Source organism: Eleutherodactylus coqui, chromosome 12, assembly GCF_035609145.1.
Source record: "Eleutherodactylus coqui strain aEleCoq1 chromosome 12, aEleCoq1.hap1, whole genome shotgun sequence".
NCBI classification, from domain to species: Eukaryota; Metazoa; Chordata; class Amphibia; order Anura; family Eleutherodactylidae; genus Eleutherodactylus; species Eleutherodactylus coqui.
Genome location: NC_089848.1, coordinates 110,065,087 through 110,137,175, shown reverse-complemented (window position 1 = coordinate 110,137,175; position 72,089 = coordinate 110,065,087). Strand labels below are relative to the sequence as shown.

The 72,089-nt window shown below is 47.8% G+C and overlaps 1 protein-coding gene across 1 annotated transcript; it reads left to right on the top strand.

Annotated features, from left to right (window-relative positions):
• Positions 1-33,874: 33,874 nt before the first annotated feature.
• Positions 33,875-39,408, top strand: LOC136586671 (uncharacterized). Its single transcript, XM_066584835.1, has 2 exons — positions 33,875-34,689; positions 37,061-39,408. The coding sequence occupies exons 1-2, from the start codon at positions 34,452-34,454 to the stop codon at positions 38,023-38,025; spliced, it is 1,203 nt and encodes a 400-aa protein (XP_066440932.1). The 5' UTR covers positions 33,875-34,451; the 3' UTR covers positions 38,026-39,408.
• Positions 39,409-72,089: the final 32,681 nt, after the last annotated feature.

Genomic DNA, 72,089 nt, shown 5'->3' with positions numbered 1-72,089 from the left:
GGGGGAAGCAGATGGGGCAGTAGATGGGGCGACAGATTGGTGTAGCAGATGGGGGCAGCAGATGGGGGAAGCAGATGGGGCAGTAGATGGGGCGACAGATTGGTGTAGCAGATGGGGGCAGCAGATGGGGGAAGCAGATGGGGCAGTAGATGGGGCGACAGATTGGTGTAGCAGATGGGGCAGCAGATGGGGGAAGCAGATGGGGCGACAGATTGGTGTAGCAGATGGGGGCAGCAGAAGCGGCAGCAGATGTGGCAACAGATTGGGTTAGCAGATGAGGGCAGCAGATGGGGGCAGACCCCATGTTACAGTGAGGCCTTATTCACACGAGCGTTGTGTTTTTACGCATGAACGCGAAGACAGCCACGACCAAGTTGCGGCTAAAATCGGCATTTTCTTGTCCATTCACACGGCTGGGTGCGGCGTTTATATGTCGTAGCCCGAATTCCTTCGGTCTACAGAAATGCTCAGCAAGGCTTCTATTATTTAAATAGAGACAGCCTATGAGAGCCGCCAGCTTATTACGGCCAAAAGATAGGGCAAGACCTATCTTTTCCAGCCATGTCAAGACATCAACCAGCATATTCGGATGGCAGCTCTTTGGCTCTTCGCAATTACATAGCGGAAGGCCGATAACATCATAGAGGGAGTGCCCCACCCTTAGTAAACCCTTTACATGCCATGATCAACGCTGATTGTGGCATGTAAGGCGTTAACAGTGGGCATCGGTGTTCCCAACATTACATGCTGTTGCAGCTGAAGGCCAGCTGTTGGTCACAGCCAGCTGCCACTGCGGATGCTGCAGCTTCAGGTTCTGAGCCTGCGCCATCCAGAGGACGTAAGCTTACCTCCACTTCTGCAAACTGCTTTCCAGCCAGTACATAAGTTTATGTCTTGTAGCAGGAAGGGGTTAATATTCCCTTCTGGGTTTTTTTCTATCCTGAATCTACAAATCCACAATCCGACTTGTATTACATTAAAAAAGAGCAAAGTAACAGGAAGGGTTAACCCCGCGCCCTCCTTGTATCATTACTCGCCTCTGAAGTGTCCCGGAGTTACAGAGATAAGAATAAAATGCTTTGCTCCGTTATTCCACTGTTTGTTTCTATTGCAGTAACACGTTTTTCCATGTGTCCGAGTTTGCAGATAGCGCAGGGTCGTACGGAGTTAATAAAAACATTTTCCCAACTCCTGCACCACTTCAAAAAAAGATGCTGTTAATCTGATCCCAAATCCACAGATTCCCCGATTAACAGTGAAAGTGAAGAATCGCCCCGCAGACCTATGCAGGGTTACATCCCCCCCCCCCCAAAGCTACAACATGGAGACTCTGCAGCTCCTCATGCAGCGTCAGTCATGGGGCCGCGATATTCACATCGCGGCCGGAGATGGGCAACAAAAGGAAATCCGAAGGCAGCAGTCAGCGGCTACACATGACTCTATGGAAGGTTGAATCATTAAGGTCGGGGGATTTACATAGTAGATTGCGGGAGAGACGGGACTCCGGCTGCAAACAGTTCTTAGGTTGGCAGATGCCGGGAAAATGGAAAACACAATACAGGCAATCCGACCTTATTTACACTGCATGATCCAGTTCGAGGCTGAACGCTAATCGCTCGGTGTAAAAGCTTATTCCAGAATAGCGTAGCCCTGGATAGATGGCCTGGTGCACGGCGCACCCTCCAAGAAAAAGAGCTTGCAGACAATAGATGAAGTAAAATGGTCTTTATTGGAATAATGCCAGCAATGAAACGTGTTTCGAGGTGAAAGGCCTCTTCATCAGCTGCACTGGAAGAAAGACAGCATAATAATGCTTCGAAGACACGAAGGTGGTGAGTTCTCCTTCAATGGAAGTCTTCAGAGGCCGGACAGAAATCTGTTTGGGATGATTTAGTGATCTTGCATTTAGCAAGGAGGCTGGACCCGATGACCCCGGAGGACCTGATGACCCTGGAGGTCTCTTCCAATTCTATCACTCTAGGATTCTATGCACCGATGGATGGATCTCATATCCTAGAGTGTTCTTGCCCCCGCACAGTGGTACTCTAGGATCTGAGATCCATCCATTGGTGCATGAATTTCTGCTCCTCGAAGCAGCAGGAGACTATTTACCAAGTTCTATATATTGTCTTTTACGTCCCCTTGTTATGGGATGGCATCCACCTGGTTGGCAGCACTTCCTCTGCACTTTCACCTATTATCTCCATTTCAGGCATCGATTTGGGTTTGCTCCACCTATCTCTCCACTTGGTTCACAACTCCAATATGGGCCTTCTACTGTGCAACCCAGAGTGTGGTGCCATATAGTAAGCCCCCTAGATGCATGAATACCCCTGTAGTATGGCACACAACAGATTCAGCATGGGCCCATAGCAGCTATTTCAGATCTGTACTACCCTGTTTCCCTGAAAATAAGACATACCCTGAAAATAAGACATAGCATGATTTTCCAGAATTTTTGAGGATGCAAAATGATTTTTCAGGCTTTTTGAGGATGCTTGAAATATAAGCCCTACTCCAAAATTAAGCCCTGCTAACAGTTAATTAAAAAAGTCAATTTAAATAGTGTCCAGACAGCTATACATGTAAAAAAAGTTAGACCTTTTTGAACAAAAATTAATATAAGACACTGTCTTATTTTCGGGAAAACACGGTATTACATGGCTGTGTGCACAAAGCTCTCAGCTCCTTTTGTCTGCTTGTATTTTCCCTCTTTTCACTCTCAGGAAACTTTTATCTTTTAAAGCAGAACTTTTCAAAGAGTCATTAAACTCCGGTTCAGAGATCTCTTCAGATAGCCACAAAGCCTGAAAAAAACGTCTTAAATTGGCCATAACATTAGAAAAATAATTGTGAAGCACATTAAAAATCAATCTGATGTATAATTAAGTTACAGTGATCATCTATGCATCAACTAGTCTCTTTAGCTTTTAGCCGAGCAGCAGAAGGAAGGCGGATATTGATCACTTCAGTACCGCTGCGCTATCATCAATACTAAATGGCTCTTGTACGGCTCAGCCTGACTGCTGCGTAATACAACTGGCAGACAGCGGCAGATACTAAGAGACTGAAGGGCAAAACGCTGACTCCAGTAAGGTGTCCGGTACTGTCTAATCATTTAAAAGCCTTGCCTGCTGCGCCTCCAGCAGCCTCGCAGTCTCCACCCAACGCTCACGCTTCACGCCGGCTCCAGACGGGGAGGAAAGAAGAAACTGGATCAATTCGTTCCGATACAACGCTGTCATCAAAGTCTTTTCATGGCCGCTTCCCCGTGTGACAGTAAATGTGCATCTTCCCTTATATACAAGATTCCTGGCTACATGGTGGACTCTGTCTATTTATACATTGCATCCTGTGTATCTCATTGTATCTTCTTATGTATTCGAATGTTTAACCCTTTGAGATACTAAGTTTGCTACATATTTGATGCAGATAAAAGGGATTCTGGTAACATTTTCAGTCCCTTTAAGGCTTTGTTTGCATCACATTTTCAAACGAGCTTCATGTAATCGTTAGATGTACGTTATAAACAGACAAAACATTTGCATTTTAAGCATCGGTCTCTTGGTTTTGACGTATGTTTAGCGCAGAGGCATTCGTTGGTATATTTTTTAATACTTTCTTGTTAAAATTACTGCATATAGTTTTTATGTGATTTGCTACAAATCTTCTTTTTTTTCACCTCATTTACATAAAAAAGGACGTTAAACATATTGAAACCTAAAGCCCTTAATTATGTCCCTATCGACATCCATGTAAAAATAAAACATATACGTCGTGCTTATATTTTCCTTGCAGGACAGCGTAGGAATCTACGATATTGTGTCCAGTATAAAACACGTAAAGCAGCATAAGGGCTTATTTAGACGACCGTATATCGGCTCGGTTTTCACGCCGAGCCGATATACGGTGTCCTTCTCTGCAGGCGGGGGAGGGGAGGATGGAAGAGCCAGGAGCAGGAACTGAGCTCCCACCCCTTCCCCACCCCTCGAAATTATTTGCAATGAGAGGGGTGGGATGGGGAGGAGCTAAGCATCGGGACTTAGCCCCGCCCCTGTCCCGACCCCTCCTATTGCAAATAGTGGCAAGGGGCAGAGAGGGGGTGGGAGCTCAGTTACTGCTCCTGGCTCTTCCATCCTCCCCTCCCCCCCCGTATATCGGCTCAGCGTGAAAACCGAGCCGATATACGGTCTTCTAAATAAGCCCTAAAGGTGAGCAAATGTGATCAAAAGGAAGCTCTTGTGAACTATGTTTGCAACACTGAACTGAACGGACGAACACGCCACAGCATACGTTTCAATATAATATTTGGACATTAAATTGCTATACTGCGGGTGAAAGCAAAACTGTGATGTGAACAGAGCCTAAAATGCACTTGTGAGAAGGAAGGGGGTTGGAGCAAACTCAATGGTCCTAGAGGCTTGGGTCCCAGTGACATTACATCCTATTACCTTTTTTGGAGAGTTGCACCTATCCACCAGTTTCTTTCCTTTTGTTCCTCACATAAAATGTACTTGTAATAGGTTCCGGGTCTGTTGGACTGTTCTGGGGTCTGTTAGACTGTTCTGGGGTCTGTTAGACTGTTCTGTGGTCTGTTGGACTGTTCTGTGGTCTGTTGGACTGTTCTGTGGTCTGTTAGACTGTTCTGGGGTCTGTTGGACTGTTCTGGGGTCTATTGGACTGTTGTAGGGTATAAGCCGAGGGACTTCAACATCACTGGACTCAAAAGCTGTTCTCTTCTCTCTGCATCAGCTCAGAACTGCCTTGGGACAGCCTGAAGCCTCTTGCCATTGAGCAAGGAACTGCACCCGCGTGCAAGGGCTGCGGCGTAGAATACTTGTAAAGGATTCGGAAAGTTCTTCACAGTTCATGCTGAACAAGAATAATGGTTTAATTGAACACTACAACACTTGGTTATAATATTATGAAAGTTGGCAGGTTACTTGATTAGAAGAACCCAGCATCCTCTCGTACTAGATTACCAGCTGTATTCAGCTTTCTGACGTTCCTGAAGTATCCTGCTGCATCACAGGGGCGATGGAGACTTTCTCCCACAAGCTTAACTTACGGAACTCTGCATGTAGCCGGCTCTCACAAGTGACTCAACCACTACTCTGTGTTACAACATGACAACACACCACCTCCTCCTTCCTGTCCCGCCCACAAGTCACCTGCACAGCCTCCCCCTTTTGGTCTTTCCCACAGGACACCTGGACAGCCTCCTCCTTCCAGTTCCTCCCACAAGCCACCTGCACAGCTTCCTCCTTCTGGTCCCTCCCAAAAACCACCTGCACAGCTCCTCTTCCTGGTCTCTCCCACAAGCCACCTGCACAGCCTCCTCCTTCCAGTTCCTCCCACAAGCCATCTACACAGCTCCTCTTCCTGGTCCCTCCCACAAGCCACCTGCACAGCTTCTTCCTTCTGGTCCCTCCCACAAGCCACCTACACAGCTCCTCTTCCTGGTCCCTCCCACAAGCCACCTGCACAGCCTTCTCAATGGTAAAGGCATATACACGCAGTAACAAATACAATATCTGATAATACCACATGTCCTTTTACATACGTCAGAATTCAGGCACAAAACCAAGAGTAAATGTGCCCTGAAGAGTAAGTTGCTTCTTCTTTATGGAAAAGATCCATTTAAATAGCTTTACTATTGATTTGTGCCAAGATTAAGAGATGTTAAAGGGAACCAGGTTTGACCCTTCTAATCCAGTGACAGCATATCAGCCTATCATACCTTTGGTAGTTAACTTTTTAAACATCCAAAGTCTGGAAATTAGGTTTAAATAGCCTGGTTGTTGTATTCGGATTGCTCCAACCTGCCACCTCTGAGAGACGTAGATGACATTCCCTATTTCTTCCACAAGCCACTGCAGACACAAATGCCCTGGAAGTCAGGGTGGGACCTGTGCATGTGCAGAGGGGCATGACCTGTTGTGGATGGACTCATCAGGCTCATCCGTGCATTTGCCAGTCCTTCTCTAACTTCTGGGACATCAGATGATGTAGAGGCAGGAGGGTTGGATTAAGGCCCATTTACACGGAACAATGATCACTCAAAATTCACTCAAACAACAGTGAGTGACAGTTTTGAGCGATCATCTTTGCATAACTCTAAGTAGCTAATTAGCTACTTAAGAGTTAATGCAGGCGAACCAGGATACCACCGCGATAGCTCAGAGAACAGCACCTGTTTTGTGTATGCAAACAACTGCATTGTTCTCAGAGGTTTCAGCTGCGTCCCACTGAGAGCTGCCAAGGGCATACCAGCTGAAAGAATACTATCAGCGCCGCCCACTGAGAAAATCAGCGTGCAGCGCTGATAAGAGTCATTGGTGATTTCTAGCTTGCTAGAAATCACCGATAAACGAATAGTGCACAACGGCTGCGCGTTTAGATACAATGATTGTCGCTCCAAAGCCATCTTTGGAGCGAATTTTGAGCAATAATTATTGTGTCTAAATGGGCCTTTACACAGAATACTGAAACATTCCAGGAACACCCACCAAACCATTCAGTCCTGATTTGCATATGCCACTGGATGTTTAGAAAGTTAATTTCCAGAGCTATGATGGGCTAATGAGGCAGAATGTATACATCTTCAGAAAGCTACCCTACTGACTGATAATGTGCTGCCACTGGATTATCAGGGTCAAACCGGTTACCCTTAAGCCTCAATAGACAAAAGTGTCCAGAATAGGGGGCGGGGTTTGAGTGGCAGGAGGTTTTTAGAGACATTTATCAAATGAGACATTTTAAAAACTCTACACATTTTTATGTAATCTCACTCCAGTAGGTAAGTGATGTAAAAGGTGTAGGAACATCTCTGGACGTATATGAAGATGCAAGAAATGTATCAACATCATGTGACATTGTGATAAATTTGGTGTAGTTTGCGCCGGAGAAGGGAAAAAAGCTGCCAGAAGAGGGACATCAAAAATGATAAATTCCCTCTTTACGTTGTAAAGAATTTCTGCAATTTAGTATCAGGAACTTTTCTGCCACCTTTGAAGGAAAATAAGTAAATATTACAGAGTACATACCACCTATATACAGGACCAGTGTTAGGCTGATTGGTGTCCTGCGTGGCCACGTTACATTGATGACCCCCTCAGCCCTGATTTATCAAGGCGCTTCCACCAGGGTTCTGGCATTAAAAATAGCTAATTTTCGTGCGCAATTTTTCTTTGTGCAAAAGATTTGCGCCTTTTTTGATTTTTACACCATGCTTAAGAATTTTCCAAAAAGTGGGTGTGGCTGAGCAGAGGGGTTGTGCTCTATGTGGCCTGACATATTGGGGCCTGTGTAGCATTTAACTTGTGTTTAAATTCTGGCAGTGAAAAGTTGCAATTTTGATACAAGAGCCAAAATTGCAACCATTCTGCCATTTACACACTTCTTCAAATTATCAAAAAGTTCTCAGGAGTCAGAATTAGGGGCGTGGCTGTATGCAGCCAATCACATCTATTATAATCTAGCCAGACATTGGCTTAGATTATAGTAAAAAACCTACTCCAGCTCCTAGCTGGCATAGACTTTCACCTAGTGGACGAAGTGCCACCAGACTAAACTATTGTGTTAAAGGGGTTCTGACATGAAGAAAAAAAAATTGTACTCACCTTGCCTGGCCTGGCCCGATCGCCAGGCATGTCCCCTCCAGCCGGCATCATCTTCTGTGCCTTTAAAGCAGAGCAGGAGCGGTCAAAAAGACCGCTTCCTGGCTCTGCTCCGTCCGTCAGGCACTTCCGAGGTCAACGGACGGACCGCTCACAGCAAGCACGTCACAAGCAGTGCTTGCTGTGGGCGGCCCGTCCGTCCGGCTGAACTCCGGAGTGCTGCGCATGCGCAGTGGAGACGCAGCCCGTCCTGACTCCTGTCAGAGGGCACCTCTCTACTGCGCATGCGCGCGATCCCGGAGCGGCGCGGCTGCTGGAGGAAGAAGACTGCCTGCCGGGAGCTGACCCCCCGATGTCAACAACAACAGAAGACAAGGTAAGTGTTATATTTTTATGCTTTAGCAGCCATTAAACCCTGGGTTCCCTGGGTCCATTAGGCACACCAGGGGACAATGGCTGCTAAAGCATAAAAAAATTATTCATGTCAGAACCCCTTTAAGAGGTTTGTACCTGTTAATAGATTTGTCGCTCATAGCCAGACGCAGGCTATACTGAGACCGCAGCCTAAGAAAATAAATCCCATTTACTAGAATTTATGCCAGAAGCTGGTGCAAATGGTGGCACTAATCTGTGCCAGCCGACAGCTGGCACAGACTTTACTTTTAGAGCACAAACTGCCCTTAGATGCGCCAAATCTATTATTAGGGGTGCACCTCTTGAAACATATGTTGGCACTTCCAGCGCAGCTTATATCACAAGTGATCTAGGAAATGCCTTTCTTGATAAATCAGGGCTGCAATGCCAACATCATACAATCACAAAAGGGGGAGTTTATTAAGACCACTGATTCACACAGTCTTAACCCTTTCCAATCCACTGTCTGACGTCTGAAGACATTTTTGATTGAAGTCCGTACAGCTCCAATGTCAGAAGACGTCCGGTCGGGTATTCTTACTGTATATTACTGGCCGCTCTGTTGTCGGTGGGCCTCTCCAGCATGTCCCATACTGCAGTACTGGCTCTAGCGAGCAGCTGGCGCCATTGTATAATGGCAGAAAGAGAAAACCCCCTAGGAAACCCTAAATCCAAAATTGGATTGCAAAGGGTTAATATGATTCCTGCAAGTGCAAGACATGTCTAACATACAGTGAGGCGCGCGCCTCTTTATACATCAGGTGGTCCGACCCCCTAAAAAGAGACTACAGCTGGATAGATTTCAGGTACAATTTGTACTAGTTTCTGGTGTAAATCTGTTGGGCGGGGGCGGCCACTTCCACTCCCCAAAAGCCACGCCTACTTTGTTAAAATTAGTGAAAGCAGCATAAATTTTAAAAAGTTGAGGTTTTTTTCATGCAAGTAAGGCATGCACCAAAATTTGCAACTTTCTGACACCCTATAGTGCACAAGTAAAATCCTAAAAGATGCTCCAGAGCTGTAATACCAAACCGGGCTACTGCAGTGTGTGCACAGTGCCAGCTTTAGGTTAGATGGGACCCTGTCCCCTATCATAAAAAAGAAACAATATATATTGCCCTGATAGACGGTCCACCTGTATTCTGCTTGTGCAAGAAAACAGCAAGGCAGCAGCACAACCTCACCGGAACAGCTCTGTGGATAAATAATGTACCAGAACAAAATATAAATAGAATATAAATACAACACAGATCAACCTCAGTACATAGATACAATACCAGAACCAATCTCAATACATAAATACAGCACTCAGAACCAAGCTCAGTACATAAATACGGCACAAATTAACCTCAGTACATGGATACAATACCAGACCTATTCTCATAGCATAAATACCGTACGAGAACCAAGGTTATAACATAAATACAGCACCAGAACCAAGCTCAGTACAGCACAAGTCCCCCTCACTACATAGATACTATACCAGAATTAAGCTCAGTACAGCACAAGTCACCCTCGCTACATAGATACAATACCAGAACCAACCTCCTAACATAAATACAGCACCAGAACCAAGCTCAATACATAAATACAGCACTAGAACCAAGCTCAGTACATAAATACGGCACAAATCAACCTCAGTACATGGATACAATACCAGACCTAATCTCATAGCATAAATACAGTACGAGAACCAAGGTTATAACATAAATACAGCACCAGAACCAAGCTCAGTACAGCACAAGTCACCCTCACTACATAGATACTATACCAGAACCAAGCACAGTACATAGATTCAATATCCAAACCAAGCTCATAAAATAAATTTAGTAACAGAACTAAGCAACTGTGTTGTGTGGTGCTAATAGGCTGACAGCGGTTCGTTGGAACATCAGAGAGGAGGAGTCAGAGCCAGGAGGAGAATGATTCATGTAGCTCCACAAGATGCTGCCACATGGAGGAAGAAGACCATTTGGCGGCACGGACCAAAGGCGGACAATTGTCCTCAGTCTACATTCTGCTGATGCCTCTCCTACAAGCTGGTGGCACCCTGGGCAATCGCACGGGTAACTAAGGCCGGCCATGAGTATATAGAGCTGTCTACTTGACTAAAGAGTGGCTGATGGTGGGGGGTCCGGAGCAGCAGGCCCTCGCTGATAGATGGGCCATGAATAACAGATTCTGAGCTGCACTAGAGGCCCGCCTGATCTGAATGCAGCCGCTGTACAGCACTATGGAATATGCTGGCGCTGTCCAAGTAACAGAAGCTTGGTGAAAGGTCGGAGAGATCTGAGGCCATTTACAGAGCGGCATTAGGAATGTACCGCTCTAATAATAACCTTCCTTTTTTCTGATGTCAGACCTTCAAAGTCCGCAGGAAAAACACTGATACTAATATACAAGTGTAGAAAAAACCGAAACATTGCTTAATGCGCTATCATGCCAAGTAATGTGGTAATATGTTCTCCAGCCGAGGTTCAAAGACACTTTCATAAAACAAACACTGTGCTGGTTGTTCAGAAGGTCACTTCCACGAGATGGAAAAGAATGCCGCTTTATCCTCCTGCTTTAATTTATTCGGAACATTCATCCAAGGTATTAGATCAAAGGCGATGTCTGCACAACCTGGAGGGCAGGGAGAACCGCGCTGTAAGACATCGCGCCCGCTGATAGCACAAGCTTCTGCTATTATCTACGGCCTCCTTATTAAATGCATCCCGCACGTGCGGACAGAAGTATGCTACATATGATTCTGATTAGAAGTGATTCACTTTACTTGGCTTTTATTAGGTCAAGTTTTGCGGAGCCCGAACACACATTGACATGTAACAGGTCACTGGTCATCCGACCTAATAAGCCTTAAAAGGGAACCTAACCCATAAAGGGATGTATCACCTCTATTTTTTGCTAATTAAAGTTAGATAGAAAAACATTTTCTAATCTGTTTTTATTTTCTGATTAAAGATTTGTTTTTTATTCTATTGTCTGTACATGACTGTAGGGCGGCCATTTACAGATATGCTTTAAGGCAGCAATGTAGGCCATTCACACAATGGACAGGAGGGGACCCATGCATTTCAATGGGAGAGTTATATGGGCATGTTCTGTAGCCTGAACACGGAGGGGGAGGAGGTGAGCTGTGACATCACCTATTGTGAATGGTGGGTCCTGTGTTATCTATATATAGGTGTCTCCTCTCAGTGTAGCCTGCCTGTACAGGGAGGGGAGGAGGTGAGCTGTGACTATTGTGACTGGTGGATCCTGTGTTATCTATATATAGGTGTTTCCTCTCAGTGTAATCCTACCTGTGCAGGGAGGGGAGGAGGTGAGCTGTGACTATTGTGAATGGTGGATCCTGTGTTATCTATATATAGGCGTCGCCTCTCAGTGTAGCCTGCCTGTACAGGGAGGGGAGGAGGTGAGTTGTGACTATTGTGAATGGTGGAGCCTGTGTTATCTATATATAGGTGTCGCCTCTCAGTGTAATCCCGTCTGTACAGGGAGGGAAGGAGGTGAGCTGTGACTATTGTGAATGGTGGCTCCTGTGTTATCTATACATAGGTGTCTCCTCTCAGTGTAATCCTGCCTGTGATGATAATGAGATGACTGTTGAGATGTTTAGTGGATAGATATAGTACCAGAGCTGAACTTACTGCATAGAATCTGTACCATATTGAAGCTTACTAAATAGATACAGTAACAGAACCAAACTTATTGAATCGATTTGTAAACAGAACTGAACTTACTATATAGATACTGTAAGAGAACCTAGCTTACTGTATATATACTCTAACAGAACTAAGCTGTTGTATATATACAGTACCAGAACCAAGGTTACGACATAGATACAGTAATAGAAGCAAACTTACTACATAGATACAATAACAGCACTGAGCATACTAGGTAGATATAGTACCAGAAAAAACGTACTACATAAATACAGTAGCACAACCAAGGTTACTACATAGGTCCAGCACCAGAACCAAGTTTACTAAATAGATCCAGTACCAGAAGCAAGCTTACTACATAGACACAGTAACAACACCAAGTTTACTACATAGATACTGTACCAGAACCAAGGTTACAACATAGATATGATAAAAGAAGCAAATTTACTACATAGATACAATAACAGAAGTGAGTGTTAGGTCTGCTACCCTTGTTTGCCACCCTCTTGCTGTTCCGGGTAGACACGGGCATCACTCTTTTCCTTCTCTATGAATGTACTCTTTTTTTCCACTTTCTATCAGCACTGCACTAGTTAACCCTGTTCAGTGCTCACAGTCCAGCTGCAGCTTAATTGGTAATTAACTCCCTATTTAGCTCAGCTGGGAATCCTCCATCTTTGCCTCAGTATTGTTGTGTGTTTGTCTCAGATGCCCAGCACATCTAGGTCACCTGTCTCAGGACTGGTTTGCCTATTTGATCCTGTATCTGTTTATTCTGTATGTCCTTTGGCTTGTGCTTAAGGCTGCATTCACACGAACGTATATCGGCTCGGTTTTCACGCCGAGCCGATATACGCTGTCCTCGTGTGCAGAGGGGAAGGGATGGAAGAGCCAGGAGCAGTGCTCTGAGCTCCCGCCCCCTCTCTGCCTCCTCTCTGTCCCTCTGCACTATTTTCCATCCCGCCTCCTCTCATTGCAAATAGTGCAGAGGGGCGGAGAGGAGGCAGAGAGGGGGCGGGAGCTCAGTTCCTGCTCCTGGCTCTTCCATCCCCCCCCCCTGCAGATGAGGACGACGTATGTCGGCTCGGCGTGAAAACCGAGCCGATATACGTTCGTGTGAATGCAGCCTTAGCCTGTGTGCATTTGTCCATTTCCTTCCAGTCTCTGCATCGTTCCCGTCTCTGTGTTAAGTCAGTACTGTTCTGTGTTCAGTACATTGTCCCTGTATCCCATCAGGGATAGTTAGCCTTAAGGGTTCCAGCGCGGGCCGATCTTATCAGAATGCCTACCTTGCTTTTAGGCAGGGGTCTTCCCATCTTCTTAATTAGCTAAGGCCAAGATTCCCGGTCTGAGATTAGCTTGCAGCATTACCTGTGACCACTGGGGTCCGCTGCCAGCCACACCAGGTCTGGTCCAAAGCCAGGCTGGTTGGTTAGCACAGTGGGTCCATATTCGCTATCTGTAACAGTGAGCTTACTAGGTAGATGGGGTACCAGAACCTAGCTTACTACACAGATGTGGTAGCACAACCAATGTTACTACATACATCCATTTCCTGAACCAAGCTTACTACATATATACAGTCCTAGAAATATTCATACGTTTGCCTTTATTAGGAAAAAAATATCATCCACCAGTTTTTGGTATTACACCTAAGCAGCACCTAAGAGACCCTTTCTCTTTGCTCCAGAAGGCTCCTTAACACCCAGATCATATCTAGAGAATATCCACTGAGACAAGATAGACTTCATCAAATTACTTTCAGATTAAACATATTGAAGGAAACCTAATACTAAAGTCTAGAGCCTGGGCCATGTTCTAAACCGCGGCGTGATAACATTTTATATAGGATGCTCCACATCTGACTTTCATTAGATGCACTGGTATGGGACAGGCCCATGTAGATCCGTACAGACCGCGCACCTTGGAAATAACATTGGGTAGTATTCTTGTAAGAAGCAATGTTACTGAGTTCCCCATAAGCAGCATATGGAGGCAATCTTGTTGCATGAACCCAATGCCTCTTCTGTAGTTGGTTATGTATCCGATAGTCTAAACAGTCTCATCCAAAGGGTCAATGTCTTCTTTTAGTTTCTGAAATTCCTGGTTATTGCAGACCTTCTGCGTTATACTGAGCTGCGGCTGAGATTAATTTGCCGTATCCTTCTGCTGTCTCCTGGTGATAAACAATATAGGATTACGGCTTGCAGTTATAACATATTCCTGTCCTTGGGTTTGTGTCTGCTGTTTTTGATTCATAGATGTTTATATGCATTGCATTGCTCTCATATGTGAGGGGCATTTAGGACCGAACATACCCCTTTATTGACATGTACTAACTCTGTTTTGCATTACTAGACACCCTGTGGGTGTTCCTATGTTCCTCATGATATATTAGTGCATCTAAGACCATTTAGATGTAGAGGATCCTTTTTAGGTTTCCTTCATGCAGTTTAATTCTGAGAGTCATTTGTAGAATCTTTTGATCCTAAGATGATGCCCCCTACTACAAAGAATAGAAACAGAGCTCAATTTTCTCCATTTAAACACAAATGTGTCTATCTGTGACACCCAGGTCTTTAGCTTTAGCTCCTTCTGAGGTCTTCTGAAAGTTGTTTTCATTGGGGCGTGGTTCACACTAACTTTTCTTGAGAACATGTTTGTCAGTAACCAGGCTTTGTGGGCCTTTATTAAATGGGCAAAGCACCTGTGACCCCTGTGTGGAGGGCAGCTTCCCATGCCTCCCATTTCAGAAGGATTTCTTTGGTTATGTTTTTTTGTGTTGGCAGAGGTAGAGCAAGAAGTGTTCCTCTCATAAGTGAAGGGGTATAAAAAGGGTAGTAGGCTTATGGTTTGTGTGGTAGTAAATACTAGAGGAGAAAGAAAGCATGTTACAGTGGCAAGTTCTTGTGGAAAGTCAGTATTTAGTCTGTGGGACCCAAGATTGACATTCTTCCTCATACGAGAAATACCGGACCCTCTACAAGGGGGGAAATGCTTAGTGTAGGACACTGAGCATGAAAGACAAAGCAAGAGTGGGACGCTGCTAGTTCTGTCCAGTGCTGCCAAAATTGTTGGGAATTGTACGACAGGGATACAAATCTTTGTCCTAATTCAAATTGTTCATTAAAAGTTAGGAAGAATTTAATCAGGCTGCACAATTATGTGGTCCCAACTCATAACACCCCCTGTATTTGCCTTAGATTGGGAACTGTGTGATTGGGCTTTTGCCAGGTGCACCCGCTCCTGTACCTCCCGTACCCGGTACAGCTCCACGGCCCTGCATGTAACATCCCATCTGCCATTTTTCCCCGAACCTGGCTTGGTACACTTCCACTGCAAATCTCATCTCTGTAACGGAAACATCTTAAAGGGGTTGTCCCGCAATAGCAAGTGGGTCTATACACTTCTGTATGGCCATATTAATGCACTTTGTAATATACATCGTGCATTAAATATTGGCCATACAGACGTTATACACTTAACCCCTCCGGTGTTGGCATCCCTGTCTCCATGGCGCCGACCAAAGCTGCCTTCTCCCTGGATTAGACGTGCTTGCGCTGAAGGGGCCGCTCCGGCGTGCTCGCGCCGACAGGTCTTCTGCGCATGCGCAGAAGACCTCTGCGGCGCGAGCACTCCGGAGCCGGATAGAAGAGGGCAGACAGCGCAAGCGCGTCTAATCCAGGAAGAAGGCAGCTTTGGTCGGCGCCATGGAGACGGGGACGCCAACACCGGAGGGGGTAAGTGTATAACGTCTGTATGGCCAATATTTGATGCACGATGTATACTACAAAGTGCATTAATATGGCCATACAGAAGTGCATAACCCCACTTGCTATCGCGGGACAACCCCTTTAAGCCAAGCGCACTTGGAGAAGTCATTATACAAGGGTTCACTTATTTTTCCTCTCTGCACTGTAGTATGCTCAGCTGTCTGTGTGTTATTAGTTACATTGTGTTTGTCTGTAATTGTGACTTGCTTTATAAATCAGGCTACATTATATTAGTAAGCAATGCAAAAATCCAGGCAATTCCAAATAGTTTATAAGTGGCTCCCCAAAAGGGTTAAAGTGTTGCTATGGCAATGGACAATAGAAAAGCACCAAAAATTGCACCAAATTATTGCATGAGCCAAAGTCTGCACCAGCTCTTGGTGCAGCGGTACTGAGCATGCTCTTTGTATGCCGCAAAATGATTAATGAGGCGGCGTGGGACTGGGGGCGGGGCGGGAGTGAACTAGGTAAGTTGAATAGCGAGCGGTTAGGGGGAAGGGGAGGAGCTATAGACAGGAAGAGACGGGAGTGGGGAGCGGGAAAATCAGTGTGGTTGGAGCTAGCGTGAGAGAAGGAGCGGCAGAAGAAGACGGATTACAAACTTGAGAAATCGTTAAAAGAGCGGTGGATCGGAGTGAGGAAGCGGCCGGGTAAAAGAGGAGGAAGACCAGGATTATCGGGTGGAAGAAGAGGCCGGCGAAAGAGAAGAAAGAGCGGGATTATCGGGTGGAAGAAGAGGCCGGCGAAAGCGAAGAGAGTGCGGGACTATCGTGTGGAAGAGGCGTGCAGCGGAGGAAGAGGATCGTGCGAGCGCCAGCCCAGAGGAAAAGACACCTGTGGATTACAATTATGGAGGACTTACAGGGAATGATCAGAGAAGCGGTGAAGAAGGACGGGACACGGTGGCTCGAGGAGCTGCTGGCAACATGCCGGACATCCACGGTCCAGGCAACGACCGCTGGGCAGGAGGAGCAACGCCAGGCATCGGGGGAAGACGTCGGCATCCAGGGAGAGGCTCCGCGAGGTCGGCCGCGGCGGAGGAAGCAGCCGCCGGCAAGGCTCAGCCCGAGCCCAGCGAGGAAGAGAGGAGGACGAAGGGACAGCCGTGTCAGCGATTGCCCGAGAGGGTCCGGAAGCCCTAGCGGAGGAGGGGCGCCGGTACCTCGGCGCGCGGCAGGGAGACCGTCAGCACAGGCTCTACGGTCTGCAGTCCCCGGGGACCCTGAAAGCGGAGGACTTGTTTCAACAGCTGGGACAGGCTCTGGACGTCGGCACGAGCACGCATCCGGGCGCAGGACTACAGCTGCAGCGGCAGGTGAGCTCAGGCAGAGCGAAGAGAGGCAGGGAAGCACGCGGTTAGGCCGCTCGTCCTCGCAAGATGGTGGCACAGCACGTGGGGGGGGGAGGGCAGCGCGGGAGGTGCGCAGCAGCTTAGTCACAGGCTACAAGAGTAGAGAGGGCAGGGGCAGTGTGAAGGGGAAAGAAAAGGCAGCCAGCAGGCCTACATACAACCCCCCCAACACATAGCCCAGAGAGCTACAGCAGTGGGTCCGGCAGCAGCAGGGAGGGGGGAAGCAGTTTAGGGGAGCCCATAGGGGAACTAGCCAGTTCAGAAGAAGAAGGCCACATAGTTTTGGAAAAGGGGGCAAGGAGGCGACAGTACATTCCCGCCAGCAGGCCTATTAGTCGCACTCAGCAACAGCCCCCCAGACACGTATTAATCCCTCCGCAGAGTATGGCCGTAGCGGGGCCGCAGCAGTTGGGCCATTTGACATACAATGACCCATATCAGCCAACGGTTTCCTACCGGCGGTGTTATGTTAACCCCCGATACACTGCCCCATCAGCTGAATACGCAGATTACCCCCATCCACAATCCCAGCCCCCGCGCAGGAGCTCCAAGAGGCAGGGCCAGGGGGCAAGGTAGAGGCAGAAGGCGCGAGCCAGGCAGGAGAGGCAGGAGCGGTTAGAGCGGGAGCAAGCGCAGCAGCCAGGATTGGCACGTGTCGGCAGTGTTAGGGCGTGCGAATCGAGTACCAGCAGCGGGCTAGAGGAACCGCAGCGATTTGTGGAACAGCCTCGGCGGTCGGACCCGCAGTCATCCCTCTATCGCGAGGACCGGGAACGTCAACGGTGGCAGGACCACGCTCAGAGTCGTTCAAGGCGGGAACAGCCTGGCATGTCGCAGTCCGAAAGCAGAGGAAGGGCGCTGTATTCAACAGATCAGCAGCCCAGACACGAGTCGGTCAGGAGCCGCGGGAGCGGTACAGCGGGGACATCACCCTTGGCAACGCCGGAGGTCGGTCCAGCTGGTGAGTCCGAAATTTATGATGTTTTAAAATGTGTTATGGATCCCGCAACGGTTGCGGAGAAAAGTGATGTGGTTGGTTTGTTGCGGTCGCTGCTGAGCCAGATGGAACCTAAAGAAGGGCTTTTAGTGTCCTGTGCTCCAGGGGGTTCAGGCCCGCCTGTGGGTAGTACCGGTGTTAGCTCAGCAGCGGGTTCGGATGTTGACCCGTCAGTGGATTTGCAATATAGTGATTCGTTATATTGTGGTGTCGCCCCGCTGGGGGTTGGTTTGACGGATGACGTGTTGGAGAAAATTAAGAGTGGTGTTTATGTTGATATATGGTCCTTGCTTTCAGCGGACCACGTAATGGTCGATAAAGAGCGGAGTTCAGAGCGTGGAACTGACAAGAAGCCTAAAATAGCGAAGACCTTTGGTAACTGGCTGCAGGCATATATGGTAATGGTACACGTTACGTGTCAGCATCAGCCTGCGAAAGGTCCAGAGATGATGGTGTACTTAAACACCATATATAGCGCTTATCGGCTGCACGGGGGTGCGGCCTGGTGGCGCTATGACGAGGACTTTAGGCGTCGTATTTCGGGTAAAAGTCACATCAGTTGGGCCTCTAAGGCCACTGATGTGTGGATACAATTGATTTTAGCGCAGCGGCCGGCTAAGGCGTCCTTTCCAGGGGCAGCCGCGGGGAGCACATCCCAGCAGCCCGCGGCCTCCCCTAGACCAAACAGCTCTTGTTGGTTATACAATGAGGGCCACTGCAGGTTTTACTCCACCTGCAAGTTCAGGCACGAGTGCTCGGTATGCGGGGGTCAGCACGCGGCAGTGCGCTGTTTCCGCAAGCAAAGAGCAACGCCCGCGGTGGGTGGTGTCGGCGGCCCTGCGAACGCCGGTGAAAAGCCGATTCCTGGATCCGTGGTTAGACAGATACCACAGGAAACAGGAGGCAAGAATCCTTAGATCGGGATTTTTGGAAGGCTTCAGAGTACCGTTCCTTGACCAGCCAATTACGACGCTATGCCCTAACTTAAAGTCGGCAAGAGACGACATTGAGTTAGTGACGGAGAAGGTTATGAAGGAGGTGGAGCTGGGCCGTATGGCCGGGCCATTCGATGTCCCTCCATTCGAAAAGTTGCGGGTGTCCCCGTTGGGTCTTGTGCCTAAAAAGGAATCCGGAAAGTTTCGACTCATCCATCATTTATCGTTCCCAAGCGGCGGATCGGTAAATGACGGCATTTCGAAGGCAGAGGCAGCCGTGGCTTACACGTAGTTCGACTGCGCGGTACGTTTAGTGAGGTCGGCGGGCAGATTTGCCCAGTTAGCAAAAACCGACATAGAATCGCCATTCCGGCTGCTGCCGGTCCACCCGGACTGCTTCCATTTGCTAGGGCGTAGGATCGAGGACAGGTTTTTCGTGGACATGTGTTTGCCGATGGGATGCTCCATTTCATGTTATTTTTTCGAGTTGTTTAGTTCATTTTTGGAATGGATGGTACATTATGAAACGGGCATCACATCGGTAATACATTACCTGGACGATTTTTTGTTCGTCGGTTCAGAATCAACAGGGGATTGCGGTTTTATATTGTCAAGTTTTCAAAGGCTCATGCGTTTAGCGGGAGTCCCGCTGTCGGCGGAAAAGACGTCGGGCCCGGTCACGTGCTTAACCTTTTTAGGCATTGAAATTGATTCGGTAGATATGGTTTTCCGGCTACCAGAGGAAAAAGTGGCAAAGCTACGCCAAGTGGTGGGGGACGTGGCCCAATGCAAAAAAGCGACACTGCGTCAGTTGCAGATTCTGTTGGGTTTATTGAACTTCGCTTGCAAGGTTATCCCAATGGGTCGAGTTTTTTCTAGGAGATTATCATTGGCGACGGTGGGTGTTCGCGAACCACATCATTTCGTACGGGTGACAGCAGGAATGAAAGCAGACCTGCACATATGGAGGGTCTTCCTCCATTCTTTCAACGGGCAAGTGGTATGCCCCAAGGAGGACGTAGAAGGCCCGGCGATCAGTTTGTTCGCCGATGCTGCGGGATCGGGCGGTTTCGGCGTGATTTATAATAACCATTGGTGCAGGGAACCCTGGCCTAGGTTATGGAAAGAGAGAAAGTGGACAAAGAATATTACTTTGCTGGAATTTTTTCCGGTGGTAGTGGCTATTGAATTATGGGAACCAGAGTTACGGGACCGTAAGATCTGTTTCTGGTCTGACAATGCGGCGGTGGTGCAAACCATAAATAAGCAATCTTCGGCGTCCCCACCGGTTTTGGCGTTGTTGAGACACGTGGTATTGCGATGTTTGCAAAGTAATATTTATTTGCGTGCGAAGCATGTCCCAGGTTGTGACAACGGAGCGGCTGACGCACTCTCTCGTTCACAGATGGACCGGTTCAGGGAGCGGCACCCACGGGCGGATGCCGAGGGGGTACGGTGCCCGCCTTCCTTGTGGAACCTGGCCGAGGAGAGCTGCTAAGGCTGGTGGAGTCATCGGTGGCTGTGTCGACGTGGAAAAGTTATAATGCGGTTTGGGCAACATGGTTGAGATTAGTGGGAGGAACGGTGGTAGGGGGTGTAAGAGCGAGGGCGACAACGTTAGACATGTTGGCGAGATTGCGGGATAATAGGTCATCCGTGTGTGTGGCTAAAAAACATCTTTCTGGGGTCGCTTTCCTCTTAAAGTTACACGGTTTGGCGGATGTGACGAAAGATTTTGTGTTCCAACAGATTATTCGGGGTTGGAGAAAGGAAAAGGTAATAGCGGATACACGGCGACCCATTACGCTAAAATTGTTAATAAGGCTATTGTCGGCTTTGGAAAGAGTGTGCTCGGATGCATTCGAGGTGTAGTTGTTCAGATCAGCATTTTCGCTCGCTTTTTTCGCGGCGCTGCGCATCGACGAGCTGGTCCCAGCAAGCAAAGCAAAACCCGGGGGTTTAGGACAAAAGGATGTGATTGCCACTGAGTCATCTGTCAAAGTTTGTGTCAGGAAGTCGAAGACGGACTTGTATGGTAGAGGCGACTGGCTGACCATTAACAGTTCGGTGGACAGATGGTGCCCGGTGGGCATATTGAGACGTTTTATCGCTAGGCGCCCGGCTGTCTGCACATTTTTGGCCCATGCATCGGGGGCACCACTTACCCGTTTTCAGTTTTTGGCGGTTTTGCGTTCGGCGTTGAAGGAGTTGGGACTGAATCCGACGGAATTTGGAACCCATTCCTTCAGGATTGGGGCTGCTACGACTGCGGAAGCGCACGGCATGTCAGAGGACGGTTTGAAAAGGTTGGGAAGATGGAAATCACAGGCCTATAAATCGTATGTCAGGCCAGATCGGGTTGTTGAAGGGGCGTCGGTTGTGGATTGAGATGTCGGCTATATTTGGTTTTTTCGGACAATGGCAATTCCGGTATAGAAGTTCGGATATATTAGGGTTTTGTTTTTCTATGTCATTTCTTTATTGCAGCGCACGAACCATGGCATGTGGGGATCCTGGGACACTCGTTCATATATTGGGCCGAGAAGAGAGCGGCAACACGACCCATGGGAAGGAACCTGGGTCTGAGCGGAGCACTGGTTAATTGGGTTGGAGTGCGGGGGCTTCTATGGCCCCGTCTGTTACAATTGGTGCTAAGGATAAGCAAGTGGACCCCCCGGAAAGTTATACTGGTCGTGCATGCCGGGGGGAACGACTTAGGTGTCACAAAGATGAACGATTTGTTGGTACTCATGAAGCAGGACTTGCTTCGTTTCCGGGATTGCTTTAATGATTGCATCGTGGTCTGGTCGGATATAGTGGCTCGGAGATTTTGGAGAGGTGCCAGGGATATGGACGCCATCGAACGAGCAAGGAAAGTAATACATTTACGCATGTCAAGGTTCGTGCAATCGCTGGGTGGAGTGGCAGTCCGCCACTGGGAGCTGGAGGATAAGGAAAAAGGTGCTTTGAGGATGGACGGCGTACACCTCAATGAGGTGGGATTGGACACCTTTTTGTCCGGACTGCAGGACGGGGTGGAGATGGCGCTGGAGAGGGTTGGCTGTAGAGCATGCCTGTGAGACAGCCTGCATTAGAAGTGAAGTGCTGCACAGAAAAAAACTAGTGTACTTCCAGGAGTCTAGAAAAGGAGACAGCCATGCCACTACATCAGTCCTGTGTGACATCTGAACTCTTACTAGGAGCAAAGGGAAGCTGGGATTCTGGCACCATGCAATTGTAAGTGAGACCCACCTCAGTAAAACCGCTAGATGTGCACACCACTAGAGACAAAACGGTCAACAAGCCTGCTGCAAAAAAGGGACAGAAACATTAGAGAGCATTTGAATGACTGTTACAATTTCTGAGCACTCAGGAGAGGACTGTGCTAGCTATATTAAAGGGGTTTTCCCATTACTTAAAATTGTTCCTCAGTCACTTTGTAGTTTCTCCTTGCTGCTGACCAGAACATATGACTGTTGCAACCAATCCGTGACCACAGCAGTTACCTTCTATAGCCAGTGATTGGCTGCAGCAGTCACATGTCCTGGTCAGCAACAGCCAGAAACTACTGAGTGGCTGTGGAGCATTTCTGAGTATTGGGAAAACCCCTTTAATAAGAGATGAGCCTGAAATCTGAGACACTGATATCGGGTTATCTAAACTGCGTTCCTGATTTGTTGTATTCTGGGAAGTGAAGTATTGATCCTTTTATAGACGAATTGTGTGGGACTCTACGGGATCTGTCTTTCTAGTCTGCTGGATTGATCTTTGAAGTGTATTATTGATACTATTTTGTCCGTATTGTCTTTTTAGTGCATAAAGCATTATTAATCCTAGGATGTAGTTCACCTTAGGCCGCCTGCAGACGGCCGGGTCGCATCCCGCTGTGAGAATTCTCGCAATGGGATGCGGACCTGTGCCCCTGCAGAGACCTGCAGCTCACCAGCTCTCGGCGTCTCCTCTTCTTTCTGTGATGTGCCGGCATGCACGCAATCCTATGGCAGCGGGCACAGGCAGAAATTCTGCGGAAAATCCCGACGCAGAATTTCCGCCCGTGTGCAGGGGGCCATAGCTAGTGTTCGGTATATCTACAGTAAAAGTTACTTCTCATCATAACTCTGTTTAGTTTCATTCATTTGGCTTTACGTAAATATTGTACATTGTGGTTACTCCATCTGCTGCATCGTATCCTGAATCCTGGGTCTCTATACCACCGCTTGGAACTGTTCACCACCAGTTACTATCCTGTTAGTCTCTCTACGATGCTGTTCAGGTAAATTGTGTCATGGCCGTGGATATCTCTGTCCCCCAACTGCACCATTAATATATCAGTTTGGATGGTGTATTATTTCAGTGGAGGCAGGGATCCATGGCAGACAGATAATTCCAGTGCCACAACAAGTGTCTTGTATTTTGAGAGACCTCGGAGGTCAGTTGGATTGTCTCTGTAGGCATAGCATCGTTGGCCACATGCAGCTCTAGACTATGCACACCCCGGTAAGCAGTCCAGCGTGGCGATGTGTACAAGACTAAACCCAACGTTTTCCACAGGTATAAGGGTAGAAGAATGGCGTCCATTACATCACTTAATGCATAAGACTATTGGATTTTTCCGAAGGCCTTTTCCCACCCATGAATGACAAGAAAGTCATACTGCCCAGGGTGTGATCGCATCCTTACATCAATGTTCCTGCAAGGAATACTCAGTACTATGCAGTTATAGGGCATCTATAAACACTGAGGGACATCACAAAAAGTGCAGTTTGAATAGTTAATAGAGGAGGACCCCGAGTGTCCATGCTTTACACTGACAACCAGGGGTGCCCAAGCCTTTAGGCTGCCTGAGGTGAAGTGTGAAATGGCACCCCCCACCCCCTGCTAAAACAAAAATCTCATTTTACAGGCATTAAAAGCACCAATACCCAAGATGCCCAACACGTATTTGAGTAATTAAGATTTGTCTGAAGTGGCAGAGCAATAGTGCTCCCAGCAGGGGCCCCAATAGTAATAGTCACTACTAAATGGTCCTAGGAGTTAAAGTGATCCTGTTAGTGGTCCTAGTAGGAATAGTGACCCCCAATATTGAAGGTGACCCCAGTAGTAATAGTAAACCCCATGGTAGCCCCAGTAATAGTAGTGCTCACATTAGTGGCCATAGTAGTAATAGTTAACCCCAAAATGGCCCCAGTAATGATAGTGACCTCCATAGTGGCCACAAGAGTAATAGTGTCCCCCATTAGTGGCCCCAGTCATAATAGTATTCTCCATAGTGGCCACCGTGATAAGTGCCCTCCATAGTTGTCCCAATAGTAATAGTGCCCCCAATAGTGGTCCCAATAATAATAGCATCCCCCATAGTGGTCCCAGTAGAAATAGTATCCTCCATAGTGGTCCCAATAGTAATAGCATCCCCAATAGTGGCCATAGTAGTAATAGTTAACCCCAAAATGGCCCCAGTAATGATAGTGACCTCCATAGTGGCCACAAGAGTAATAGTGTCCCCCATTAGTGGCCCCAGTCGTAATAGTATTCTCCATAGTGGCCACCGTGATAAGTGCCCTCCATAGTTGTCCCAATAGTAATAGGGCCCCTAATAGTGGTCCCAATAATAATAGCATCCCCCATAGTGGTCCCAGTAGAAATAGTATCCTCCATAGTGGTCCCAGTAGTAATAGCATCCCCAATAGTGGCCCCAGTAGTAATAGTGCCTTCCCTTGTGAACTTTCCGCCAGGCAGCAACTCCACAAACATTTCAGTCACTCAGTCCGCAGATCTGGTCATGGTCAGACTCTGAGTCTGTGACGTCTGACTTGTCCTTCCCCAGCATCCATGCTGCGTATAGGCCGTCTTCTGCGTGCAGGAATGCAGATGCCAGGGGAGGAGGAGTTGGCGAGGATGGAGAGGTCAAGGACCACAGACAGACTGGAGCTGTGGACTGAGTGCATGAAATGCTTCTGGGGTTGCTGCCTGGACAGCTCATAGGCGGCAATATCTTTTTTTTACTGAACATTAAAAAATGATTGTCGACTGGTTGGCATCCCGCCGCCGGAGGTGGTAGTCTCAGGTTACCCTGTGATATGGGCTCCACTGTTGTCCACCCATTGATTAAAGTAGGCATGATGTGACTGGGGACAATAACTTACTTAAACCGCTCGCTTACCTAATTACAAAATAACCATCTACCACTTCTTGCTGTAAAACGTGGGGTAGGCCACAGCTTTATTGAATAACTTGTAAATAACATTAATGTTCATAACTTTTTCTGAAAAACCCTATCCATGCTGCAAAGCTGGTATATTATAGTCCATAAACCGTCTGCCAAGGACGTTCGTAAGCCCCGGTCCTTGGGCTTGCGAACCTTCCTCTCTAACCCTAACCCAGCATGGACTACTTCCGGGCCAACCACTAGCTGTGACGACTTCCTAACTAACTACCTACTCTGCACCCTCCACCTCTCTACCCTACTTACCGGGCGGGCGGGCGGGCGTCTTCTCCGTTCACCGATCACCTCTTCTCCTCGTGTCTTTCTTCTTCTGCTTCCCTTCTTCCGCTCCCTCCTTTCCACATCCTGTCCTAAGCTCCGCCCCCCTTGGCTCGCTCACCTACTTTCCCTCCCACTCTCCTACCTCTTGTCCCCAGTCACCTGCTGTTTTCTTAAGCAGCTCACAGCATACGAGACTGGGGACAATAACTTACTTAAACCGCTCGCTTACCTAATTACAAAATAACCATCTACCACTTCTTGCTGTAAAACGTGGGGTAGGCCACAGCTTTATTGAATAACTTGTAAATAACATTAATGTTCATAACTTTTTCTGAAAAACCCTATCCATGCTGCAAAGCTGGTATATTATAGTCCATAAACCGTCTGCCAAGGACGTTCGTAAGCCCCGGTCCTTGGGCTTGCGAACCTTCCTCTCTAACCCTAACCCAGCATGGACTACTTCCGGGCCACACGGGATGTGGCGAATTACTTCGGCTCATTCCGTCCCACCCCACCGACCTTGGCCAGTGCAACTTCCACTCCGTCCTGTATCCCTGATAGAAACGTGTCTAAGCCTAGCTCATTGAGGTGTACGCCGTCCTCCCTCAATGCACCTTTTTCCTGATCCTCCAATTCCCAATGCCGCACGGCCACCCCCCCAAGGGAATGCACAAACTGAGACATTTTCATGTTGATAAATCTCCTGCTTTTCTCTATCGCCTCCATGTTCTTTGCACCTCTCCAATGCCTGCGGGCTACGATGTCCGACCAAACAATAGTCACCATGTGGAAACATTCCTGGAAACGCAAAATGTCCTGCTTCATTAAAGGGGTTGTCCCGCGCCGAAACGGGTTTTTTTTTTTTTCAACCCCCCCCCCGTTCGGCGCGAGACAACCCCGATGCAGGGAGGTAAAGAAAGCTCACCGGAGCGCTTACCTGAATCCCCGCGCTCCGGTGACTTCTCTACTCACCGCTGAAGATGGCCTCTTCCTCCGTGGACCGCAGCTCTTCTGTGCGGTCCATTGCCGATTCCAGCCTCCTGATTGGCTGGAATCGGCACGTGACGGGGCGGAGCTACACGGAGCTACACGGAGCCCCATAGAAGACTGCAGAAGACCCGGACTGCGCAAGCGCGGCTAATTTGGCCATCGGAGGGCGAAAATTAGTCGGCACCATGGAGACGAGGACGCCAGCAACGGAACAGGTAAGTATAAAACTTTTTATAACTTCTGCATGGCTCATAATTAATGCACAATGTACATTACAAAGTGCATTATTATGGCCATGCAGAAGTGTACAGACCCACTTGCTGCCTCGGGACAACCCCTTTAAGACCAGAAGGTCCCTGGTCTTCAAACTGCCGAGGTCGTTACCCCCCGCGTGGACGACCAAAACCACTCTCCCGGGGTTACGCCTCCCAATGTCCGCTATGAGTCTTAGCATGTCCGGCCATTTTAGCCCCCGGACGCCGTGCCAGGTTACGGACGTTCCGGTAAGGCCCAAGTCCAATCCCATTGGCCGTACCGCCGCCCTCTTCTGGGCCCAATATATATATGAGTGGCCCACGATGTGCACCTTCCATGGCTCCATAACTGAGAAAACAAAAAACAGTTCCAAGGGCAACGATCTCTTCTTGAGCACAAACAAAAATTATTTTTAAAAACGCTAACACGACTAACCATGAACGTTCCCAACCATTAGATCCGGCCTAACGTAGGACTTATACGCCTGCGACTTCCACCTCCCCAGTCTCTTTAACCCTTCTTCGCTCATACCGCCCGCATCGGCCGATGTGGCTGCGCCAATTCTAAACGAGTGCGTACCGAAATCAGACGCGTCGAAACCTGCTGCCCGTAGGGACCTGCGCAAGACAGCCGCAACCTGAAAACGTGTGAGGGGAAAACCCGACGCGTGGACCAAAAACCGATCGCCCGGAGGCCTGGACGCCATATAACGTGTTACTGTCGCGACTGGGCACCAACGAGCGCCCAGCGGGCTGATGGATACCCACTCACCTCTGCCGTACACGTCCGTTTTCGACTTTCTTATCCGTACTCGTAGCGCCCCTTCTACTATCATCACGTCGTTGTCGTGTAGCCCTCCCGCCTTGAATCTACTGGCGGGCACGAGCTCGCCTATTCTCAAGGCTGCAAAAAACGCCAGCAAAAATGCAGATCTGAATAGTAACGCTTCCGCCGAGTCCGTGCAAATGCCTTCCAACACCTCCAATAACCTACACAAAACTGGGTAAGTTATTGGACGGCGGGTGTCCACCTGGGCCTTTTCTTTTTTCCATCCCCGGACAATCTGCCGGAAAACGAATTCCTTTGTAACGTCTACCAAGCTGTGGAGTTTTAATAAAAAGGCAACACCAGCAAGATGTTTCTTGACCACGTCGCCTGACGCCTTGCTTTTTCGCAACGCCGCTAACATGTCCAGCGTCACCGCGCGCGCCCTTTCACCCTGTACCATGCGGCCCCCCGCACAATTCACCCACTTCTGCCAAACCGCATTGTACTGCTTCCACGTTCCCGCCGCTACGGATGTCTCAACTAGCTTCAGCAACTCTGCTCGGCCAGCTTCCACAAGAAAGGCGGGCAGCGTACGCCCTCGGCGTCCGCCTGTGGATGCCGCTCCCTGAAACGCTCCATCTGCGAACGAGAGAGTGCGTCAGCTGCCATGTTCTTGTAACCCGGTACATGCTTTGCGCGTAGATATATGTTCCGCTGCAAACACCTCAAAACCACGTGTCTCAACAGTACCAGTACCGGCAGGGAAGCCGCGGACTGCCTGTTAATTATCTCCACCACCGCCGCATTGTCGGACCAAAAACACAACTTATGATCCTGGAGCTCTTCGCCCCATAATTCCAACGCTACCACCAGCGGAAAAAACTCCAAGAGCGTAATGTTTCTGTTCCAACTTTTTTCCAGCCAGGATACTGGCCAGGGTTCCCTGCACCAGTGGTTCCGGAAAATCACCCCGAAACCCACCGATCCTGCTGCATCCGCAAACAAGCAGAGGTCGGGGCCCAACCACTCCTCCTTAGGGCACACCACTTGCCCGTTAAAGGATTCCAGGAAAACTCTCCAAATATGGAGATCCCTTTTGATTCCTTGCGAGATCCTTATGAAGTGATGTGGCTCTTTAATGCCTACCGTCGCAAGGGAAAGACGCCTGGAAAAAACGCGGCCCATGGGAATCACTTTGCAAGCAAAGTTTAATAAACCCAATAGGACCTGCACTTGGCGTAACGTGGCCTTCTTACAGCTCGCAATCTCGTTTACCGTCTGCCGAAGCCGCGCGATTTTTTCCAGTGGTAACCTGAAAACCATTTCCTCGGTATCGATCTCGATCCCCAGGAAAATCAATCTGTTGACTGGGCCCATTGTCTTCTCTTCAGACAATGGGACCCCCGCGCGCGACATCAATTTTCGGAACGTGTTTAACAACAAGGAGCACGCGCCGGATGTTTCCGTACCTATGAATAAAAAATCATCAAGGTAATGCGTCACCGATGAGATGCCCGTTTCATACTTAAGCATCCACTCCAGGAAGGAGCTGAACAGCTCGAAGTAGTAACATGAAATTGAGCAGCCCATCGGCAAACACATGTCAAAGAAAAACTGATTGTCCACTTTGCATCCGAGTAAATGAAAACAATCTGGATGTATCGGGAGGAGGCGGAAGGCGGATTCGATATCAGCTTTTGCTAATTGCGCCCGCCTTCCCGCTTTTCTTACCAGCGCTACTGCTTGGTCAAAAGAAGCATAAACTACCGACGCTTCCTCCTTCGATATCCCATCATTTACCGACTCCCCTTTTGGGAATGATAAATGATGTATCAAACGAAATTTTCCGGGCTCCTTCTTGGGGACAAGCCCCAATGGGGAGACCCGCAAATTGGGGAAAGGCGGTTCAGCAAAGGGGCCTGCCATGCGGCCCGCTGCTACTTCTTTCAGTACTTTTTCTTTTACTAGCTCTAAATTATCCGTCGCTGATTTTAGGTTCGGACACCACGTGGACGCGGGCTGAAACGTAAACGGTATACCGAAGCCTTCTGCAAAACCCTGTCTAAGGATTCTTGCTTCCTCCTTCCTGTGATATTTGTCTAGCCACAGGGAGAGGTACTGGCTTTTCACCGGTGTTCGGAGCTCCGCTGGCGCCAGCTCCGGCGCCTGCTGCTCTTTGCTTCCTAAAGCATCGCACCGCCGCGTGCTGACCCCCACAGACAGAACACTCGTGTCTGAACTTGCAGGTGGCATAGAACCTGCAATGGCCCTCATTGTAGAGCCAACAAGTGCCATTGGGTCTTGAGGAGGCCGCAGGAGGCTGTTGCCCGCCCCCCACGGCTCCTCCCTGAAATGTCATTTTTTGCGGGCGCTGTGCCAGGATGAGTTGTATCCAGACGTCCGTCGCTTTTGACGCCCAACTTATGTGGTTAATGCCCGAAATCCTCCGACGAAAATCCTCGTCGTAACGCCACCACGCAGCGCCGCCATGTAGCTTATATGCACTAAAAATTGTGTTTAGGTACACCAACATCTCAGGGCCTTTTTTAGGCTGTTGTTGGCATACTACGTACGCCAACACTGTATAAGCCTGTAACCAGTTGGCGAACGTTTTAGCCACTTTCGGCTTCCTGTCCGCACCACGCTCCGTAACCCTTTCCTTGTCAACCATCACGTGGTCCGCCGACAGCAAGGACCATATATCCACGTATATACCTTTCCGTATTTTTTCCACCACATCATCGGACAAACCGACCCCCAAAGGGGCGACACCACAAAACAGCGAGTCCGCATATCTCAAACCCTCCATAGGGTCCACATCACCACCGGCTGTTGAGCTACCACCTTCCTGCCCCACCGGCGGGCCCGCGCCCCCTGGGGAACCACAGGACTCTGACACACCATCCTTATTATCCACTCTGCTCAACAGCGATCTCAATACCGTGACTAAATCACATTTCTCCGCCACCCTGGCGGGATCCAACACATTATTCCAAGCATTTAAATAGTTGGACTCACCGGCATGCCTGTCCTCCGGCGTCGCCAAGGGGGTGGACCTTGCCGGGCTTCCTCCTGGGCTTCTGCCCCCGAGGGCTGCTGATTGCCGCGAATTCACGTGCGGAGCCCTGCGAGCCCTCGTTTCCTGTGTTGTACCAAGGTGGCCCAGCTCCGGCCGCTCCTGCGTAACATCCCGCCTCCTGTGGCGTATGCAATCCCTGGTGTTCTGAGTCTCCGGCAAGATGTCCGCCTGGCGGTAAGTTCCCGTCTGGTGCCGCTGCTCAGGACCGCGGAACCCTTCGCCTACGGTCTCTCTACCTGCTCTTGCCCTGATGCCGCTGGCCTCCGCAGCTAGCCTGGCCTGCTCGCTATCGCGCCTGCGCTGATACCTCTCCCTTCTAGCTCTCTCCCTCTGCCTCCGCTTAGCGCCCTGGCCTTGCCTGTTCTTGCTAGCGCGACTAACGTAGCTATATGATGACTCTCCTCCACCTGAAGAGAGAGCCTCCACGAAACGTGGGTTAACGTAGCAGAACCTCTGCGACGTTGAGCGTGCGCCATCATGCTGCTGCTGTGGGGGAGGGTTACTAAGCGCGCCGTAACTGTCACGACTGCACGCCGCGGCACCGCGTGGGAACGCAGTGGCCGCAACTTGATGCCGCGAGAGTTGTCTGCCGTAGCCTTGTGAGGGTGGGATATCTGTGTAGCCCCCAGGCGTAGGGCCCTGTGGTGGGCTGTCCGAAAACAAACTAGCGCTACCATCCGTTTCACAACCCCTGCCCCCGCTACCCTGCCTGCTACCTCTCCTGCTATCCGCGCTGCTAACTACACTAGAAGACGTGCTATAACTCTCCCTCCCCCTCCCCTCTACTCTGATCCTGCTGTGGCCTGCTACCTCGTTGCCTCCCCCCCCTCGTTCCCTTGCACCTCTCATACCCGTCCCTGTCTGTCCTACCTGCGCCTGCTGAACGCTCGCGCCGCCATCTTGTCTTCTCCTGCGCTCCTGCGGGGCACCGCCGCGCGCCGCTCTCCTTCCTTGCTGACTCTGTCCCGAGTTGTGCTCCACTGCCGTGCGCCCTGCCACGCGCTGGTCCCTCGGGCCGGGGCACCCCGACGATGCCGCCGTTTGTAATCCCGATCCCAGCGGACTGCCACTCGGCAGTGACCGCTGGTCGGCGACGGGCGCTCCTCCCGCCGCGCGATTTGACTTTGGCGCCTTTTTCTGGTTGGCGCGAACTGTCCCCGCTGTCTTCTCGCCGCCTCGGCTGCTCCTCCGGCCGCTCCTCTTTGCCGCGGGGCTCGGGCTGAGCCTCGCGGGAGGGTTCTTCCTTCTCTTCGGGCGTCCTCGCCCGGCATCCCCCTCTTGCGCTGGTTTTTCTCCTGCTGCCGGCTCCTGAACTGCTGGCTCCCCCCGCCTTCCGGATTCCGATCCCGACCTGCAGCTGCCTAGGAGTTCCTCCAGCCACCCGGCTCCATCGCGGTCGATAGCCTCCCGGATCATCCTCTGCAAATCTTCCATCTGTCTTGGGACTTCTCACTCTTTTGCTAACTCACAGCCCTCCGATCGCCTTTCTTTCTTCTTCACCGCTGCACGTCCGATGCTGCAACCGCTTGACTTCTGCTGTGCTGCTTGTCTCTTCACCTGGACTCTTCCCCGCTCTCGTTCAGCTGCTCCGCTTCTAATCTTTCTTTATCTTCTTTCACTGCCGTCTTCTCCGTTCACCGATCACCTCTTCTCCTCGTGTCTTTCTTCTTCTGCTTCCCTTCTTCCGCTCCCTCCTTTCCACATCCTGTCCTAAGCTCCGCCCCCCTTGGCTCGCTCACCTACTTTCCCTCCCACTCTCCTACCTCTTGTCCCCAGTCACCTGCTGTTTTCTTAAGCAGCTCACAGCATACGAAATGCTTCATTTCTCCTGTTGGGGTGCTGCAGAGGAATTGAATACTTGCTGTTGGGTTTCCTCACACACCGCCACTGAACGCTGGGGGTTCCAGCAGGGAGACTCTTTGTGATATGTTTCTCACAGACAGTCCTTTCTAACAAAAAGGCCTCCTTTATCTGAAGAGAAAGGCAGAAAATGTCAAGTCGAAGAAAAGCCAAACTTATAATGTGAACGTGGGAACTATTAGACCACAGAACTTTATCGCTGTATGTTACTTTTACAGCTGCAGCTGCGTCTCACAAAACATGGCTATCGTGCAATCAGTAAACATTTTATGACCGAGAACATCAGAAATGAGATACATGTGAAACGGTCAGCCTCGTCTTAAAAGGAAATTATAGGAAGATGTTGCAGAATACAAATTGCTTTTAAGTAACGATTCTTGGAAAGTGGCCGAGTGACTTCGCCTTCCCAGGTTATTATATGCCCTGCATACATATATACGGGTCTATACAGTTTAGGTGGCCTTTTATCCTTTCTTAACCCCTTCCTGACATGCGCCGTACATGTATGGTCTGATAGAGCTATGCCTTAACTTAGGTGATACTCAAGGGGTATCGAAGTCGCATCAACTAGATGTGCCCAATTGCCTGTACGGTGCATCAGAGAAGAACAAAACATGGAGCAATCAAATGTTGTTCCGGGGCTCTTCTGAAGGAAGCAACCCACTCACAGAAAGGAAAACAAAGAAATCTATAATAGTCCAGTCACAGCGGACAACACCCAAAGTTACACCTTGGTGCTGTAAAAAGTAACAAAACCTACAGAGGTCTAACACTTATGGTCCATTTACATGGGACGAGCTGTCAGGCAAACAATGTCCGACACTCGTTTCAGTGATACTCGCTCTAGATAGCAGCAAAGCTTACTGGCGAAGATGCTGAGGACTGGAGGGGAGGGGTCAGGAAGAAAGGAAGTGACCAAGTGGTAGGGGTGGAGTTAGCAGGGTTAGAGGAAGAAGAAGGAAGAGGAAGATCATTCTGGACCGGGAGAAGAAGAGTGAAGACGGACCCAGAACAGCTGAAGAATGGAGGAGCTAATGCGGATGATCAAGGACGTGGTGGCCAGCCAGGGCACAAGCTGGCTCGTGAAGATGGCTGAAGACCTTTCGGGGACGACAGCGGTGGAAGAAGGAGCGAGCACCAGCCAGCCGGTTTTGCCCAGCAGCGAGGAGCCACGTGGAAGACCAACCCGGAGAAGAAACCCGCCAGCGCGACTAAGTCCCAGCCCGGTGGCGAAGAGAGGCGGACGGAACAGCAGCCCAAGACCGGAGCGACTCGGAGGGAACAGCGCCGTGCGGTCTCAGCGCGGTAGGGAGGAGGCGGAACCAGCGGAACGCATGGGAGTCGGTGAGCCAGAGGTAGCGGAGAGGACAACACTTACCCGTGGAGGTACGGTAGCGTCCAGGTCGGGTAAGTCCAGCACGGGAGGAGGTATCCCCGCGGCTGACGGCAGTACAAGGAGCGAGGTCCCAAGGAGCGAGGTCCCGGAGCGATCGCCACGTGCAGCAGCAGGCGCGCGTAGGGTTCCGCGCACAGGATATAGATCCGGCCGCGGAGATGCAGCGACCGTTAGGAGGGAGATGCCAGAGAGTGCATCTCCCTCATCGTGCGCCGCGAGTAGCGGGGGGGAGAGTGGGGGGGGAGGGAGGGGAACCGAAAAGGGCCAGTCAAACAGAGGGCAGAATATTCGCCACCAGCACTTAGGGGGGGACAGGGGGGGGGCAGCGACCAGAATAGAGGAGGCGGACGAATTTCGCGCTACAGCGCGGAAGGGGCGATCATTTCATCGCTCAAAAACAGCGACAGTTCGCACCACAGCGTGGTATGGGGCGGGCGCCGGGAGCGGAAAATCAGCGCATTTTCGCTCACCAGCGCGCAGCAGGCCGGCAGACAGCGAAGAAGAGGCGGCGAATTTTCGCGCCATAGCGCGGGGGGGCCGGGGGCCTCCACCTGTGTTTTCAGCCAGGCGCAGGGAGTTCAGGGTTTCTACCAGCAGCAGTGTAGAGAGGGACTCCCCGGAGCATTGCGCAGCGCACAATAGCTTAAGCCGCCCCCATCATAGCAGCGGTAGAATTATAGGGCAGGATAGGTGCAGGCAGGTAGAGGGGGCAAGGAGCAGGCGTACAGCTAGGGCGCACGAGGAGCGCAGCTGCTCATCATCTTCAGCAGAACGAGAGGAGACGAGGAGGAGCAGATTCATACGGGGTGATCAGGCAGAAGCGGTGACTTGGAGGGAAGGGCAGAGCAACCGAGAGGTGGAGATGCAGGTCATGAGGAATTTGTTTTCACGGTCACCGGCTTCTTCTGCAGATATCAGACAAGGAGAGCGGAGCAGACCGGGTAACAGGATGTCAGCCTGCGGGGCTACAATGTCAAGGAGCCCGAGGAGCCGGCGTGTCCCCCAAGAAAGTGGCACGGCACGATACGCACGGGAGTACCAACAAACATCACTGCCCGCCCCTAACGTTCCCTTGGCTATGCCGGAGGTCAACGAGGCGGGTGAGTCGTTTCAGTTAAATAAAGTTTGGGACAATGTGTCCGGCACGAGCCGGAAGGATGAATTTATGGTGGCTCTCAGAGCCTTGGTGGATAAATATGATATGGATAAAGGGCTTCTAGTGTCCTATGATAAACCGGGGAGGGCGGCCTCGCCCGAGGTTGGTGGTCCAGCACAAGGACAAAGGTGCCTGCCCTCGGTGGCAGGGGTGAGCGAGGGTCTAAAATTAGCAGACTCGCTGTTTTGTGGAGTAGCCCCGTTGGATGCGGGGCTGGAGAACGAAGTGGTATCAAAAATTATAAATGGTAACTATGTGGATATTTGGTCGCTGTTATCAGTCGAACACGTGTCAGTTGACAGGGTAACGGTTCACTGAACGTGGGAGCGAGAAAAAACCCAAAGTAGCCAAAACATTTGGGAATTGGCTACAGGCCTTTTTGATTTTGGCACATGTAGTGTGCAAGCAGCAGCCGCAGAAGGGCCCGGAATTGCTCGTGTACATCAACACGATCCACAGTGCATATAAGTTGCACGGGGGATCGGCTTGGTGGCGATATGACGAAGATTTTCGTCGCAGAATTTCGGGTTCACAGCAGATCAGTTGGGCGTCAAAGGCGACAGACGTTTGGATCCAGTTGATCCTGGCGCAGAAACCTGTTAAACATAGCTTTCAAGGATCGGCCGCAGGAGCCAGCGGACAGCAGGCTGCTGCGGCCCCAAAACCGTCCGGTTCTTGCTGGGCCTTCAACGAAGGCCACTGCCGTTTTTACGCATCGTGCAAATTTCGGCACGAATGCTCGGTCTGCGGAGGTTCGCACACGGCGTTGCGTTGTTTCCGACGCCAACGAGCGACGGGAGTTCCCGGCACAGGGGCGAACGCCGGTGAGCGTCCAGTACCTGGAGCCGTGGCTCGACCGGTACCCACGGAGACTGGAAGCAAACCTGCTTAGAGCGGGGTTTGCTGAAGGTTTCTTTATCCCGCATTCCCCAGTTTCGTCGGCGTCTTTTTGCCAGAATTTAAAGTCCGCTCGCGATAATAAGCAGTTGGTGATGGAGAAGTTGCTGAAGGAGGTAGAATTGGGTCGAATGGCGGGCCCGTTCCGGGAACCGCCTTTCGTGAACTTGCGGGTTTCCCCTTTGGGACTGGTTCCGAAGAAGGAAGCTGGCAAGTTCAGACTTATCCATCACCTATCCTATCCGTCGGGTGAATCAGTCAACGACGGAATATCAAAAGAGCAAGCGGCGGTGTCTTATGCGTCTTTCGACTGCGCGGTTGCATTAGTTAGGCAGGCAGGAAAAGGCGCTTGGTTGGCAAAGGCCGATATTGAATCGGCTTTCCGGCTCCTGCCGGTGCATCCGCAGTGTTTTCATCTGCTGGGATGCAGCATCGAGGACCAGTTTTTTGTTGACATGTGCCTACCGATGGGTTGCTCTATCTCCTGTTATTATTTTGAGGTTTTTAGTTCATTCTTGGAATGGATGTTAAGAGTGGAGATGGGCATCTCATCGGTATCACATTATTTGGATGATTTTCTTTTTGTTGGTCAGGCAAATTCGACGGCCTGCGAGTTTTTACTTTCGTCGTTTCGTAGTTTGATGAAAAAAGCCGGGGTCCCCTTGTCGGACGAGAAGACGGTTGGCCCCGCATCGAGGCTCGGTTTTTTAGGTATAGAAATCGACACGGAGGAAATGACTTTCCACTTGCCGGATGAAAAAGTGGCGCGTTTGCGCCAAGTTGTGGAGTTGGTGGGCAGTTCTCGGAAGGTAACACTGCACCAACTTCAAGTATTGTTAGGGTTGTTGAATTTCGCGTGCAAGGTCATTCCGATGGGGCGAGCTTTTTCCCGGCGGTTGTCACTAGCAACGAAAGGGGTAAAGGAACCCCATCATTTTGTCAGGGTGACAAAAGGGATGAGGTCAGACCTGCACATATGGAGAGTTTTTCTGAGTTCATTTAACGGTCAAGTAATATGTCTGGAGGAGGAGAAACAGAATGAAGAGATCGGTTTGGTATCGGATGCAGCTGGTTCTTATGGATTCGGAGTAATATTGGGTGATCAATGGTGTTGTGCTGCATGGCCGAAAAAATGGATTGAAAGAAAATGGATAAAGAACACAGCGTTATTGGAGATTTTCCCTTTGGTGGTGGCAATGGAAATATGGGGCCAGAGGTTGGCCAACGGTAATATTTGTTTTTGGTCAGATAATCAATCGGTGGTGCAAATAGTCAACAAGCAATCGTCATCCTCAACGTTGGTGCTGGCAGCATTACGCCATTTGATCTTACGGTGTTTACAGCACAATGTTAAGTTTAAAGCGAGACATGTACCAGGATATTTGAATGCTACTGCTGATGCTCTTTCTCGTTTTCAGATGTCACATTTCAGGGAGCTGCACCCGACGGCGGAGGTCGAGGGGGTATGTTGCCCTGCTTTCTTGTGGGAAGTGATAGAGGAGAGCTGTTAGCTCTCGTTAAAGCGTCAGTAACAAGTACCACATGGAACCGATATAACAAAGTATGGAAAGAATGGTTAGCAGCGGCGGGTGGAATTTTTCCAACAGAAGAAAGAGCAAGGGCGGTAACATTAGATGTCCTGTCCGCGATGCGTAAAAGCGGGTCATCAGCGGATGCGGCGAAAAAACGACTATCGGCTATAGCATTTTTGTTGCGCTTACACGGGTCAAGAGACGTGACGAAGGACTTCGTTTTTGGGCAAATAATAAAAGGGTGGAAGAAGGACAGGGTGACCAAGGACGGCAGGCGCCCTATCACGTTCGAGTTATTAAACGCTATTCTCAACGTGGTGGAGTCGGTCTGCACGGATGCTTCCGAAGCAGAGCTTTTTCGCGCGGCTTTTTCCATCGCCTTTTTTGCCGCGTTACGCATCGGGGAGTTAGTATCGTCGTGCAAATCAAAGCCCGGGGGGCTGTTTTTCTCAGACGTGGTAATTGACGAAGACTGTATTAAGATAGGTGTCAGAAGATCGAAGACAGACATATACGGGATGGGAGAATGGATTAGAGTGGGAAAATTGGGGACAAAGTGGTGCCCGGTGTTACTGGTAAAGGAGTTCGCCAAGAGACACTGTGGGACTGGTCCGTTTTTGTGCCATGCGTCGGGTTTTCCCCTAACTAAATACCAATTCACGGCGGTCATGCGGAATAGCATTAGAAGGCTAGGCCTTAACCCCTCGGAATTCGGATCACATTCGTTTAGGATCGGAGCGGCAACGTCCGCTTTTGCGTGTGGCATGGGTATCGAGGGGGTTAAGAAGGTGGGTCGTTGGAAATCAGATGCATATCGGTCATATGTTCGGCCAAATCTGAGAGTTCTATAAATATTGTTTATGGTGTTGCGATTTCTGCTTTGGTTTTGTTCTTTTATTTTATTCACAGTGTCGGATTGGACAGTATGGGTGGTGGGCCACTCCTATGTATACTGGGCGGAAAAGAGAGCCAGAAATAGGCCCATTGGAGTGAATTTAGGCCTTAATGTGCAAGTGCGTTGGCTTGGTATTAGAGGATTACAATGGCCCAGGCTGCTCCAGGAGGTTCTAAAAATCAGCAGCTGGAAGAATGACAGAGTGATATTAGTTATTCACGCTGGAGGAAATGATCTTGGGAAGATAAAGGTGGCTGAGTTGATAGCATTGATGAAAGCGGATATTTTTCGTTTCAAGGAATTTTTTAAGAGGGTCATAATCGTTTGGTCAGACATCGTGGCCAGAAGAATTTGGAGAGAGGCAAGAGATAATGAAGCCATCGAGAGAGTGAGGAAGACTGTCAATTTTAGGATATCAAAGCATGTGCGAGCTTTAGGTGGGATAGCAATACGTCATTGGGAGCTGGAGAGAAGAGAGCGCGGGATGATGCGAGGTGACGGAGTGCACCTTAGCGACATAGGGCTAGATACCTTTTTATCTAGGTTGCAGGATGGGGTAGAGTCGGCTCTTTTGCTGGCATGTGGGGGGCGGAGTGCAGCATAGTAATATGCTGCATCCTTTGTGGCGGAATTTGAGGACTTCCATGCCAGCAAGAAATGGAAGGGCTTTTTCAGGCCGAGAGGGGCCTTCTTACGCCTCAGTTTTTTACGACGTTAGAATCGGACATTTTATTTTTTGGCATGGAAGGAGAAAAATAGAGGATTCGTTAAAAGGTTTTATACAGTTAAATAAAGGCTGTGGCCTACCCACAATATGCCAGCATATAGTTGTATGGTGTCTTTGTTTAATGGGGAACGGGGGTTAATGGGTAAGTCCCTCCAGTCTAGATAGCAGCAAAGCTTACTGGCGAAGATGCTGAGGACTGGAGGGGAGGGGTCAGGAAGAAAGGAAGTGACCAAGTGGTAGGGGTGGAGTTAGCAGGGTTAGAGGAAGAAGAAGGAAGAGGAAGATCATTCTGGACCGGGAGAAGAAGAGTGAAGACGCCCGCCCACCCGCCCTCTGAGCTGAGGGGGGGGGATGAAGAGAATTATTAGAGGGATTGGGGGGATGCATGTTACAGGAAGTTGTCACAGCCGGTAGGCGGAATTTGAGGACTTCCATGCCAGCAAGAAATGGAAGGGCTTTTTCAGGCCGAGAGGGGCCTTCTTACGCCTCAGTTTTTTACGACGTTAGAATCGGACATTTTATTTTTTGGCATGGAAGGAGAAAAATAGAGGATTCGTTAAAAGGTTTTATACAGTTAAATAAAGGCTGTGGCCTACCCACAATATGCCAGCATATAGTTGTATGGTGTCTTTGTTTAATGGGGAACGGGGGTTAATGGGTAAGTCCCTCCAGTCCTGTGATGTTACACAGGAGCGAGTATTGCTGGCATCGCTCACAGCGCTGCCAGTATGGAGGTGAAGCGTGTTGGGGAGCGGTTTCCACCCGCCGCCTCCATTCACTGTAAGCAGACAGATGTTCAGAAGTGACCAACCGCTGTTTACACTGAATGGCACATTGTTCAGTTTTCTGCATGCATTTATACGGGAGTGCGGGACTAAGTGATAATCGTCCCAGGTAAAAGGGCCATCATGAATGAATACGTTATCTTTTAGGGCCTCGACAGGTGAATGTATGTGCCAATACGCTCACCGCAATGGAGCGTACTTGTGCATGAACAAGGATTGTCCGCCGGTCACACCCTTCCACTTGCTTATTTAACCTGCCATAGACTTCTATGGCAGCTTTCTGCGTAAAATGCAGAAAGATACAGGAAGTCCTATCCTTTCCAGGATTTGCGCACGAGAAACACGCTTATGAGAATGAACCCATTAAAATCAATGGGTTCGCTTCGTCACGTTTTACAACATGAGTTTCACGCACGCAAAAACTTGTGCAAACACATTCGTCTGCTTAAGCCCTCACTAATAAGAGTACAAGAATGCAAATATAATGACTAAATATGGTCTGTAGGGAATGTCCAAACTTCCCCACTACCGGGAATAGCTGTCAGGTCAGTGCCGCTTTAAGAGTTTCAGACTTAAAGTTGTATTAACCCATGAATGACAAGAGTAACAGATCATCTAAATCTACAGATGAGCGAGCATACTCGCTAAGGACAATTACTGGATCGAGCATTCTCCTTAGCGAGTACCTGCCCCGCTCGGAAGAAAAGGTTCGGCTGCCGGCGCGGGTGACAGGTGAGTTGCGGCCATGAGCAGGGCGGAGCGGGGGGGAGGAGAGAGGGAGAGAGAGATCTCCCCTCCGTTCCTCCCCGCTCTCCCCCGCCATTCCCCGCCTGCCGCCGGCAGCCGAATCTTTGCTCCCGAGCGGGCAGGTACTCGCTGAGGGCAATGCTCGATTGAGTAATTGCCCTTAGCGAGTATGCTCGCTCATCTCTATCTAAATCGTTTATAGGTGCGTGTCAGGTGTCTGTGTGGTGCAGGGTCGGGAGCCAAGCCCACTGGATATATAGTGGCCCAAAGTCACTGGGGCCCCTCCAGAATGAATGCTATATGTAGATTGTATTGTCTTGTACTTCGTCTGGTATAGCGTCTTAAATGTGGAGTGAATTAGCTAAATGAACTAATGTTTGCAGGAATGAGAGGGTTAACGTCTGCAAATGTGTTGTCTGTGTCTGGAAATGTATCATTTTGTGTTGGGAGTTGGAAGTCCTGTGATCATGCTTCATATATGTGGTTGCAAGGTGGAATGCAAGAGAGTCGTTGGTCAGTCAGTGAGAGACGGTAGTCTAGTCTGTAAGAAAAGGCAGATGCTTTTGGACGCCCACAGACACTGATCGGTCTGTGCATGGATAATGGAAGAGGCTGAACGATTTCCCGAGAGTGACCCTGGGACTACTACCCTAGGTATTCTCCTAACTAAGCAGAGGAAAGGAGATCTACCATGCAACGTTGAGAGCGGCTGGAAATGTGAGTGTTGACAAGTTGAGAGTCCGGCGGAGTGAGGAGTGTGTTTTCCAGGAGCGGAGCTGCACAGATAACTGGGACTGTGGGCCGGAGATTCATCCAGAGTTTTGCCTCCCTGTCTCACCACCAGCTTTGCCTGCACCACTGTTTTGTTCTGGCCTATGTACTGTTGGACTGTTTAGTGTTGGCGTACAAATAAAGCAACATTGCTGACTGTCCCCGGCTTTGTTTTTAACTATAGTCTGTGTGTGTCATCACTCCAGCTTCACCGCAGAGGAAGGAGCGGTGGCGTCACGAGACATCGAACTGTAAGTTTAAAACCCTTGCTCGGTTCATTGTTCCCCTTGAAGTCTCTCCCTAACGGGGCGCTCTAATAACTATGTATGATATATCAGGGGATAATACAGAAATCTCTCCATCATCTATTATATCCAGGACTGTAAGAAGGGGACGATTTAATAACTACAGTGTTTCCCCGAAAATAAAACACTCTCTAATATAAATTTTTGCCCCAAAAGAGGCACAGTGTCTTATTTTCTGAGGGGTAGGGGGGGCTTTATACTCGCCTGGCTGTAATTGGCTGCTGGCGCTCAATTAGCCAATCACAATGCTCGCTTCGCTGGAGGCGGGGTATTCAAAGCCCCGTCTCCAGCAAAGCTGAGATGGCAGACAGGAAGGACTTTGCAGTTTGCCGCAGCACCGCTGGAGACTATCGGGACGCCACGGACCAGGTGAGTATTGATTTTTTTTTTCGGGGGCGGGGGGCATGCTAGCTAGATCCTATTTTCGGAGGAAGCCTTATATTTCAAGCCTCCCCCATAAACCCCGGTAGGTCTTACTATCGGGGTAGGACCTACTTTCAGGGAAACACAGTATGTATAGATATATCAGGGGTCAGTACAGAGATTTCTCCCATCATCTATTATACCCAGGACTCTAACAAGGTAACACCCTAATAACTATGTATAAATATATCAGGGGACAATACAGAGATCTCTATCTTCTATTATACCCAGGACTGTAACAATGGGGCACTCTAATAACTATGTACAGATATATCAGAGGTCAGTACAGAGATCTCTCCCATCATCTATTATACCCAGGACTGTAACAAGGGGGCACTCTATAACTATGTATAGATATAACAGGGGTCAGTACAGACATCTCTCCCATCATCTATTATACCCAGGACTGTAACAAGGGGGCGCTCTAATAACTATGTATAGATATATCATGTGACAATACAGAGATCTCCCATCATCTAGTATACCCAGGACTGTAATAAGGGGGCGCTCTAATAACTATGTATAGCTATATCACGAGTCAGTACAGACATCTATCCCATCCTCTATTATACCCAGGACTGTAACAAGGGGGCACTCTAATAACTATATATAGATATATCAGGGGACAATACAGAGATCTCTCCCATCATCTATTATACCCAGGACTGTAACAAGGAGGCACTCTAATAACTATGTATAATATATCAGGGGGTCAGTACAGAGATCTCTCCCATCATCTAGTATACCCAGGATTGTAATAAGGGGGCACTCTAATAACTATGTATAATATATCAGGGGTCAGTACAGAGATCTCTCCCATCATCTATTATACCCAGTACTGTAACAAGGGGGCGCTCTAATAACTATGTATAATATATCAGGGGTCAGTACAGAGATCTCTCCCATCATCTACTATACCCAAGACTGTAACAAGGGGGTGCTCTCTACATCTGGATGAGAGAAGGTTTCTACACGACACAGAGGGAAGTTCTTTACTGTAAGAGAAGTGATACTGTGCCTGAGGACGAGGACATGGAGAAATCACTAGAAGAGTACAAGAGGGACCTGGACGCCTTTTTTTATATATTATAATGATTAATAACTTCAGAAGGGTCGGTGATTATTCTGAGTACCAGATTGGAAGGAATTTTTTCACTTTAATGAGGATAATTGGCTTCTACCTCACTGTTTTTTTTGCCTTCATCTGGATCAACATTGGTGGGTTAATAGGCTGAACTGGATGGACAGAGGTCTTTTTTTCGGCCTTATATATTATGTAACTATGTAAATCTGGACCCATCTGAACAGGAGATGTTTTTCCGCTGCTCAGTGATACAAGTTTTGCGCTCTTTTGCCCGCTGGAGTCTTTCTGTTTCTCTTAGACACAATGGCGCTGGAACTGGTTGTCTACTGTTATATCATCCGTGTGGAGGAACGGCGAGTTGTGTGTTCGGACACGTTAGTTGGAGCTCCAGCGTTGTATTCAGCTGACTGTGCAGCCTGTTGGTCAGAACGATTCCTGACATCCTCCTCCGACCCCTTTCAGTGAGGAGTTGTTTCCGCCCACGGGATCCCCTTTCTCTGCAGGTTTTCCTCGTTCGCGCCATTCTCTGTATACTCTCCACACCGTTACATGGCCCCCCCTTGCTGTTGGCAGTGAGGCCCCGGCTAGTCTAGCGTCGATGACCGGCCTCATTGGAAGTTTCTCCGATCGCTGGATTTTCCCATCTAATGTGGATTCACACTGAAACTGATCCATGGAAAACTTGTCACATGATTTTATGCCGCACTCCTGGGTCATGGGAAGAATTTACATACAAAGAAGCGCCAATCGCGAGAGGGCCGGGGGCTCTAATAAAGTAAAAAAAATAACTGATTCCGGTGTGTATACATATAGCATATGACTTATACGCCCAGCCATACGAACTACATGGGCAGTTTAGCATTTTCATTTGAATAGCCATGAGCTGCAGTACCATATGCGGCCAATAAACAAGTTTGGCGCTGTTTCTGTAAAATAAATGCACACCCTTCTTTCAAATCCTGAAAAGCGCTTTGAAATCCAAGAGCTTCTGCCACTGGGAATGACAAGCCTGGATCTTGCAGTGACCCTGCTGTAATTGCCTTCCCTTTGTAGTGCTTTGTATAATGCAGTTTAATATGCTGGATGTTGTTCTAAAAGATGATTAAGAATGCTACATGGGATGACAAACGCTGGATTGTTTCAATAAGGTTTAATACCGCAGTTTCCTAATTATTCATTTTTTCACAAAACCGCAGTGGAAACAAAGGTTCATTTTGTAATAAAACTCAAACCAGAAACTGCACAGATTCTCCTAAGTAGGAAACATTGGCTGGGAGAAGCGTGTATAAAGTGCGCCATGTGACTCCTATAGAAACCGATTACCATGAGACAAGCAACATAACGTACACATTCTGCCCGGAGCGCCGACATCCTACGGAAGGAGAACCTCCCCTAACCCTCATCAGGACACCATTAGTCCTCATTAGCATGATAAGATTTCTGGAAGAAAGGGCACCTCGGCATTAAGGATCGTCCGCCCGTTAATGATGTTTTTTAACTACAGCTGCAATTGTGTAAAATATTAAAAGCAGCAGGATGCCACCGTCTGGAAGGGGTGAGCGCTGCACCTCCCTTAGGCCGCACTCACACTGACGTCTTTGGGCAGCGTTTAGAGCTGCATTTTCTGTGCTGCGCTAAACGCTGTACAATGTTCCCATTCATTTCAATGGGGCTGCTCCCACAAGCGTCTTCAACGCTGCGCTTTGTCAGCGATGCATGTTCAATCTTTGCCGTTTTCAACCGAGCGTCGCCCATTGAAATGAACGGGCAGCATTTCAGCGTTGCTCAAAATGCGGCACAACTTGGTACCACATTTTCTAAAAGCGCTAAACGTGAGCGCTAGCTGCACTACCTAAAAAAAAAATACTCACCTAGCATGCGCCGTCCGGGTCCCTCCCCCTGCTCTCCAGAGTCTCAGGCAGGCTTCTCAGCACTTGTCTGTACTGACAAAGCATCTTTTTCTGGTAACGGGGTTTGAAGACCCCGCCTCCAGTAAGAGATTGCTTTCATTGATTCCTTAAGCGCTGGCTCAGCCAATCGGAGCCAGCACTCAATGAACCAGTCACAGCCATTCAATGAATGGTTGTGATTGGTGCATCCAGTGCTGGCTCTGATAGGCAGAGCTGCGGATCAGCTAATCAGAGCAATCTCTTGCTGGAGGCAGGGTCTTCAAACCCTGTTACCAGCAAAAGATGCTCTGTCGGTGCTGGCAGCCTGCCCTAAACTTCAGAGAGCAGCGGGAGGGACCCGGATGGCGCCTGCTAGGTGAGTATTGCTTTTTGTTTTTTTCCAGCTTCCTTGGCTGAGTTCTCATGTGTGGTTTCAGCAGCGCTGGCATGCATTTGACTAGTGTTTCAGCTATGCTGAAAATACTGGTAGAATGCACGCCAGTGCAGCTGAAACCGCAATAACGCAGCGTTGAGGGAGGCCTTAGATTTGGAAGCTGCTTAGTTCAGCAGTGCGGGGAGCCACACGATTAGCCTTCATGGAGAAAGTGCCAGCACTTAGCCCCACTGTCTTCCCAGGACTTGGCAGACTGAAGAAGGTGCTTGTCAGCGCCAGTCATGTCAGTGCTATGGCAGAGACCTCCTCTACCTGCCAGTGTTACCGCCAGGGAGAGCAGTGAAGGTGCATGACAAATGGCTAGAACTGCCAATGAACAGGATGGGACCAGGTGCGCCTGCTACCAGAAAGGAGAGATGGATATTGTACAGAAGGTGGCGTCTCACAACCCCAGCGGGAGCAGAGAGAATGATTTTGGTATTTGTTATGTAACACCCCAGTCCACTTACTGTGCGTATGGCCGGAGGCCTAGTCCTTGTCACGGTGACGCCAGTACTCTAATTGGACTCTACCGATGACGTGCTGCAGAAATAATGGAGACGACTCCAGTAAATTAGTAATTCAAGAGTGAGCAGATTTACTAATTGAGGTAATTTGCAATGAACACGGTGGATTACAGTACTTGGTGAAAATACAGTTGTAATGATGACGCTTGAACCTCAATGCTCTCTCTATAATATTTACTGCAGAATAATGGACTAGACAACTTCCCCAACTAATAGACTGGACTGAAGAATTGATTTAGATGAACTGAAGAATAACTGAAGCAGAAAGTTAAAAGGGTTGTCTCGCGAAATCAAGTGGGGTATACACTTCTGTATGGCCATATTAATGCACTTTGTAATGTACATCGTGCATTAAATATGAGCCATACAGAAGTTATTCACTTACCTGCTCCGTTGCTAGCGTCCCCGTCGCCATGGTTCCGTCTAATTTCGGTGTCTTCTTGCTTTTTTAGACGCGCTTGCGCAGATGGGTCTTCTCCCTTCGGCTCCGCTCGGCAGCATCGGCGTTTTGGCTCCGCCCCCTTGTACGCATCATCGTGCAGCTCCACCCCATGACGGGTGGCGGTTCCAGCCTCCTGATTGGCTGGAATCGGCACGTGACTGGGGTGGAGCTACGCCAGAAATAACACCGAAAACTCCCAACCCACAATCCCTCCTATACAGAACAACCCAACTAACAACCCCCACCATAGATATAATTCATACCCTCAAAATAACAGACAAAATTGGTACAACACACAAGACAACAGACAATCAAATCCTCCATATAGACCCTGGACCAACAGAGTCTATACAAATAGAAACTTCAGAACTAGGTTCAATAATGAAAGAATTGAAAGACCCGTATTTAGACCTCATTATAATAAGACCTATAGATATGACTATAGGAACAACCAAAAGGAATTTATCCCATTCCCCCCACATAATCACACACACTACCCCCAATACCAAAAGAGGATCTATCCTAGGAGTTCAACATTCATTCCTGATCGGTTCAATGGGAACCGAAATATCAATACCATCACAAGGAGAAACGAAAATAATCTAAGCGACACAAGGGCACCAAGGATAAGACTACCTGCGCTTCAAGATCACTCTGACAACGTAAATCAGAGGAGAGCCATCCCCACTGAAGGAACGGGGAGTAACCAAACCAATAATACTATCCATAGTTTTCAACCTCTGAAAACACCAGACTCCAACTACATTTCACCACAACTACTAGAAGAAACTCTACTGGGCAGCGCTACAGGATCAACCCCACCCTCTTTTTTAGGACGAGGGCATATACCATCACCAAGGGGCACGATTACTACATCAATGGAAATCTTAAAAGACCTAGACCGGATGAAGGAAAGTCTAAAAACAAACGAACGGAAAGATCAACAACACCAGACCAACACAAGAACCAGTACCAAGAATAATTCAAAACCAACAAACAATAGAAAAAACCCCAGAACCACCCCAAAATCTAGAGACAACACAAAAAGAAGGAATAGAAGGCCGGCAGAAGAGATCCCTAACTCCACAGACGAGAACGCATCAAGACCCACCCAACCAGATGAGCCCGAGAACGACACGGAGCCACACAACAAAACTGCAACCCATCCCAGTCCCAAGAACAAAAATAACTCAATTTTACAATCCAACAAAAATACCCCCAAATCAGCAGAGAAGACAATCAAAAGGAGAAGGGGGAGAAGAGGCGGCAAGAAGCAACACAAGAAAAATACAACAAAAGAACAACCTGACGACCAAATAGTGCACCGAGGAGAAGAAATATCCAAAGGTATTTTTAATATTTCGAACTATATCTTAAAAAGAAAAGAACTGGAAATTTTGGCGGATGGCCTATCATTCAGCCCACCAATACATGCGAATATGTTTGACCTGTTCATAGATTTAAATGCCTTCATTCGGAAATTAACCCTAACCCGCCATTTCGAAATAAAAAAACTCTCAAAAGAAGATACATACGTAGACACCACCGAACTGAGCCACCCCACCATAGATTTAATAAAAACCAATCTAAGACCCAAAAGTCTTTTCTACCCCCTTGAAAGCAAAGGCTGCTTCATAGAAACATTCTATCAGAAGACGCTTAAAGACCTCACCCTGATGTGCGACAAAGGAATCCCCACTTCAAACTTCATAAAAAATAGAAAACAGAAAACTATATTATCAGGTCTGGCAGAAAACCAACAAATAGTTATAAAAAAAGCAGATAAAGGAGGTGCCACGGTTATCATGAACAGAGAATACTACGAATCTGAAGCCAAAAGAATTCTCAGTGAAGTAGAATATTACACAGAACTGAAAGAGAACCCCCAAAAGAAAATCCTAACAGAACTCCACGACCTAATGGAAGACGCCTTGACAACAAAAAAATGTATAACGAAAGAAGAGAAGAATTACATCTGTATAAAAGAACCAGAGACACCGTATTTCTATTTCCTACCAAAAATACATAAGAATCGACAAAATCCCCCAGGTCGGCCAATCATCGCGGGAATGAACTCAGTAACAAGTGCACTCTCTGAATATATAGATCATCAACTACAGCGGTTAGTCATCAAACTACCGGCTTACCTCAAAGATACTAAGGATTTCCTAAACAATCTAAAAAAGGTAGACTGGCAATCTAATTACATCCTATGCACACTGGATGTAACAGCACTTTACTCTAATATCCCGCATGACAAGGGTATCGCAGCCGTCAACCATTTCCTAACAAAGGACTCTCTAATGCCAGGAAACCAAAAAGACTTCATTCTCCGTGCCCTCAAATTCATCTTGAACAACAATGATTTCACACATAACAACAAAATCTACAAACAAAGAAAGGGAACCGCAATGGGGACGAAATTTGCGCCTGCGTACGCAAATCTATATATGGGGGCTTTCGAGGAGGAAATTCACGAATCGGACATCATTTTCTACCGCCGCTTTATAGATGATATCTTCTTGATATGGAGAGGAGAAGAGGACAACCAGAATAAATTCATACAAGGATTGAACTGTAACGAATGGGGACTCGAATTTACAAGCACTATCAGTAAGAACCAGGCATCTTTCCTAGACATTGAAGTATTTATTGAAGATGAAAAAATGCATACAAGAACTTTTTTCAAACCCACAGATACTAACAGTTATCTTAAATATAGCAGTTGTCATGCGAAGGGGTGGAAAAACAACATCCCTTACGGGCAGTTCATCAGACTACGGAGAAACTGCTCAAAAATTGAAGACTTTAAAAACCAATCAACAGTTTTAAAAGAACGATTCAAGGAGAAGAATTACCCCACTCCCCTCATTGACACAGCCTACAAGAAAGCCCTAAATTCAGAACAAACCACAGAACAAATAAATAGAACGACTAACGGGGAAGATAAAGAGAAAGAAGAAACCGAAAAGGACACGAATTCATTCAAGTCAGGCTTCATCACGAAATACAATACACAACACACAAATATACGTAAAATACTTCTGAAAAACTGGAATATCCTACAAGAAGATCCATTTCTCAAAAGAATAATTGCAGATAGACCACGCATAATTTTCCATAAGAACAAGACGATAAAGGACCTAGTAGCCCCATCTCGCCCTAAACAACGGGAGAAGAACCAAGAGGGGTCCACATGCATTAGCAGTATGAAGCCCGTCAAAGTTGCATACAAATGTGGACTAACACGATGCAAATGCTGTACATCTATTATCAATGGCAAAAAAGATATTGCACTACCACAACCCGGAAAGAAACATACATTAAAATCTTTTATGACCTGTAGTATGAATTATGTTATTTATCTACTCGAATGCCCATGCGGCCTAAAATACATTGGCCGCACGATCAATGCCCTGCGAATACGTATCAACAAGCATAGAAACAACATTATCAAAGGTTTTGAAAAACACAGTGTTTCCCGTCACTTCAAACTAACACACAATATGGACCCCACAGGACTCAAAGTGGTCCCAATTGAAATAATTAAACCAGGTCTCTTCTCTTTATTGAAAAGAAGAGAAATGTACTGGATATATAAAATGCAGACATTATTCCCACAGGGGCTCAATGAAGCACTGGAAAAGAATTTTTAATAGTGATGAAAAAATATATATATAAATTATCTCTACTATACAATGTACCATTTAAGATGTTATATATACCACAAGATACAATCAGATATGCGATACACATCTGATGACCATATACGTTTTTAATGACCAACAGGTCTCTTTTAAGTCGCTCCTATTTAATAATTATTATATGTTTATATTTACTTGTATCATCTCTATGAATGTGGTAACAAAAACGTGACTGTTTTTAGGTTTTTTTTTATAAATAGGGTGCGCTCTAATTTTAACTTTGTTCAGAAGGGCTGTTTTTAATGATCAATAGGTCCCTTCTATGTAGTAATTTATATCTATATCTACTTGTAAAAAAGTTTTCTTTTTTCCTTTAACGCATTAATTGGAACAAAAATGATGCAGCTTGTTTGCTTCCTAAAAATATGATGCATTTACCTCTAGTTATTATGAGTTTTATATTGTTTGCATATGACACATATGTATTGTACAAACATCTGTTATACATTTTATAATGACTATATGACTGAACTATTCAGTCTGTTTAGTGACAGAGAACGCTTGAACAGCATGAGTACATGAAACATTCACGTGACCCATTAGGTGACGTAACCCACATACCGCTCACCATAGCAACGCATGATGCCCAGACTAAGTAACTATAACTTCCAATCACATGACTCACATCATGAGCGGCGCGCACGCTTGACGTGCCGGCATCATCCACACACAGGTACCTCCAGAATGACGCGGCACGCACTGACAGCGCGGTCGCGTCATCAGGTCACATGACCGAGGACCCTCCGTGATGACGGGGTACGCACATCGGACGTGCCGGCGCCATCCGTCTACAGATTCCTTCAGAATGACGAGGCACGCACTAACAGCGTGATCGCGTCATTAGGTCCCATGACCGAGGACCCTCCGTGATGACGGGGCACGCACAATCAGCGTGACCACGCTACACAAAAGTGAAAGTAAAAAGCACATAACGCCACGTAACACTTCCGGCCTATGCGGCCACGTCACGAAAAAGAACACGTGATACACACCAACCTACCACCACAGACTCCTCCCCTCCAAATCACGTAGCTCCACCCAAAAAATGGCGCTACACACAGAAGGAAAGTGTTATCTTGACATCTATAAATGTGAGTAAATTTGTATTTCAACATATGTTCAAATAGGCTTGAAAAAGGTGCATGCCGCACCGAAACGCGTTGCCTTCCTGTAAATCTGATTTTATTTAATTAAAACTGGACTAATCAACTTGGCTTTTGAGATTTCCATCGGCGACGGAGAGGAGTTTGAGGAGTCGGCACATAGAGGAGGGGGCTTCTTGTTCCATACACCCCCCTCCTTCGGAGTAAGTGCCGTTCTATTCTGTTTTACATGCTTTCCGTCTCTTACGGGATGGACAGTGTTTACATTTTACTTGTCCCAATTGCTTACTCCACGGGCGCATAACTGTTTTTACTTAAAACCTATTCTTCATGAGAAGCTGTGGAGCGGTTCTGCCCTCTCAGTGATGCAAATACCGCATCACCGCCCAGAAGTTCCGCCCCTACTGCAGGGGAAAGTCTCTGGGGGCAACAGCAGGTCCACTCCTAGATCATCAAGAGGGCCAAAGATGGGTCAACTTCTCAGGGTGAAGCGTCCCACAGCGCACAATGGCTAAAGTCTCTCTCATCACGATGCTGGATACCATGGCGGTGGTGCTGAAAATGCATAATGGATGCTTTGAAAGGTCTGAGGTCTAAAAATTGCGCAGACGTAGAAGGAGCAGAAGTAAGTGTCTGAGGTTGTATCTTACAAGCGTAAATAAACTACAACCCCGACACGTAAAATTTACGTAAAATCCCTGAACAGGGTGGGGAGATGGACTCACTGGGACTGTAAATAATGGCGCCATAGTGTGGGTTAATGCAAGGCTTTGCGAGGGTTAATTGCTCAGTATATGGTCGCAGTGTGATGAAACGTTATTGTAGCGTTTACATTGATGTCATTTAGTAGAGTGTAATGCGTATAAGGGATATGAAGCGTCCGTGACGCAGTACGCGTGATGGCGCTGTGAGGCACACGGTGTAGAGCAGCAGTACAGATTCAGATAGCGTAAAGTCATGTGATGCCGCCATTATTGTGAGTGACAACCTCTGGATTTTAGCGACGCCTGGGACGTGTGTGCGTGATCCGTGGGTGAGCACGCTGCTCCTACAGGGCCACAGAGATGATGTTATATAGCGGTCATGGCGCCATAATGAGAAGTAGCAAAAGGTGCGGAAGAATATGAAGAATGGCGCTTCTTCGGTCAGCCCGTCACCAAGAAAATATTTGAATGAAAAGCGTCGATCAGAAAGTTGTTTAGAACTCAAAATGCTGCCAAGAAAAACTGCCGGTCATCTCGCAAAAAACAAGACATCACATTTCATTATAGGAACGCAGGATCATTACGGAACGGCAGTCATTATTCAGCGCAGACGACGCCTCCGCCTGATTGCCGCTCAAGCTCAGGGAAAATGACACTCAGACGACTCCTAATGGGTTTGGTCTTAAAGGAGAAGGTGCCTGCCGTGCGCCGTCTGCAGATGATGGCGCACTTGTCTGTAAACCGCTGCATTTTCCATTTCAGGTTATCTTTCTGTGGACTCGCTGGTGCCGGGGTTAGCGGTACAGGAACACCAGCCTCTAGCGGTAAACCCTCAGGCGCTGACAGGGACGCGCAGACTCCGGTTCATAAGAGATCGTCTTTGTATAATCCGACTGTATGTCCAATCAGTGCTCTGCAATTGGAATCCACGTTGTATCCGCCAGGCAGCGCTGAAGGACTGTAGTGCCATTTTACATCCTGCTCCCATATACAGAACTTTAGCACTTTTGACATCTCTATGATGTCAAACAAGAAAGATGCGCCGCTCCCTGGGAAATGGATGCGTTTATTGAGGCTTTCACTTTCGTGGGCAGGATCTGCATTTGATTTGGGGTGCAGTTTTACTTTTTACCTTTTTGCATTTCTCCTTTATTAAAGGGGTTGTATCGCGAAAGCAAGTGGGGTTATACACTTCTGTATGGCCATATTAATGCACTTTGTAATGTACATTGTGCATTAACTATGAGCCATACAGAAGTTATTCACTTACCTGTTCCGTTGCTAGCGTCCTCGTCTCCATGGTGCCGTCTAATTTCAGCGTCTAATCGCCCGATTAGACGCGCTTGCGCAGTCCGGTCTTCTCCCTGGTGAATGGGGCCGCTCGTGCCGGAGAGCTGGTCCTCGTAGCTCCGCCCCGTCACTTGTGCCGATTCCAGCCAATCAGGAGGCTGGAATCATCAATGGACCGCACAGAGCCCACGGTGCACCATGGGAGAAGACCCGCGGTGCATCGTGGGTGAAGATCCCGACGGCCATCTTGCTAAGGTAAGAAAGAAGTCGCCGAAGAGCGGGGATTCGGGTAAGTACTAAACTTTTTTTTTTTTTTAACCCATCCCTTGTATTTGTCTCGCGCCGAACAGGGGGCCTATTGAAAAAAAACAAACCCGTTTCGGCGCGGGACAAACCCTTTAAGGTTTCTACGTCCCTATTATGTATATGTGTTATTGTGGTGCTGAGCACTTTGTGAGGGGGTTGTGCTGCGGGCGCCCGGTGGAAGGAAGCATGCGCCATCTTGCCTCAGAGTTCTTTTATCCCAGCTAAGGGCGCCTACCCACTTGCGTTGCCGATTTTCACACGTGAAAAACGCGGCATTTCGCGCGTTTTTCGCGGCGTTTTTTGCAGCTCTCCATTGACAATCATGGGTGCATTAAGAGAAAAATAAGGAGACATATGCAACTGACAGTTCCTATGTGAAAAAACCCCACGAAACGGAAAAAAAACCCCAGATGGACAAGAACACATTCTATACTAATTGCTCTTTAGAAAAAACGCAAAACATCACAGGAAAAAAAATCGCAAGTGGGTAGGCACCCTAAGGCCGATGTGTGTGAGCGGTTCTCCCGCAGAGGATCCGTTCTGGGTGTGGCCACTCCAAGAGGGATTGGTGTTTTCTGACTAGCTATGGAAACCTACTGCCACCATCTAGCACTTTGCCCAAGGCATTTTTTGGCAGCCTTGTGCCGGCAGTACCCGCTCCTCTCCCACAGCTTGTGAAGTAAATCCAAAGTTAACCAAGTGACCTCTGGGCTCATGGAAAGTGTTATCTGCACTCAGATTGACTAGTCCGATTCCTTGGAAGACACACTTGGCCAAGACACTTACTGGTTTTCTGTTGCAGGATTCCAAGTATACTGGTGCCCCGGGATCCAGGAGACTAGGAGACAAGCAGCCAATTGTTTGCTAAGTAAACTTCAGTTGCAAGAAATAGTACCACTATGGGGGGGATTCCTAACCAACTGGTGGGTTACAGACTCCCACAGCAGGGGGTCCCCGATTCCCCAGCTTGCTCGTGGCCATGACCGCCACTGGAACTCCTGCCTGGGCCCTCTTCATCCCTTCCCTGACTGGGCTCACCAACCCCACCGCCTGCTACAGGGGGCTGTGTCTGCATGGAAGCAGTGAAGGAACATCCCCTGAAGACCCCTCACCTCCGGCCATGCCATGGTTATACACTTGTATGCCCACAGATCCACTCGCGGATTTAGGCCTCTTTAATGTCTATTATACGACTTTGGCTTGACATGTTTCTAGTTGCTACATTAAGATTCTGTGTGCTGGTTGCATTTCATCTTCCTTGCTGTAAAATAACATAGCGCCAGGTCAGCGCAGTCCGTACGGATGAACTGCATGAATCTCAGCTCTCGACTGCGCCGTGTTTTGGAAGCGCAGTGATTGATCCGAGCGCTCCTGAACAATAGCGATGTGCTGTTTGGGAAATGCGGTCATGTGGAGCCATGAGAAATGAATTAGTGACAGTCGGTGTCCCCGCAGAGAAATGATGTTTTGTATGGTGGGAGCGCTGGAGCCAAACTGTTGATAAGACGGCTTAATAGAATGGAGAACTTTATAAACGTAAGCTCAAGTAGCGGGGGTCCGGCGAGCTTAAGAAATAACATTTAGATCTCTGTGATCTTCCAAGTAGAGAAAAATTGGAAAGCGGCATGTGCTCCTTTGGAATCTGCAGTCTGATATAATCTTATTGTTTGATGGGACCACATACACGTCTTGTGGCTAAACTTAAGAAATGCGTAAAAATCGTCGTCTTATAGAAGTCTGACTGCAGAGAATTGAAAAAACCGAACCAGCTCCCATCTTAAAGCTATTGCAGCCCCTCCTTGTGTGATGGTGGACGGGGGAGACGACATAAGCAACGTCATCGCAGAAGAACGGACAGAGGCCGTTGTTCTTTACTGAATGCAAGAACCGGACACACAGCGAAGTGCAGTCATTAACGCAGGGGTGCCCCAAGCCAAGCGCCTATACATAAGAGGCCCAACAAATACTTAAACCCTTGAGATTTCTCTAAAGTAACAGAATAATAGTGCCCCCCAGTAGTGACCCAAATAGTAAGTGTCCCCCTAAGTGGCCCTAGCAGTAATAGTGTCCCCCATAGTCGCCCCAGTAGTAATTGTGTGCCCATTAGTACTTCCAGTAGTAATAGTCACCTTTGGCCAGGCAGCAACCCAACAAGCATTTAACTCACTTGCTGTGTAGTTCCGGGCCGGCAGCGGGGGCCACCGCTGCTGTGATCAGAGTGAGACCCCTGACCTCTCCACCCAGCATTTGTGCTATGTGTAGAAACACAGATGCCAGGGAGGGGTCAGGGGTTGCTGCCCAGACAGCTTACAGATGAAAATTATTTTTTACCGTCCATTAATATGGCTGGTAAACAAAATAAATACGGGCCGGGCGGGAACTCGCCGTCCCTTTAAGGTCCTGCAGACTGCCACATGAGGTAGCAGTTTCAGGTCGCCTCATTAACATGACAATGGCTATATGGCCAATCAGGCAGGTATCTTCCCTGGTGATTGTACAACAGCCATGTGACTCTGACTACCTGAATTGATAATGCAAAGGAGCACTTTTTATCACTCCCTCTCTGTGCTCTGAACCGTTGGCTCCCTGTAGTTCCACCCATGCGGTATCTGTATCAGTACTGGAGCCCGAAACCAACATATATAGGTTCTACTTGACTCCATGGCATCAGTCTATCTCCGGACTCTCCAGAAAGCTTCCTCAGAAATGTCGCATTACTCCAACCCAACTACACTACTGCCATGGGGGCAGGAACCGGACCACCCAATATATTAATCCCCAGTGACACATGGGACTTGCCAATCACTTCAAAGGAAGCTGTGTCTGCGATACCATGTCAAGCCACGGAGCTATATGCTTCCTACTCTGTACACCATGACGGGGGCCATGTGAGCAGCTGATTTGTGGCGTCTCGAGCGGCAAACCCTTCTAATCAGATATCGATGACTTATTAATCCAGGGATTACTCTGGCTGTCATTATGGAGTCAGGAAGGAATTTTTTTCCTCCAAATGAGCTAAATTGATTCGTTGGGTTTTTCTTTGCCTTCCTCTGGACCAACAAGGGAAGGTATGAGGGCGGGGGGGGGGGGGGGGGGGTGATCGAAACAGGCTGAAGTAGATGGACATTATCCTCATTCAGCCTAACATACTATGTTACTATGTAGTCTAACAAGAAGGGGTCATTGATTCATGTTGCTTGCGCCAAATTCTAACCACTGTGATACAAGTTTTGCGCTCCTTTGCCCGCTGGAGTCTTTCTGTTTCTCTTAGACACAATGGCGCTGGAACTGGCCGTCCGCTGTTATACCATCCGTGCGGAGGAACGGCGAGTTGTGCGTTCGGACATGTTAGTTGGAGCTCCAGCGTTGTATTCAGCTGACTGTGCAGCCTGTTGGTCAGAGCGATTCCTGACATCCTCCTCTGACCCCTTTCAGTGAGGAGTTGTTTCCATCCACTTTTACTGAATGTTTTTCTCAATGACACCATTCTCGGTATATTCTCCACACCGTCACACAAGAAAACCGCCTGCAGTTGGCAGTGAGACCCCGGCCAGTCTAGCACCATTGACCGGGCCTCGTTGGAAGTCGCTCCGATCGCTGGATTTTCCCATGTAATGTGGATTCACACTGAAACTGATCCGCGGAAAACTTGTCATGTGATTTTATGCTGCGAAATTTCCATACGGCGAAGCGCCAATCATGAGAGAACTGGGGGTCTAATAAAGGACTGGGGGCTCTAGCGAAAAGGGCCCTTCAGTGTAGTTAACCTTTATCTGTCATTGAACACATCTACAAACCTTTCCTTCAGCAGTGGTAACATTAGTTGGCTGTTCTGCGCCGGTTACATTCTACCGTTAATTAGAAGAGATAAATCAGGACATATTTGTATAACGGACGGCTTGGGTGTCCAGAAGTCGTGGCTGATAGGTCTTCCTGACTGACAACATAACTCATCAGGCCAGTAGAAGGTTTCTCTGGGATTTCTGTGGGAGATCCTTCACAGGGAGTAAAACAAACTTTCTCCTTCAGCAGGTGTGAAGCGGATCCTGCGGTGCCACAATATAACTGTGTGACCTGTGATGTACCCGTTTCCTGGATGGCATTGCCTCGGGGTAGATTCGCACACAACAGATGTTTTTGGGACAGAACTAGAACCTGAATCGTTTCTGCAGTATGTTCATGGATTTCTGCAGGTACCCCAAAGCAAGACCGTCATCCCGATACCGCAGCGGCTTGCTCGGACGTGGAGCATTCGAGCATCACTGTCATGTAAGCTGGAAGACTAAAGATAAGTTGTCTGTATATACTGCTGGTCCTATAAGGCCATTCTGACATCAGAAGTCGTCTCTACTTGGAATGGTATCATAAAGTATCGCCCCCACTGAGCCGACCACTGATACTGTAGAAGTCGGGTTGGAGAGTATTGAGCGAGTTTTAGAGTTGAGCCCTCTCCATATGCGATAAGAGACAGCTGACTCCCAACCATAGGGGGCAGGAAAGGGGATAACTCTTATCCCATCGGTTTAACCCTTTAGATGCCACCGTTTTTGCAGACCATGGCATTTATATGGCTGGATAGAAGGAGGGGGACCCCTCTGTCCCACAAATGGCCTCCTGCAATGAGATCACAGGGTGACATTCAGTTGCCATGGCAGCTCGAGTCTAGTGAAGGTTTCAGGCCTGCCATGGATGTCAACATGTTAAAGGGGCTTTCCAAGGCTTAAAGGGATATTTTGGGTACAGGATGTTTTTTTTTTCTTCTAGTTTTCACCTATCCATTGGATGGGTAAAAATGGATACATTGGTGGGGGGCCGACTGCAGGGACACCAACTGATCCCAAGAATGGGGGTCCCATTTCCTCCAACCTTCTCACTTCTCCATTTATTTCAATGGGGCTGAATGAATTAGCTAAGCACTTGTATTCTGCTATCCCCAGCGGTCCTACTGAAAGCAAATGGAGTGGCACTACACAAGCACAATTTGCACTCTATTTAGTGTCCTCCTACTGTGGAGGGTACATTGAGGAGGGTGGAGGGAACAAGACCTCATCCTCATGTTGGGACTCAAACCGAGGAGCTCCTGTGCTCCAGGCGGTCACTCTACCTGCTGAGCTATCCAGCCCTTTGGATGGCTCCCCTGCATAACCTTTCCCTCGTTTCCTTGTTCCTGATCCAGTTCCTGTTTTGGCTCCATCCTGTTCTCCCAGATTGGACTTCCTATAAATACCTGGCCCTTCCTCCAGTTCCTTGCATGATTATTGAGCTCCCAGCTTGTAGTCAAGCTCCTTCACCTGCCTACTCCTCCTTCTACATTTTCTGCATCTGGCTTCACAGTGACTACCCTACTTGCCTGCTCCTTTGTACGAAACTAACCATGTACTGACCTATGGCTTCCCCTGACCACGCTACTGGCCAGCACTAGTTGCAATAAGAGGCTCCGAACCTGCACCTGATCGTTACGTCTCAGGGTCTGTGGGTGTCCCAGCAGTAGGACTCCAATCAATCTATCTGTTTTCATCCATCAAGTTGATGGGTGAAAACCTGAAAAAGCATCCTGTAACCAGAATACTCCTTTAACTATTTGTAACCTGTGCTCAGAATAGGTAATCAATAGCAGATTGCTGGGGTGTGCTGCTTGGGATCCCCGCTAATGAGCTCTTTTGCAGGCCTGCTGTCAGTGTGCTTGGAAGCAGAAGCAGACAGCTCTGTCAATACTGGCATGGTCTGGGTTGGTAATGCAGGCACAGCTCCAATGAGAAGAGAGGTCATGAGTTGTTAAATCCTGAAAAAACGCCTTAAGCCATACCGGAGCAGGGCTTAATAGACTAGCGTCAGACTTACGGTATACTACCAAACAGAAGTAATACAGTATATTGTACAAGCCATTAAATGATCACAAGTTCAAGTTCCCTGGTGGGACCCCAAAAAAGTAACAACGCTTAATAAAAATGTAAATATTCTGACAAAAATGTTAAAAATTTACCGTCCCGTTTCCCCAATTTTTTTGCATTAAAAAAAACATGGAATAAATATAACTGGTGCTGCCACAATTATAAGAGTCCAATCTATTACAATGTCTATACTAGCTACATATATCAGAATGGTCTGGCACCCTGTACCCACTATGTGTGGGAGTGTACGCCAAGCATCCACCCCCCTCATTATCAGGAGGCAGTGTGAGTGGCTGTCTCATCGGTGTCCTGCACAGGTGTTATTGGCTCCTCCATTTGGTAGTCAGCTACCTGCATGGTGAGAGGAGGATGCATCTATATGCACTCCTCACTCAGTAAGTAACGGCCATTTTCTGTGATTGTTTTTAATTTTTTGTTTCCCCTTCTGTGACGCATTTATATTAGTGTAGGGACCCACTACAACGCAAGGAACCGTGAAGTGGTTAGTGGGCTCATGTATCCTGGCCAACATCCAACCAATGCCTTGCATTTATTATCTATCATTCACATGCAGTGTGGCTTTAAGATTCCAGGGGGAGCCCAGGGTGGCAGTACCAATGTGGTTCACTGATGGATATGCAGGGCAACCCGCCGAATTATCATGGCGTCATTAATAGGTTGCTGGTCTGCATGGTGAACCACATATATCAGAATGGTCTGGCACCTTGTATCCACTATGTGTGGGAGTATACGCCAAGCATCCACCCCCCTCATTATCAGGAGGCAGTGTGAGTGGGTGTTTTATCGGTGCCCTCACAGGTGTTATTGGCTCCTCCATTTGGTAGTCAGCTACCTGCATGGTGAGAGGAGGATGCATCTATATGCACTCCTCAGTCAGTAAGTAACGGCCATTTTCTTTTTTTTTTTTTAATCCGTTTTTATTGATAATTTCCAATATATGACAGACATGTAATACATGAAAGCAATACAAAACAACTCGGTCAGATGAAAAGGGACTACTAGTTCAACATGTCAGGTCGAAGCCGAGTAGTCCTGCTAATAAGCTTAAAGGGGTTGTCCCGCGGCAGCAAGTGGGGTTATACACTTCTGTATGGCTATATTAATGCACTTTGTAATGTACATTGTGCATTAATTATGAGCCATACAGACGTTATTCACTTACCTGCTCCGTTGCTAGCGTCCTCGTCTCCATGGTTGCCGTCTAATTTTCGCCGTCTAATGGCCAAATTAGCCGCGCTTGCGCAGTCCGGGTCTTCTTCTCTTCTCAATGGGGCTCCGTGTAGCTCCGTGTAGCTCCGCCCCGTCACGTGCCGATTCCAGGCAATCAGGAGGCTGGAATCGGCAATGGACCGCACAGAAGAGCTGCGGTCCACGGAGGTAGAAGATCCCGGCGGCCATCTTCAACCGGTAAGTAAGAAGTCACCGGAGCGCGGGGATTCAGGTAAGCGCTGTGCGGTTTTCTTGTTTAACCCCTGCATCGGGGTTGTCTCGCGCTGAACGGGGGGGGGGGGGGGGGTGAAAAAAAACCCGTTTCGGCGCGGGACAACCCCTTTAACAGTGAACTTGTTAAACATGGTTGGGGTGACTCACAGACAAGACGTACAGTTTGGGGGGAGGAAGAGAGGGGGGAGGGAGGGGGATAGCTAATGGATTCATACAGTAAGCAAAATCCTATAAGTTAGCGCTTCTGATCAGTGCGTGAGTAACGCCAGGCTGGGGTGCTCGGTCTCCACCTCGTCCCACCTCCAAGCATAGACTGGGCGTAACCGCCTCGCCCGGTAACGGCCATTTTCTGTGAGTGTTTCCAATCTATTACAATACTACTTTATATTCTCCCACATAGTGCACACTGCTTGAAGATTGCATGAAGCAGATCAAAAAGTTGTGTACTAATAGAAACTACATCTCACCCTGCAGAAAATAAGCCCTTAGTGCCATTAATCGAAAATTTAGGGAGTTATGGCGGTTGGAAGATGGTGACAAAAGATACTTTTTAAAATTATATTTTACCTTTTTTAGTTGTAAAACATAACCTATATACATTATGGCATTGATGTGGCTGTACTGACCCACAGAATACAATTAACAGGCCGTTCGTACCGCGTAGGCAGTAAAAAATAGTGCAATTGGTTTCTTTCTATTTCACCCCACAGGCCACTCTCACATACATCGCTTTTTACAAACCCTCTACAACACCTCCATTGATTTCAATGGGGCTTCGCAGACCGGCGTTCGAACACAGCATTTCTAACATCATGATTTTCGAACATTGTCTGCTCTTTTTTGCGCGTTTAACCCCCTTTAACTCACCTCATCACCCATTACAATTATGGGGTGCGTTAAAAAATGCTGTTGAACGTTCTAGAATGTGTTCAAAAATGCCGCTCGAAATCGTGGTAAAACTTTCTAGCGTGGCGTTTTGGTAATGCCAGTGTGAGAACGACCTTAGACATTTTAAAATGGTTTTCAGTATATCATACGGTACAATAAATGGTGCCATTGAAAAATACGACTCATCCTGCAAAAAACAACAAGCTCTCGTAGGGCGATGTCAAGAGAAGAAGGATAAAGTTATAATTTTTTTTTTTAAACGGGGAGTAAAAACCAGACAATGTGTCAGGAGGGGGTTAATAAATAATACGTAATGTAAAGCAGGGCGTAGAATAGATAAGGCCGTCTCACTCCTCCCTGTCTGTCAGTATAATATACAGTAGTCACGAGTGGCTGCTCTCCGCTGTCTGTTGGCTTTGTCTTTCTTTGTGTCTCCGTACTTCATGAGTGCCGCCGTGTTTTCTCTTCTCTCCGGCCATCATTGTATCTGTTCCTTTTCTTGTTTCTTTGTGCAGTTAATGACAGAACCAAAATATTGTTCCTCTCGTCTTCAGTGTTTTCTTTGTTCGGGACAATTGCTCTTTTGTGCGATTCATTTTCTCGGTGGCTCTTTGGACGGCTCACACAATGCGCCTCTTTGCTCTTTTGGGGCTTTTGATCTTTCCATGTGAAACAGCGATCTGTCCGGGCTAATTCAGGAAGGTCATAAAGTAAGATGTGTACAAAGTGGCATTCGCGCCGCCGGCTATCATGTACCGTGTTCCTGCTGTGTAACCCATCTGTAGCAGATAAGCCAAGGCTGGCATTATAAGGAGCTGGCGTGACAAAGAGAGGGGTCTAATGTAACAACTAATAGGCTAAAGTGCTGTTTTATGTAGTTGGGGGGACAAATATAGAGAAACACTGTATAAGAATCAGTATAGGAGTCAGCAAAAAGCATGGACACTGTTTTAGTGCATCGTGTCAGCAAAGTCCGGGGATGAGCCGGACGCACAGGGGTGGAAGTGTGGATACCATGTGGCTGCACAAGGGTATAGCGGTGACTGTCCCCCCCGGTTCCATCAGACTCCAGACCTCTCCACCATACGGCACGTCATTGCTGTGGTTGAGGGTCATACCAGCAGGGTCCATGTGGTCTGCAGTGTAAGTAGTTTACCGTTGAGAAGCAACCCTCGGAAGGCGCAAATCTCTTCCTCTGGAACTCTTTACTGGAGCAACACAATTGCTGACAAGCTAAGCTTTACTTGCAACGTGGTACAAAGTTGGTTGCAACAACTTCTTAAGCAGCTGGTTTCAGACAAGTGCAGTTCTGGCAGCATTGGGAGCCTAGCATTCTGCGAAAACGTTCTCTGAGACTAAGATCTCTCTTGGTGTGTGCCAACTGTGAATGGCCCTTCCTCGGAGAGGAAAACCGCATCTCCATTACAGAACCGGAGCCGAGCACTTCAGTAGAGCGGTCTGCAAAATATCTACAGGGCATTAAAGCAGAGCTGTCAGGACAGCATACTGCTTCACTTGCTATATCCTTCCTCAACTGCCTGAGGCCACTCCACCAGAACTCAGAACTCCATCCACCATCGGAAATCCCTCCTCCAAATCCGTGTCCAACTGCGTTTAAAGGCACAGCATACAATAAACAAATATAGCGATGTATATAGCGAAAAAAGAACACAACCAAGTAGGGGCATCCCAACCAGGAAGTTCCAGCCCCTTTCAATAATGGGATTTCCATCATCAAAAAGCCATATCCCCTTTGGTTATGTAACTGGCGTCATCGGCGACTTTATCAAGGAAGGAGTGAACTGTGTAAAAAGGCACCCAGTGGCCATCTCAGACTGCTAACGTCACAGAGAAAAGTGTTGGAGGTTGTTATAATGAGAAGCATCATGTGTGCCACATGTGAGGCAGAATTCCCCGTTGGGGGATGTGGATTGGGCCCCCTGTGTCTATAAAGCAGGGGAAGCCAAGAAGGGAGCAAAGGCCATAACCTACAAGCCCAGAAGAATTGGTCTAGTGAGTGTGGGCTACTGTGTAAATATATATATGCTTGAGGGTAATAAAATATATATGCTTAAAGGAGATGTCCCGAGGCAGCAAGTGGGTCTATACACTTCTGTATGGCCATAATAATGCACTTTGTAATGTACATTGTGCATTAATTATGAGCCATACAGAAGTTATAAAAAGTTTTATACTTACCTGCTCCGTTGCTGGCGTCCTCGTCTCCATGGTGCCGACTAATTTTCGCCCTCCGATGGCCAAATTAGCCGCGCTTGCGCAGTCCGGGTCTTCTCCTCTTCTCTATGGGGCTCCGTGTAGCTCCGTGTAGCTCCGCCCCGTCACGTGCCGATTCCAGCCAATCAGGAGGCTGGAATCGGCAATGGACCGCACAGAAGCCCTGCGGTCCATGAAGACAGAGGATCCCGGCGGCCATCTTCAGCAGGTGAGTATGAAGACGCCGGACCGCCGGGATTCAGGTAACCGACCCGCAGAAAAAAATGTAGTGTTATTTATGCTGCATAATTAACGCTCTAAAAAAAACCGCCAAAATCTATGGCAGTATTGATGCGTTTTCTCTCCCTACGATCATAAAAAAATAATAAAAGTTTTACAATGTAGTCTATGTACCCAAAAATGATACCAATAAAAACTACAGTTCACTACGCAAAAAAAAACAAAACTCTTATACGTCTGCGTCGAGGGAAAACTAAAAAAGTTATGGCTGTTGCAAAATGGAGATGAAAAATGCCAAAAATCGTTTGGTCCTCAACACCAAAATAGGCCATGTCATTAAAGGGTTAATCCCAACATGTCTTAAGGCTGATTTAGACACAACGAGAATCACTCAAAAGAATCTTTTGAGCAACTCTCGTTCTGTCTAAATGTACTGACATCGTGCAGTTTTCGTGTACGAGTCCCTGATCGCTGAATTCTAGCTTGCTAGAATTCAGGGATCAGCTGACATCAGCAGAGTAGGCTGCTATCAGCCGGCTGCACTGATAAGATTCTCTGTGCCTGTGTCCTGCTGTGAATTCACAGTGGGGCATGGGCTGTAAGCACAGGGAAACTACAGATGTTTGTTCATGCAGAACAGCTTGCTAAAACATCATGTATTTTTGTTAGCCAGTAAAAGGTCTCATATTTACACGATTCCTTGGTTTCTCTTACTGAGAACAATCACATTTTGCTCTACTGGCGACATCGGACGAAACGTTTTTCGTTTTAATAAATACGTTTAACAGACAACGAGACCCATTAGTCTTTCCAGATAATCCCTCAACATAAATCCTGCAACAGGTTTTATTATGCCCATCAGGACGCCCAGCCTTACTGGCAGTAGGGCCGACCTCAGTTTGAGGTGGGTCCCAACATCGTGTTCCCCAAGAGTGGATAGCCTGTGCCTGGGTTGGGGGGGGTAGTAGTCCATAAATGCAATTTGTATGGTAAAAAAAAAATAACAGCCACAACTAAAAAGATTCAAAAAGATAACAAATGAATAAAACAGAACTAAAGTTTATTTACTTCAGCTTCTCAGTAATAATAATAGGAATATATGGCCACCTGTAAAGGGGAATCCCATTACAGCTGTTCCTGGCATATCCACATTATGTGCTATAAATGTTGATGGATGGAGCTCCTGGACGATGAATATGTAGGACAGATGTGAGTCCCATCTTGCCTCCCCTCCGCTGCCTGAATAGCCTAAAAGTCGAGAATTTACGAAAACCTCTGAGCGACCTGTTCTACACTCTTTCCATAACTGTCATAGAAGGGAATGGGAGTTGCATAGAGAGCTCTGCTATTTCTGCATGTTACGCAAACAGCTGAGCTGAATGGAGGTCCCGTGGACCCCCGAATGAATTGGAATTGAACTCGGCTATCTCCAGCATTCCCTTTAAAATGAAATGATGGGCAACATGCATGTGTGACCACCGCTCCGTCCATTGCTGGATGCAGTGCCCCCTATTGTTACAGATTTATAAAATCTCCTCCACATGGCTTCTACTGTAAACACTGCGCAATTTTCACAGTGATTCCGCTAGCAGACATTCTGCGGCGTTTACTGCCTGTGTGAAGCCATAATTCATAATTAAAGAGGTTGTGCCAATATACAAAGTTATCCCTCATCTGAAGACTGGGATTCCCACCAATCCAGGCAATGGGGGTCTCAAAGGTCCCAGCAGGAATGGAGTGTCCACAAGATTGCCAAGTGCTTGAACTGCTCAATCTCTGGTGCTCCCATTGAAATTAACTCATTCCATTCATGCAGGGACCTTGGGGATCCCCATTCTTGGCATTAGTGGGGGTCCCAGCGGTCAGACCCCATCAATCAGAAAGCTTTCTGTCTTGGCACGGCCCATTTAACTGCTAAAAGGGTTGAGGATGATGAGGGGTTGAGTTCTTGTTGCTTGATCTGGAATGTTAAATGTTACACCAAATGCAAAAATGTATCTAAGAAGAACATTTTCTCGGTTTTGCTGTTTCCTTCCAACCCTACAAACGTCTGACCGTAGAACGAGGGCGCGGGGGACGGATCTGACCTCGGCCTTGAAATGTATCTAAACTCGCAGCTATTTACATCTGATAAGTCACTGTAGAAGCGTACAGGGAAGGAGAATTTGTCACAACACCCACAAGTGTATCAGAGGAAGATAAGAGACACAGAAACATAACGGGAAGGTGAGCAGGAATGCGACACAATGATCACAAGACCAGAGATTATTTGGCTTTCTGTTTTCATTTTTCTTCCACGTCTTCCAAATCCCATAACATTTTTACATTTCTATTGATCTACTAGCCGTATCAGTTTTAGTCTATTATGGGACAAGCTGTATTATGCAATGTACCATATGATGGACTGAAATACTTGTCAAAAATTTTAAAAGCGGGTTTCCTCAATTTCTTCTATTATATATACTCACTAGCTTACCCGTCGCGCGTTGCTGCAAAGACATACATACATACATACATTCGTTTTTATATATCTAGATAACAACCAATCGCATCGCAGCTTTTATGTAACCTCAGTAGTATAAGAAGTAGCAACCAATCACAGCACAGCTTTCATGTTGCCTCAGCAGTATAATATATAGCAACCAATCACAGCATAGCTTTCATGTTACCTCAGCAATATAAGAAATAGCAACCAATCACAGCACAGCTTTCATTTTACCTCAGCATTATCAATATCCAGCAATTGTCAAGCGAAACATTCGGCGGATGCATCAATTTGTAGTTGAACATGCATCCCGTTGCTCATAATGCCTTTTGCTTTCGTGCTTGAGATGGAAATCAAACGATTTTTGTCTGGGGGGCATAACTGTCGATAATGCTCACACGAGCGCCACCTATCGTAGGATAGGTGTACTATGCCAGTAATCTTCCCAGGAGTGTACTCAACAACTTCCCAAAGTTTCATGGCGATTGGATGAATGGTGTAGTAATGCATAAAGGAGAAACAGACAGACATACATTCATTTATATATATATATAGATGACATCAGGAAGTGAGAGAATTAGATTCTGTACGTAAAATTTGGACGCTAATTTTTTTGCGCTTAGAATTGAATAATGGAGTTGCGACCCATTAACTTTTCTTCTTTATGACATAATCAATGCTCGTGCCAAATTTCAAGTTTCTATGACATTGGGAAGTGAGAAAATTAAATTCCGAACCTAAAATTTGGACGCTAATTCTTTGGCGCTTAGAATTAAATAATCAAGTTGGGATCCATTAGCTTTTCCTATTTATGACATAATCAATGCTCGTGCCAAATTTCAAGTTTCTATGACATTGGGAAGTGATGGAATTAGATTCCGTACGTACAATTTGGACGCTAATTCTTTTGCGCTTAGAATTGAATAATTCAGTTGGGACCCATTAACTTTCCCTATTTATGACATAATCAATGCTCGTGCCAAATTTCAAGTTTCTATGACATTGCGAAGTGAGAAAATTAGATTCTGTACGTAAAATTTGGACGCTAATTCTTTGGCGCTTAGAATTGAATAATCGAGTTGGGATCCATTAACTTTTCCTATTTATGACATAATCAATGCTCGTGCCAAATTTCATGTTTCTACGACATTGGGAAGTGAGAGAATTGGTGGCAATGATGGAAATCAAATGATCTACGTGGGGGGGGGCGTAACTGTCGACGCTCGCACACGCGCCATTTATCGTAGGATAGTTGTACTATGCCTATAATCTTCCCAGGAGTGTACTCAACAACTTCCCAAAGTTTCATGGCGATCGGATGAATGGTGTAGTAGCGCATAAAGGACAAACAGACAGACACACAGACAGACAGACACGCATACATTCAATTTTATATATATAGAGATTTCGAAAACCAATGCATGCCCTAGAAGTTGTTGGATGGAGTGAAACTAAATGAGCAAAATGATCATGTATTGAGAAAAACTGACCGCCTATAGGGAGGCTGTGTTGTACCACCTCTAGCTTGGATATAAGATGTGATATGGGCAGCATGGAGGCTCTAGTACCCTGTTGTACTGCCTTTAGCTTGGATACAAGATGTGATATGGGCAGCTATGGAGGCTCTAGTACCCTGTTGTACCGCCTCTAGCTTGGATACAAGATGTGATACGGGCAGGCATGGAGGCTCTAGTACCCTGTTGTACCACCTCTAGCTTGGATACAAGATGTGATATGGGCAGCTATGGAGGCTCTAGTACCCTGTTGTACCGCCTCTAGCTTGGATGCAAGATCTGATACTGGCAGCATGGAGGCTCTAGTACCCTGTTGTACCACCTCTAGCTTGGATACAAGATGTGATATGGGCAGCTATGGAGGCTCTAGTACCCTGTTGTACCGCCTCTAGCTTGGATGCAAGATCTGATACTGGCAGCATGGAGGCTCTAGTACCCTGTTGTACAACCTCTAGCTTGGATGCAAGATGTGATACTGGCAGCATGGAGGCTCTAGTGCCCTGTTGTACCGCCTCTGGCTTGGATACAAGATGTGATTCGGCTGGGCATGGAGGCTCTAGTACCTTGATGTGCCATCTCTAGCTTGGATACAAGATATGATACGGATGGCCATGGAGGCTCTAGTATTCTGTTGTACCGCCTCTAGCTTGGATACAAGATACGGGTGGGCATGGAGGCATACTGGTTTCGTATGATATCCAGCTTCATATCGCTCCATACTTGCTGTAACTGAGCCTGTGGATACAAATAACCCCTGTTGATGCGCTTTCAGTTATTCACATTTTTGAATCCTGTCCTAATCCAGTCCGTATCATGGATTGAAATTGCCCATCAAAGTCTATCAGATTGTGCAGAGACGCAGCAAATGCGCAGCTGCATGTATGTATACTGAGTTTTTATGTATGTTGACAGGAGACAGTGGGAAAAAAACAGTGACATCAACTGGGCCTTCGGGCGCCTTCAGTGCGTTTTTGTGCGTGGGAGAATCTTGTGCGCAAAACGTGGAAAATAGAACTCATTAATTTCAATGGGTTCATTCTCATTTCTTTTCTTGCGTGCACGGTTTTATCAGAGGTGCGCACATATGTATGCACAGACGTGCAAAATGCTGTGCAACCCGTGTGTACCGGAACCTGGTGTGGCTTATTAACCATTTAAGTGTGAAGTAGCGGTGCAATGTCTGCCAAATACACTTGTTTTCTGTGCAAAAAAAGTTGCGCAGGAGCGAGCGTACTTTGTAATATGCCCGTCTGAAGACGCCCTTCTTGTGTTTTTTCGTGCACCTAAAAAAGCACAGTGAAAGCTCCTTCAGAAGGATGTATTTGCACGCGTTTTTGTGCGCGTAAAATATATACGTGCAATACACGGAGACTGGAAACTATTTATTTAGATGGGTTCGTTCGCATTTCCCCTCTTCTGCGTGCGCATTTCTCACATGCACAAAAAAGTGCAACCTGCTGTGTTTTCCTGCATATTTGTGCACGATGTCCCCATAGAAGTCGATGAGACGTGCACAAATGCATGCAAAATATGCAATACGCGGTGCAGCTCCGTTAATTAAGGAACACATCTAGACCTCATTAGGCTAAATAGCTTTTTACATCAGGGCGGGGTGACGGGAGGTGTTGTGCGCATATGAACTGCCCCCACGTGCGCAAGAAAGTACAGTAAACTCCGCAAACAAGCAAATACATTGCACTGAGGCGAGCGTGATTGTACATACGATCGTCTGAAGCTGCCCTGAATACAGATGCAGAAAAATTGCATACGCACCAAATACAAAAATGCACATGCAGTAAAAGCATATTTCACGGACCATGTATGTGAATGAGCCCCAACCAGGGGCGTAACTATAGAGGGTGCAGGGGATGCGGTTGCACCCGGGCCCAGGAGCCTTAGGGGGCCCATAATGCCTCTCTTCACCATATAGGGAGCCCAGTACTATGAGTAAAGCATTATAGTTGGGGGCCCTGTTACAGGTTTAGTATTGGGGCCCAGGAGCTTCAAGTTATGTTTCTGTGCAGCATGGTTTAGGTATGGGTACGGGTACAGATACAGATAAAGGGGGGGCCCCAGCTCACCTTTTGCATCAGGGCCCCTGAGCCTTTAGTTACGCCCCTGGCCCCAACCTAATACAAATCAATGGGGTTGATGCTGCCCGTTAAGGAATACCCCCGTGTGACGAGCCCTCGGCTTCCTGAACAATGACTCGCTTGGATACTTTTCTTCTCAGACCGATACGTTAACGTTCATGGAAACTGTAACAACTGCCCTTGTGTGACGGAGAACTAATAAAACTTGCTATTTATTCTATTTCCCGACCCAAATTTCTTCCTGCTTGTGTAAACGGATCGCAAATCATTTGGTTCCCGTGAAAGAAGCTGAGAATTCCTGCAGTAAGTCAAATATTGGACATCATTCACGGCGAATGCTCAGGAGTAAGCAGAAAGCCCCGCCGATGGCAGATTGATGGCTCTTGGCTCGTCCCACTTGACCAGATGATTATTTTCATGTCTCCTATAAACCCGTTGGTCGAAAATGCTGTTACAACACAGATATATAGAGACGTGGACGAGGCCAATTCACGAGCGTCTCTGACCTACCAGCGAGGTGTGAAAGGAACCAATGCAAATAAGCGCAGAACACAGAAGCTCAAGGCAAACATTCCTCTTAGAAACCCTCAGAGCCGCGACGCAGCGCGAATAAATACTACCGTAAGCTACAGCATGTGCACTGAATGACCCTTATATGGCCCCGGACCTTTATGAGAGCCCCCGGTCTTCTCACAATTGGCGCTCCCTTGTATGGAAATTAAAGCGGTGACCCCGGAGTGCGGCATAAAATCACGTGACAAGTTTTCCGATGTCAGGAATCGCTCTGACCAACAGGCTGCACAGTCAGCTGATTACAACGCTGGAGCGCCAAGTAACTCGTCCGAACGCACAACTCACCGTTCCTCCGCACGGATGGGCTATAACAACAGACGACCAGTTTCAGCGCCATTGTGTCTAAGGCCTCATGTCCACGGGCATAATTCATTTAGCAAACCCGTTTGTGTCTCCCGCGTGTGAAATCCGCTCAATTTTCCCACAGGGAATTACTGACCAACCGCTGTTAATTTAACAGCCGCAGATGGGATTTAGTTCGATTTGCGGATTTCACACGTGGGAAAAAAACGCAGCATGGTCCATTTTAACGCGGATCGTGCGTGGATGGGCCCCATTGATCTCTATGGGTACGGGAGATCCGCAGTGCATCCGCAAATACATTTTCGACTGCACTGCGGATTTCAAGGTTGAATTAGGAAGGTGGGGAAAAGGCTGGGAGGTAGGATTGCGGTTTTTTCACACGCGCAGTGCATCCGCGTACATCCGCACGTGAAAAATCTGCGATGTCCCGCAAGCCAAAAATATACAATTTGAAGATCATCCACATTGCATCTGCTTTGGAAATCCGCACGGACCGTATTATGCCCGTGGACATGAGGCCTAAAAGGTACAGAAAAACGAAACTCCAGCGGGCAAAAGAGCGCAAAACTTGTATCACTTCGCAACGGGAAAACATCTCCTGGTCAGATGGGTCCAAGTTTCTGTTGCTGATGGGAGGTCAGAATTTGGCGCAAGCAGCATGAATCGCTGACCCCTTCCTGTCAGCCGGTCAGAACATGTCAGCACCGCCATCTAATCTGCAGCAACTACAAGAAGCTTCCTGTCCACAGGGGCCGGTATTCCTGCAGAAAGTTCAAAACTCTCCTCCTACAATGATGTCGAGGAGATAAGGATGTCAGCTGCCCCATTTTGTTCTCGGGAGATAAGCCGCTTCTAGTGGTGTCTCTCCCTTTTCGGCATTCAGTGCTGTCTGTCAGGTGGACGGCCACCCTTAACCCCTTAGCGACCGCCCTATTTTGTGTACAAAGCAATCTTCATTATTGCATTAAGAGAGACAGAACTCGCTGACCGCCGTATGAGGGCTTATTTTGTTGTGGGCCGGGTTGTCTATTGTACTGGCCGCACTCCGCGATCCATATAATGTGTTGTAGAACTTTTATTACATTTTTGGGGGGTGGGGGGAAAAATGTCCATAA

What these genes read in the sequence shown, in the direction of transcription:
- LOC136586671 (XM_066584835.1), top strand. Translation starts at nt 34,452, where the DNA reads ATGCAGGTCATGAGGAATTTGTTTTCACGGTCACCGGCTTCTTCTGCA. An exon ending in GCCGGAGGTCAACGAGGCGG is followed by an intron (nt 34,690 to 37,060) that starts GTGAGTCGTTTC and finishes TCTCGTTTTCAG; the next exon opens with ATGTCACATTTCAGGGAGCT.